This window comes from Emydura macquarii, unplaced genomic scaffold (assembly GCF_026122565.2).
Source record: "Emydura macquarii macquarii isolate MOO-44397 ecotype Brisbane River unplaced genomic scaffold, CSIRO-AGI_Emac_v2 contig_2531, whole genome shotgun sequence".
Taxonomy (NCBI): domain Eukaryota; kingdom Metazoa; phylum Chordata; order Testudines; family Chelidae; genus Emydura; species Emydura macquarii.
The window spans coordinates 3,572,415-3,644,503 of NW_027132668.1; the positions used below are offsets into that span (position 1 = coordinate 3,572,415).

Below are 72,089 nucleotides of genomic sequence, written 5' to 3' on the forward strand. Positions count from 1 at the left end.
CCTAGTGGGCACAATGCTTTACAGAGTTTCAGGGAGGCAGGAATAATGAGGCCCTGAAGATACTGTAGGGTCTAGTCCTTTCTATGCCCAGCCAGCTCTGCTGGCAAGTGAAAGAGGTAAGTCAGTGGGGCTATGACCTCCACCCCTCAGCTTTCCCTCTGGAGAATCAGCACTGGACAAACAAAGGTGCTAGCCAAATGTAGTCCTTGCACTCTGTGAATGCAAGGGCTGCCACAATGCCCAGTCCTTGGTAGGTGTGCAACAAGAGGAGCCATTTGGGCTCTCTTTCCCCTCTCCTCACTGCAATAAATGTGTAGAACCTATACATTTGGCTTTATCTATTTGTATCTCCATATCAAGAAAAAAATACTGAATGTGCACCTTTTTCACACACCAGTCAGTCAGCTCTTAACCATAATGTGTCTTTCCAGAGGGCGTTCACCAACCCCACCTCTACCCCCTCTCGCTTGGCTGCCTGTTTTCCCTAATCCCTCACCAGTTCTTTCTTCCATCCTCTGAGCTGCTTTTATATCCTGTGAAGGGGACCACATATGCAGCTACAACTGGTTAAAAGACTGTAGCCAGCCACTATCTGACAGGCAGCAAATGTGTGCATAAGGGGAAGGCTGAAGGATACTGGATTGACAATTTTGATTCTCATTGTCTTTGTCAGCTGTAAATGGCAGGAAAAGATCAGAAATTAGGATATTTGAAGCTGAATCATCAACTGCCGCCATCAGCACTGCTTCAGTTTTTGATGCCTTTCTTGATACGGGCATATTTTAGGATGGAAGGCCAACAAACTTTGAAGTGTGTTTAACAAAGAATGCTGCTCCATGGACAGCCATCACTTGGTCACCAAATGCTTCGGGGGCATGATATGATCGCTAGTGATGGAAATAAACTGAATATCCAGCCAGACCACTTTAACGACCCTGCTAAAGACTGATCTGGATACTGCTTGATCTGTGAGGAGGCTGCATTAGGGTGGTCACTTGTCCGGTTTTCAACCAGACTTTTTAAGTAGTTTGTCCCCAGCCCAATAAGTGTGTGCAAGGTCACGCAGGCAGGGCCGGGGTACTGCGTTCTTCAATCTGGCATCCCCATGTGGCAAGGTCATTCCAGTATGGGTGGGCCCATGTTGTTCCTGGAAGTACCAGAATGTCCGCTATTCCAGGAACATGTGAGTGGCCACCCTAGGCTACATTCCTTTGGTATTTGTCATGATGATGATGAAAAATTTCAGCAATTTTCCAAAACATTTTGTTACCATTTTCTAGTCAGCTCTTAAACAGACCTCTCAAGGCCTTGATTTTAAGAGCACTCCCTGTTTGCGATGGATTATTGAAAGTGCAGCTCCACTCCTCCCCATGTTTATGCTTCCATTTCATCTTCTCTTTTATGTTATTGTCAAAATTCTCTGACCAGCTCTAGCTTTACTTCTATCAGAGAAAAGCCCCATTGAGCTCTATACACTTACCACCTATATACAGAAGTGGTGACAATATTAATCATGAAACCCTGTTCATATTACTTTTTAATACAGTTATACAATTGTAAGCGACAAAAATGTCTTCAACCTGACTGGATCAAACTTAAGTATTGGAAGGGCTAAACTAAACCTTGAATGCAGCTGGTGTGTCCCTTATATGTGAGGAAAGACAGGAGAGTCCACAGTAAGGATCATTGCAAAGAAAGTAAATAAAATACAACAGTACAAAAACTACAAAATGCAGCCTCTGTTCATATTTAAACTTTTGGTACAAAACTGTACTGTCATGACAGCAGCTTACTATTTTTCATGACACTTTACATGTTCCATACTGCACAAAGCACAAAATAGACACTATTTTAATAGAGATATTTAATAGAATATTTTAATTTACTCTAAGAGGATCCCTCCTATAAGGAGTTTGCAATGTGGGGCAGCAACCCTGAGCAGATTTATGCATAGGAATAACTTTACTCACACCCAAGGTGGCTCGTGCATAGTTACACACATGCTAGCTGTTTGCAGGAATGGGGGGGGCCTAATAGCTGGAACTGGAGGAGCCTAGCGTGCTTCTTGTTGTGTACAACTCATAGGAGCAATGGTCTCTACATGATGATTGTTGAGGCTGGACATCAAGGCCCCGATACAGAGCTGAGGTTAAAGAAGGGCCGAGGAGATGAGGTGACAATAATGCACCCGCTGGTGCCCCTCCCCCCGCTGCAGCACCCCACCCACAGGGTCCATTAGCTCAAATTCAGGGAGACGGTGCGGCCTTTTCCCATGTGCTGCAGTTTTGCAAAGAGAATTAACCCCCTTGACCGTGACCCCGCCCTTTTAAAGCCCACTCCGCATGCGCGCGGCAAGGAGACGCACGGCTCGAGCGCTACACCGTGTAACCGGAAACGCGCCGCCCCGTGCGCGCGCTCGCTCTACCGCCAGGCTAGCGCGCGAGACTAACAAATCTCGCTTTTCCCTTACAGCCAATCCGCAGCGCGAGGGTGGCCGTTCCTCCGCCAGGTTCCTCGCCCTACAGGTGTCACTGGCCGAGTGCGCTTGCGCCAACTCCAGCTGTTTTTTCTCGGCTCCTCCTTCCCCTCCCACCATCACCTCGGCTCGCGCGACGGACGACGCTGCTGACACTAGGCTCGGGCCGTAAACATGGCGGCCGCCGTTAGGCGCGTGCTGCGAGCGAGCCGCGCCTGCAGCGCGACACTCAGAGCCCGGGAGGCGCCGGGCGCGCAGGTGAGAGGGGGGAGGGGCGGAAGCTAGCGGCTCCGCCCCGCGGGCCGTTTAAATGCGGGGAACGGGGGCGGGCGCTGAGCGCTGAGCGCTTGGGCTGCTGCGTCTGGCTTGCCCTTCCGCCCGCCGGTTGATGGACGCTGGGGCCTGGCCTGAGGGCGCCCGGCTTGGTCCCTCCCTCCTTCCCCGCCCGCGGTGCGAGGACCCCAGAGCGCCCGCCGGTGGCCCCGCGTTAGCGAGCCGGCTGGGCTGCTGCGGTACCGCGCAGAAGCGGGGGCCTCGCTGGGGTCGGGCTCCACCGCCTGAGAGCGGCCCGGCCCGGGGCTACACGGAGCGGTTAGATCCGCCTTGGTCCGTTCACCTCCCTCAGCGCCCTGCTCAGGTCACCCCCTGATCCCCCGTGCAGACAGGGCCAAGAGTGCATCCGGCCTCGCGACCCCTGCCTGGAGGGCGGGTTAAGTGCAGCGAGGGGGGAAATCTGTCCAAATAGGAGGCACCTGTTGTAGGAGCCCCGCTGCGGTCACTCCTGTAGTGTAGAGCTGGCCTTCGCTTGGGTCTGTACATTTACTGGTGCAAGTTAAACCGTTATCAGCCAGGTGTAAACCGATAGGTGTGGGCCTAACAGTCGGGCAGGTTTGACTCAGTCTCTTTAAACCAGTCTAGCTGTGTCTGTAGACCAGGCCTTGCATGTCTTCATTGGTCACTTTAAGATACATGACTAAAGGCCGGTCTGTGCTTGTGGTTATGCCCGCAAAACATTGTTGCACTGGGGTGTGAAAAAAATCTCTCAACCCGGAGAGAGAGAAATTTTGCCAGTCTAAGCATGAGTGTGGACGGGGCTATGTCGGGGGAGATGCTCTCTGCTGACATACCATCTGCTGCTTAGGTGGTTTTATGGTGGTGGGAGCACTCTCTCCTGCCAACATAACATGGTTACACTCGTGCTTGTGCCAGCAAAATTTGTATTGCTGGGTTGTTTTTTTTTCACATCCCTGAACTACAAAGTTTTGCTGGCCTAACCGTAAGTGTAGACAAGCCCTAAGGCTGTTGATTTTAAATCTGGAAGAGTCAGGGTGATGGTCTGGCTTGATCTGCACAGTGTGGGCCAAAGAGCTTCACCCAAGGATTCAGGCAATAGAGAGGGAGTTACTCTTCCCTATTATGTAAGTGCATTTTGTCCAGCCCAATAAATTGGGGCAAACTCTTTAAAGACACCCAAATCTTGATTGAAAGGCTTCAGAGATGACGAATAAGTAATCTGCTCATTGTTAGAAGTTACTTATTTCTGATTTGCATTTCCAGTTTCAAAAGCAAATATAAATCAACATTGAGATCTATACTACTAGTCAATTATACTGTGCTTTAATATATCGAAACATTAATACAGTATAGTTTGCTCACGAATGATCTAGAGAGAGAGTGGAAATGAGGTGACAAAAATTTCAAATGATAAAAATTTAGAATGGGGAAGACTGAGGAACTCCTGAGTGACCTAACAAAGCCAAGCAATTAGTCAACAGATGGAAGATAATTCACTGTAGGCAAATGCAAGATAATGCACATTGGAAGGAGCAATTGAATCTATTTACACATGTTGCTGCTTTCTAAATTAACCATATCCATGCAGGAAAAAGACCTTGTATCCTTGTGAACACGTCAGTATGGAGCAGTGGTTATAAACACACACAAATATTATGGAGCATAATACACAGAATGGAATAAAAAATGCTGAGAATATTGTAACACTTTTATATATGTTGATGGTACATTCTTAGTTTAAAAATGGTGTCTGGTTCTGGTCATGTGGTCTCAAAGATATAGAGGGGCCAAGTGACAGCTACTGAGAATAATTAGAGAACTGGGTAGACTTCTCTATGAGGAGAGCTTGAAAAGATTAGGACTTTAGATGTGGCTTCAAGAGGGTACTTGACATCAGCTCAGAAATAGTGGGTCAGGTCCTTGTGTAAATTGACACAGCACAACTGATTTCAGTAGAGCTACCCTAGCTGAGGATGTAGCCCAATCAGTAGTATAAAGAAAATAAATCGGGTGCTCCTATTTATTCTTTTTCTTAATACAATAATGAGAAGACATCCTGTGAAAATGAGAAGTAGTGCATTTAAAATTGACTAACAACTCCACCACCACCGCACACAATGCATTATTATTTTAAAATAATCTGACACAAGATGGTGAGTCCAAAAGCTTAGTAGGATCAAAAAAAATGTTTATATGATCCTCATCTTTGATTACATTTGATAAGTTACAAAAGTAAAAGGGATATAAATCCTTCTGCCTCATTGCTTAAGCCAACTGTTAACAAACTGTCCATTGCAGACATACATATATGTACATGGACTAACTGCATATATAGGACATGGGGAATAGGATTCACATCCACTGGTTCCAAAACCAGGTGTCAGTTGTCTAGGTAGCTTTATAATTGGAATTTAGTTAATGGTTCTGTTTGGAGAAAAAAATCCAATTCAGTTCAGTGGTGTATTATTTCTGAAGGGCTGACAGCAATGAAAAATAATATAATCTTTTTCTTTTCTTACTAATTTAAGAAGATGTGACAGAATACACACAGGGAGCAGATAGATTATGTGAGCAGGTGCCATTTTTAGTCACCTACAAAGAAATGCTTCACTTTAGTGAATGCTGCTTCCAGGGTAAAAGGTTTGGACCAGCCAATGTGAAAAGTAATATAAAATTATTTACATTTATTTGTTTTTGACTCTTTGTGAAGGATCCTAAAGTACTTTACAAAATGTATATTAGAAACAAAGCTTTGGTATTAATATCTCCACATCACACACCTTGGTAAAATTGACAGAATTGACTTTTGAAGTATAGCGGAGTAAGTCAACCCGGCCCATGTTCCAGGGAGTTCAGGGGGATTGATTCTTTACTCAGTATTAACTGCTAGTTTTATGCCCATGTGTCTCCACTGACTTCAGTGGCGTTTGATAGTGAAAATTGATGTAACAGAGTAAATAAACAAGCCATAGGTATTTCAAGCCTGATATTTAGACCTCTGTGCTATTACTTTCTAAAGGAAAATAATCTAAAAGCAATTAGTTTCTGTGTGGCAAACTTTACATAAACTAATTACTCTACATAATACTGTCTCTGAAAAATCAGAATTCGCCAGTATGTTCCAAAGTGCTTTTATATCTTGCCTTTCTGAGTGCTACGGAATTGTGGTAGGCTGGAGGCAAGGCTATTTTTTTTTTCTGGTGGAACATTCTGTTGTTTCAGGAGTTTCTTAACAGTTATGTTTTTTAAAATGGTAATAATACTGTCTGCAAGAACACTTTAAGAAATATAAAATGAATGCAAGCCTCTGTGATTTCCACTGTAGAGAAGTATATTCTAATTTGGTTTAAATACCAGAAGTATTCAACTTCACTTTGTAATTCTTACCCATTTGACCCATGAAATTGTACTCTTATTCTAGAAGAGGTACCGTATACAATAGGTATTAATTTGCATAAGCGGCTGTCTTCTAATTACGAACAATTTGTGTCCAGGGACTTTTGATTAGTGATCAACTTAAACAGGGGAAGAATATGAATAGCTTGAGGGGGAAAAAGAAAACAAATGGGAAAATTACAATAAAAATATGAATATAATAATATGAAAGTATCCTCTTTAAAGTATGGCAGAGCGAATGCAATCTTAGGCCAAATAATGAGGATTCTTATGTTCATTAAAAAGAATTGCAAATAACTAGTTATAAACATGGAAAATAAGACAGTGAATGAATAGCATTCTCTCCTGAACTAAGTGTCTAGGAGATATGTTTGTCTGTCCCAGGCATTCACCAGAGCTTGAAACATACAGCAGAAAAAGAGAAAAAGCAGGATTTCCAGCACCAAAATTCAATGCTTGTTTCTAATGCTTGTTTTATCATCTTATAAAATATGAATCAATATCTTTGCAAACAATAAGAAACTCATGTTCGTATACCTCTCTTAAAAAAAAAAATCAAATACTTACATTCATATCATCCTTTTCATCTCATGCAGTATATACAAAGATTAATTCACGTACTTTATTGGTCCTTGGCTGAATTGCAGTAGCTATTTCGCATCATACAGCAACATTACACAAAGGTTTAGGACAGTAAATAAAGAATACTATATCCAGTTGAAACTGCAGGTAGATTTTGGGTAGACAGACTGTAATTACCCCAGTTAGAATTTGGTTAGTGTTCTTCCATTAACAGTGCAAAAAAGGCAACAGGACATATTCTTCCATCTGATGCAGCATTTTGCACCACACTGCTAGCACAGTATGATCCTGTGAGCATTACTCTAAAATAAGGTGATATAGATCTGATATAGATGCTTCTATTCCAATCCCATTTCCTGCCGTCAGCATAGCAGGGAAAAATGGTATGGCTTGGAGAAAGGAACATGACTAGGAGATCCCTACACCATGCCAGTATCCATCTGTGTTTCAGCCTCTTTCTGCCATTAGCAGCCAGTGAAAGCTAGAATAGCCTTTAGGTTCCAATCTTGCAAATGCACCTGCATGTGTATAATCTCATTAATTTCAGTGGGACTACGCACATGTGTATGTGTTTGGGGGATTGGGACTATAGTTTATAGTTGTGTCAGTTATATCTGAAATGTTTAAGCTGTATCTAGTCATATATTGTCTAGTTCATATATGTTTTTAACTCAAAATGCTTAATTTAAATATAGAGGTTTAAATCCTGACTTGGAGAGAACATTCCTAGAAGTGACAGGACAGTTCAGTCCATTCCGTCTTTGGTTTCTCTTCTGCAGCTGGCAATAAGACAGCTAACTAGCTACCTTTATGTTTTTGTTTGTTTGTTTGTTCCTTTTTAATGTTGTCACATGTACACTCTGAGGTAAAGTGAGACAACACGTTCCGTAGGCCTTTGACCAGCCATCAGGTGATAACTGCTTCAGATCACTGTTGAGAATGGCCTATCATTTAATTAATTTAACCTATCATTTAAATCAGCTTCTGTAACAGATAACTGGAGGATAGCTAATGTGATGCCATTTTTAAAAAAAGGCTTCAGAGGAGATCCCGGCAATTACAGGCTGGTAAACCTAATTTCAGTATCAGGCAAATTGATTGAAATGACAGTAGAACCTCAAAAATACGAACACCTTGGGAATGGAGATTGTTCGTAACTCTGAATAAAATATTATGGTACAGTACTCTGCAGTCAGTGTCTTCCAGCTGAGCGTGGGAAAGTCTCTGCAAAGGTTGCACCTGGCAGCACTGCCTGGTTTGCAAGCAGCTCCCTGCCCTATTCCTATTTCTCATCTTTGGGCTGAACTGGGGAGGGGTGGGAGGTGCCTGCCTCGCCCCACCCTGCACTCTTGACACTACAAGCCCCAGCCCTCAGCCACTCTCCCCAGGGCTCGCTCTGCTATGTGCACTGCTTACTGTGCTCCAGAGGTAGCATGTGGCAGGGGGTTGGTGCAAGACTGATGCCAGTGCCCCTTGCACTCCAAGAGGTGCTGGCAGGACCTAGGTGTGCAGCCATGGACAAAGCTTAGGCCACATCGGTGCACAGGCTGTGGCCCTTTAAAACTCCAGAGCACAGTATGCAGGCAGCAGCTCAGACTCTGACCCCCACTCCAGCTCCAGGTCAGGCTCTGGCTGCAGCAGCAGCAGCAGCAGCTCCCATCCTAGTCAGCAGTTCGCTGCTTCTTTCCCAGGATCGGCTCAAGCAGTGGTGGTGGTGAAAACAGCTTCCCCCTCCCAATAGGGTGGAGTGGGAGGAGGTGAAACAGCGCCCTTGACTTAAAGGAAACCGCACAGACCTTGGGCTGTTTCTGCTCTGCATGCTGACCTTTAGGATGCAATACAGGCACAGTATAGTATTCGCTTTCTTTTCTTTTTCCCTCCTCCTCTGCTGTCTGATTGCTTACTTCTGGTTCCACATGTGTTCGGTTCACCGGTCAGTTCGTAACTGTGGTGTTCGTATCTTTGAGGTTCTACTGTATAGTAAAGAACAGAATTATCAGACACACAAAATAATACAATTTGTTGGGGAAGAGTCAACATGATTTTTGTAAAGGGAAATCATGCCTCACCAATCTACTAGAATTTTTAAGGGTATCAACAAGAATGCAGACAAGGGTGATACAGTGGATAGTGTGCTTAGATTTCCAGAAAGCCTTTGACGAGGTCCCTCACCAAAGGCTCTTAAGCAAAGTAAGCGGTCATGGGATAAGAGGGGAGGTCCTCTCCTGGATCAGTAACTGATTAAAAGATAGGAAACAAAGAGTAGCAATAAATGGTCAGTTTTCAGAATGGGGAGAGAGAGAGAAATAGTGGTGTCCCCCAGTGGTCTCTACTGAGACCAGTACTGTTCATTATATTCATAAATAATCTGGAAAACGGGGTAAACAGTGAGGTGGCAAAATTTGCAGATGATACGAAACTACTCAAGATAGTTAAGTCCAAAGCAGACTGCGAAGAGTTACAAAGGGATCTCATAAAACTGGGCAACAAAATGGCAGATGAAATTCAATGTTGGTAAATGCAAAGTAATGCACATTGAAAAACATAATCCCAACTGTACATATAAAATGTTGGGGTCTAAGCTGTTACCACTCAAGAAAGAGATCTTGGAGTCATTGTGGATAGATTTCTGAAAACATCCACTCTGTGTGCAGCAGCGGTCAAAAAAGCTAAAAGAACATTGGGAATTATTAGGAAAGGGATAGATAATGAGACAGAAAATATCATATTGCCTCTTTATAATTCCATGGTACACCCACATCTTGAATACTGCTTGCAGATTTGGTCACCCCATCTCAAAAAAGATATATTGGAATTGGAAAAGGTACAGAAAAGGGTAACTAATGTGATAGGGGTATAGAAAAGCTTCCATCTGAAGAGAGCTTAATAAGATTGTGACTTTTCAGCTTGGAAAAGGGATGACTAAGGGAGGATATGATAGTGGTCTATAAAGTCATGACTGGTGTGGAGAAAGTAACTAAGGAAGTGCTATTTACATCTTCTCACAACACAAAAGTGAGGGTCACCAAATGAAATTAATAGGCAGCAGATTTAAAACGAACAAAAGGAAGTATTTCTTCACACAATGCGCAACCTGTGGAACTCCTTGCCAGGGGATGTTGTGAAGGCCAAGATTATAACGGGTTGAAAAAAGAACTAGATAAGTTCCCAGGTCCATCAATGGCTATTAGCCAGGATAGGCAGCGATTGCTGTTTGCCAGAGGTTGGGAATAGATGAGGGGATGGATCACTTGATGATTACCTGTTCTACTCATTCCCCCTGAAGCACCTGGCATTGGCCACTGTCGGAAGACAGGATACTGGGCTCGATGGACCATTGGTCTGACCCAGTATGGCTGTTGTTATGTGCTTATGTTTTTAAGGCCTATTGAATAGAACCCTGATATTTTCTCCATTCCAGAGTGTTCCTCTCTGTGCTCTCTTATTCTTGTGACTTCTTTCTTCCCACAGAGACATCTCCAGTCTTCAATTCTCTGTTCAGTTTATGGAATAATTAGACTGACATAGGACACACAAAGTAGTGCATGAAAATTGGCATTAAGCCAAAATTGGGACATTACTGCTCTGTCAGAGATGCTTCTGTTTCTTTGGCAGAGTGCTTGATTGAAATTACAGTTGTCTTACCCACTGATTATCTTGGTGAAAGAAAAACAAATCAGTCTAGCCATATCTTATAGTCTTCCACAAAAGCCAAAGACAAGTGTTCTTCGGATTATGAGTTCTGAGCTGGAACCATGTTTGCTAGTATTTGTTGATAGGAATTCCCCTAGTAGGTTGTAAGGGGTGATAAAGGGATGAATTGTTCAGCCGAAATATGGTCAGTGTTCAAATCTAAATATCCAAAAAGTACTGATGAGATTTCTTAGGAAGTACAGATAATATTTTACAATGGGAAGCAATGTTCTCTACAGACTTTGAATATTCATTTTTATTTTCATTTTATTTTCGTCAAAACAGTAATTCAGCAATCTTGTGTAAATTAATAAATTTAGTAGCTTTTTGCCTCTAGAATGATGGCTGAGTATATCTGAAAATTTGTTTTAGTGTTCTTAACATAATTCTTGTCCTGTATGGTGCATTAGGATGTACATTACGTGCCAGGCTACTGATTTATCTCCATGGATGCATTTTTTTGTCCATAGCATTCTGTAGACTACTGTTAAAATAGTGTCCATAGACCTAGAAGGAGTTTAAGGGTAAGGAATGCAGTAGCAGTCACCTCATGCCATAATTTCATAGGGGGAGATTTGTGATGGGGATAACCAAAAGACTAAATTATTCCAAAATAACCAGTTTCTATGGCGTGATACCAGTCTTAAAGTGCAAAGATTTTCTCTTCTAGAAGTTCTAAAGATTTTGTCTATAGGCGAGTGGAGAAACTGAAGACCTTTTTAGTAACTTTCTGGTCTCCGATATAAACCCCATTGTACCAAACAGTTTTAATGTGCTGGAAACTTTGCTTCATCACCTTTCATATTTGGTGCGTATCTTTGGTGTAGGGAAGGGACAGAACCAAGTACGTTTGACATTTTGTGTTACTAATATTAATATTTAACATTTGTATTACAATAGCGCACAGAAGCACCAGTCTGGGTTGGGACCCAGTTGTGCTGGGTGTTGTGGAAACATACAGTAAAGTGTGATCCTGAAGCGTTTACAGTCTGTACAATTCTGTTATCAGCACTAGGACAAGAAAGAGTTCTGTAGGACACAGACTTTAACTCCAATCCTACATTGGAAAAACATGTGAGTGCACCTCTGAGCGTATGTGGAGCCCTATTAAAGTAACTGGTGGGCTCTGGGGTGCTCCTGCATGGTTCTCAGTGTAAGAATGGGTCGTAGGCTGTTTCACTGTCCCAAAAATGCATTGTGCCTAATTTCTGTTTTCTTTCCTTCTTTCTTTGACAGGGCAACGTGGAAAAATTATATCTTAGTGGTTTCATTACACTGTTGTATTGCACTTGGGATAGCAGAATTGAGTTTACAGTTCTTTTCATGCTTCATTTAGAAGTTCTCTCTTGTGAACATAAAATATATATATTCACACGTATGAACAGTCACTGTTTACTTACAATGCCTAAATGGTTTATTTGCCTAAAATTATTTGTTTTGCTTTCATTAGAGACTTCTTCACATGTAATATTACATTTCATTCTATTAAATGAAATCTGAATGTATGTCACAAAAGATAGAAACTGTTTGAAATTGACTTAGAGTTATTAAACATAGGTGCATACATTTAATAAAAAGACAATCCATTGTTCAATTTATTTCTCATGTGAAAAAACTAAACTGATTGATTAAATGTGTCTGTAAAAGGGTCTTCAGCAACTGGAAGAAATCAACTTTCTGAATAAGACTGCCTTTCCTTAGTTTCTACACTATTGTGTAGGCACAGTTCCCTTTTTATTTTGCCTAGAGTTTGCTGTACCAATTATTTTTTAATATTCTCTCTCTTTTTTGGTTTTGGTTAGACATTAAGACTAATCTATACTACTACAGCACTGCAGAAGAGAAATGTTGCAGCCTTAGGACCTGAAAAGTATACAGAGGCTTTTATTAAAAAACAGATTGAAGAGTTCAACCTAGGAAAGAGACATTTAGCCAACATGATGGGGGAAGATCCAGAAACTTTTACCCAAGAGGATATTGATGTAAGTACAGTTGCTCTGTTGGAGAAGTAATTTACTGTAGAGTTTCAGATACTGAAAGCACTTTACTTCAGCATGAGCCCCTCAGCTCTCTGTGAATTTTAATCAAACTGTCAGAATAAGAAAGAATACTACTTTACATTGCAACTGTGGCTGTGAATAGAGATTCTACTCCTGCTATGTGTGCGAGGTCAGACATCACAGTATAGAGCTATATACCCATATTTTGCTAAAGCACAGTTGGTTCTTTTTAAAGCTACTAATGGATAATTCCCTTGATCTGAGGCCATAAGAACCACTATAAAGGTTTATATAGCACTTGAAAACATTTACTCATAATCTGACCTGCTGTGTTTATTTAGGTCAAGTTTTTTTGCATGATACCACAGCAGCTGATGATGCAAATGTAAGTTTTACAGGATATCTCACAACCAGCACTTGATTCAGTTTTACTTAGTGATTTTAATATAGGCCTGAATTTAAGTTTAGATCAATATCTCCAAACAAATTATTTTATTTGGAAGCCCTCTTCTGAGAAATTGTCAGGTGGGTGTCCTGCATCTCCTCCATATCTTGTCATCCCAAGTCCATCACCATAGATGCTCCTTGTTTTTTATATCCATTTTTTTCTCTCTTTTGCCTTTTTATGTTTTAAAACATTATTTTATTTATTTTCTGTTTCCCCTCCTCCATTTGTGGGAGAATCATCACTCACCAGAAAGTTGGTGGTGAGGAGAGGTGCCCTTTGGGTGGCCTTGTGTGACAAGACTGCATGAAGTCTCATGGCTGAAGAGTGTGCCATGGAACCAAAGAAGAGAAGATTGAGTTAACTGCATCACTGGCCACTGTGGGAACAGGGAAATAAGGTGGTTTTTGAGGAAATGCCTATTGCTTTATCTGTAGCAGACTTGCAGTTGGGAATCATGTAGACTTAAAGTTAGGCAGCTTTTCCTGTCCCTCAGGTTGAGAAGCACTGGTTTAAATATTTTGTTGGATATTTTCTTACCTCTTCTCTGCTAATATAAACTGTTTAGGCAGCTGTGTGTGGTAAATGTATTTATTGTAAAAGACCAGGAACTGTTTTTGACTTAATCATAAAAAAGTTATTTCTGTGTAAACAAATGACTAGATTTACAAGTAGTTGGATCTAACAAAACATAGTCAAGCCTTTACATCTTCCAACAAGTTAAAATCCAATACTAGGCAAAACTTTTATGTTAAAAAAGATATTAATTAGAACATCTTGCAAAATAAATTCTAGTCTCATATATTTTAAGTATATTTTGGTCACTCATTGTGTACCAGGTAAAATAAGCTACTGTTTAGGCAGCAGCTGACTTTCATACAAGACATCAGTAGCTTTGACTTATTTTAATTTATATTTATAAAAATATGCACCCATTACTTGATTCTCTGTGTGAATTTTCATCAGTAAAAATAATTCATATAAAAATGAACAGCATACTGCCAACAGTTGGCCCTCTCAACAAATGACAATCCCTGGCTTTCCAACTTGTATTATAAAGATCACAAACTCAAAAAGCAATGTCCCCAGCTAATCTCTTGGACAGCACACACTTCACATCCAGTTCACCACAGACGAAGGCCTGAGCAAACAAATGGGACTTATTCCTTGCCAGTAAGGTTAAAAGTCTTAAGCCTTGAGCAGTCACATGCTTACAGCAGAGATGAGCCCTCTTTATTTTTTTAAGGACAGTAGTACTCTGAATCCATACTGAGGCTTAGATTTGGGGAAGTGGAAAATTTAACATTTGCATTTATTTTTATAGTTTACATTTTATTTGCCTTTGAAGCAGTAGATAGGTTTTTGATATTGATGTCCTGCTATTACCCCTATTCCTGGAGATAGAAATACATTGCAAACCCTTACTCCTGTATGTATTCTCATTGACTTTGATAGGACTCTGTCAAGGTAAAAGTGTGCACTGATGAATTAATTTGCAGGACTGAGGCCATACTGATTAACAAATGACTTACTTTACTTTGCTTGTTCTTGCTCATTTTTAACTATAAAATATCCTTTCCCTATATATTTTATCTCCATTTGGCAAACAGTTCTCTTCACCCATAACAAAGCTTGTCTTTCTTTGTTTGCATGACATGCATGCACAAATAAGTAAAAAAACAGCTAGTACAGCTCCCACAGTGTGGAGGTTGTATTAACTTCTGTGTTGCTTGCCTGCCTGCGAGGGCTGGTAGTTGAAGACTGTGTGTTCACCTACAGTTCAGCTCACTCCCCACAGTTCAGGTTTTCTTTCCACGCATAGACCTGTTTTTTTGAGGAGGGCTTCTAGGATTTCAGGAAGTGGGCAGCAGGACAGTGTGAGTGGGGATTGGGTTCTCCTACCATGGATGCATGTATACCATACATACACATGTAAAAGATGGAGGATCCCCATGGGATAATCTGGCCATTTGTACAAAATGACTGAGCTCCACCATAAAGAAAAGTAGGTTCATTCTGGAAATGAGCTTTTCTTTACTGAAGTGCAGGTGACAAGTATGGGACTAGTTCACAAATTTTATTTCTGAAAAGATGAAAAAAACAAAAGCATAGCATTTTATTTAGTAAATACAGAGCACCTACCATGCATGTTTAACCATCAGGTGTTGAAAATACTTTGAGTGCATAATAATGTCTGCTATGCATAATTAAATTTTTGTTATAAAAGTATAAAAGCTGCTTAGCACTGGCAGGAGAATTATAAGGCTTTACACTTCGAACAGTAATAATTCCTTCTGATGAGTGCTTACGTATCTCTGTCTACTGTTAATCAGTTTGTGCAGTGCTTTTCAAAAGTAGACATCATAAGATTCTATTTTTCATTGGCATTTTATATGTATTTTAATAAAAGTTAAACCTTGTGAATTTTAAAACAGGTGCTACAGTGAAAAAAGTTTACTTTGTTTTAATCCTCCTACTCGATATTTTGGATGCAGAATTGCCTCTTACTGATGCTTTTATTTAGGAATGAAAAGCTAAGCTGTACATTACACCTGAATTACTTGGGGGAGGGAAGGGGGAATCCAGCAAATTGATATATAACTGCAGAAGTCTACCAATTGCTTTTTAATTGGTATTATGGACCTTGCTCTGGAACCAGGATATTTTATTCTCCTCTGTGTGAATATGTGGTATGAAGTTTCTCTAATTGATTTGCTTTGCCCATTCCATTTGATGTATCATTTTTCACAATATTTCATAATTTGTGCTCATTTCTAATGAACAGAGTCGTTAGGACAAGCATGTCTAAGTACAACTGACAGCTAACATTAGGTGCCAGATGCAGTTTATAAAGCTATGTAGAACTGCAGAGAACAGTTTAAATAAATTAGCACCTGTACATTAGTCTCACTTGCTAGTAATTTATAAGCGAATCAGTAGAGATGACATTTAGGTAAGTCATTGATCAAGTTAACAGCTGCATACCCACTGCCCAGCTGGGATACCTAATTAATAGAGATTGCAGTCCTGACCCAGTGCTTTTCCCTGGTTGAGTCTGTAATCCTTTTATTTTGTGATTTACCTTTAACTTATAGACATAGTAAACGCTGTGCCTTCATTTCAAACTGTCAGATCACTGATATTCTAGTTTAAAGCCAAAAATCTAAGTAAGATTAATACAAGAAAAGCACCTTAAACCCTATGATCTATTTATATCCTAGTATTTTTATTCTTCCTTTTATGGACTTACTTACCCAGATATCTGAGCTCCGTACAAAGCTACTGTCTTTCAGTGGAGTTAGTAAAATAAAAAATATAGCGCAGCTCTTGTATTTGATCTATAGATACATGTTAAGCATCTTTTGGTGAGTAGGGCATAGATCTTAATTGATAATTGACATGCAGACTGACTTATGTTTAAATGTAAAACAAATGTTTTAAGGAAACTAGTTTCACTTGCAAATGTCTTTGTACAAGGGCATTAGAAGAGTTGTTCCCCACAAAGAATTTTGTGGCCTAAAGCATATTGATTAAATGAGAAGCCCCCTGCCCACAATAATATGCTATTTGTGTGTCACATAAGTTCTCTGATGGGTAAGCATTAAGACATTTTTAGTACTATAATTGTGTAAAATGTATGTTGGAGTTAGATTGGTTTTTAAAAACAACCCAGCACTTTTGACTTTTAAAGGATATTCAGATTTTACCTAAAGAAACTCTTAAAAACTCTGAGTGCTATTCTGTGTAAAATGCTAGTCCCAAGGGAGTCAAATCATGCATTTCTTACCTATGCAAAATCCCCAGACAAGTCCATTTAGACTGGTGACTTCAGTTGTTTTATTTTTTTCCCCCTCCTTTTCTAATATAAAAAATTAAGCTATTTAATATTTTGAGAAGTTGTTACTATGCAAATAAAAATAGTTGTTTCTCATAAGATGCTATATAAGCATTTTCCCATATGTGGTACCAGTTTTTTGGACATGATGTTGATTTTAAAAGGTGCTTGCACCAGTAGAATTACTTTTATAAAATATGTTAACATTTTTATTAGCAGAAAATAACAATAATACCATAGTTGAGGTTACAACCATTGATTCCTTGTAACTTGACTTTTTCTACATGCATCTCTTTAGCTTCTGATAAGAGTTTGTTGTCCTCAAATTATTGTAATTATTCTGGGGTTTAGCAGAAATTTTTGAGGAAAAGTTAAGTGATTTGATTTAACCACTGGGATATTTTTTATTTTTGTTTTTTGAAAGGGCTGGTAACTTTAAAATTTAGCTCTTAATTTATTTAGCACTTCAAACTTCCATGGCACATAACTCCCATTTAAAAAAAAAAAAACTTGTGCAGAAGTTCTTTTTAAAAAGATACTGGAAACAACCACCATTATTAGCATTCTTTAGTATTATTAGCATTCTATTATCATTAGTCATTGCTCACTCAGTGAGAGCAATCATTTCATTAAATATTTTAGCCCGAAGAATACAGTATTGAAAATTTTTTTGTGAGCTGGAGTGGGGATTGGAGTCTGGTACAAGAACTGGAGATTTCCCAGCGCAACAGGGTTGACAAGGAGAGTGGGAATCAGGCTGAGTAGCTTGGAGAGCAGAGGAAGCTGGTTCAGTAGCATCACCTAGGAAGCCAGAGACCCTACTGAAAAGTTTCAAATTTTATGCCCCGAAGTATAGTCTTAGAGCTGAACTGGTGTAGTACTCAGTGCTTAAAGCTTTATGTATGTAAAAATGGAGTGAAAGTGGAATTGTGTCTGATTTTTTCAATGTTCTAGGAACCTTTTGTGCCAACTAGGTTGTGGCAAAGGAGCCATAAGGAAGACTTCCTCAGAAAATACCCCCATTGCCGGAGGCTTCTCCACTAGCTCTTAGGCACTGGAGGCATTCCAGAGTAGGCCATGGGTGTAATGGAAGCGAGATGTGGGTGAATCAGAGAAAGCAGAAGGAAGCATGGCCAGAGTGGACCTGCACTGTAAAAAAGCTCCATAGGGCCATTGAAGCAGAACAGTTTAAGGGCTCCCTATCCTATGCTGGGGAGCTACACTGGCCCTACAGATCCTGAATACAGCAGACACAAACTGCCTCCCCCCTCTCCCTTTGCTGACTTACGAGTCTGACCTAATATTTTTTTGCCAATCCAGTTTGAATTAAGGCATGGTTTTTTAAATGCCTGAAGATACAATTAAATGTGCATCAGATGGCAATAAACTGGCCCATCTGAGGTTAAAATTGAGGCCAGATTTTCTCTGGCCTTTTGAAAATGAAGGGACAAGAATCTTTGGATTGCAAATGGAGGGAAAATGTGGTTTAGACCCAGACAACAGAAGAAGGATAATACTGGAAATGGGGGTGCAGAATAGCTGCTAAATGTTATGCTATTTTTAATGAGCTAATCTGCATATTTGCAGGTAATTGGTTTGGGGGACCACCAAACATCTATCGGATATGATGGGAACAAGTTTCAGTCCCTATTAAACTGGGGTGGATTCATCTACTGGTGAAAAGCACTGAAACCCACTAGCAATGTTTAAAGGCATCTAGTACCTCAAGTGGTAACTTAAAAGTGGGTTCCATATATGAGTATGCTGAAGGAACATGAGGGTTATCAACTCAGTTTAAGAAATGCCAGAATTAAATGCAACCTTAATTTTGCTACCTTGAATATATGCATTAAGATTTATTCTTTAATTATATAATCACATTATATTTTTCCCACATGGGCAATCAGAAGAGTTTGAACCCACAACTCTCAGATCCACAAGAGAGACCACTTCAATTTGAGCTAAAAGAGTAACTTATAGCAAAAGAAGGCTGTTATCCTGTATATGGAGCTCTCTCTAGAATCCCTTGGGCAATAGGTTACACAACTATTTGTGAAACAGAAGTGAGATGTTGGGTATAAGGATTCTTGAGGTGCAGTTATTCTAAAAAGCAATGTGTTTGAGGGGTATGACATTTCAGTCTGTCATATTAGAGAGCTGTGTTCTATTCTAAGGGACAATTATAAGGCCTGTTCCAAAGGAAAATTATAATTGTGAAATATTTACCTGCTCTCTAAAGAAGTTGGGTAGTGGGAGTATATAGCTATCAGATATCTTAACATATATGTAACTAGACTCTGATATTATCCTCAAGAAGCTATTGTCAACCTTGTTCATTCTGAGCTCCATCTTCCATTGGATTTCTCTTCCCATCCAGTCAATTCCCTCCCATTTAGCAATGAGGGAAGGATAGAGTGGTAATGACTCCCAGACACGTATTCATGACCCTCAACTTGAGAACCTGTGTCCTAAAGGAATACTTTGCAATTGGGTCTGGAAAAGTCTGTATGGAACCTTCATGTGTCAGTGCTCTCTCTCTACCCCGACTCTTTCAACCTTAGTTATGGAATACCTTAGAGTTCATTGATTTACTTTTATATTTTCAGGGATATACAGAATATAATTGTCTTCTAGATCTTGGTCTAATTCCTGAGGAATTCTTGCACTGAAATCCAATGTTGCAAATTTGAAGGAAATCCATATTAAGTTAATGAAGCTTCTCTTGAACTATGCTAATGTGCTCCAGTTTTGGTTTTCACAGAGATTTGTTATTCATGGCAGTCTAGAGGCTGATCCACTCTCTGTTTTTGGTACTAATAAATATGAGTTAGAGCTGGAGCTGTTCAGAACATTTTCCCCAAAATATGCTGTTTCATCAAAGCTGAAACATTTGTAAAGATGTTTCCGTGAAGCTTTCAGAGAGAGAGGGAGAGATTCTGTAGCTGGATGGTTAGGATACTGGCATGGGATGTGGAAGACTCAGGTTTGGGTCACGGTTTTGCCTAATTTGGCGTGAACTGGAATGAAAAATTCTGCTCTGAATCAGGCAGAGTAGGGGCTTGAACCTTGGGTGTCTCATATCCCAGGCCAGTACCCTACTACTGGGGTATAGAAATAGACACACCTTCCTCCAACATAATTCCATTTTCATGAAAATATGCAACATGCATTGGTTTTGTTCCACATTAGAAGGAAGACAAATTTCAAAACCTCTGAAGTTGCAGTGAAACAATGTCATGCTCACCTTGAGTTTTCAGTGTCATAGACAGTAAATAGTTACTGTTTGAATCAAATCCTTGAGAGCTAAAATAGAGGATACTGTTTAAGTACACACACTGTCAGTCTCAGTAGCCCATAATGTATTATTCCTTTAGTGTGTTATTATATAATGTGTTTGTTTAACATCATTTGGGTCACAGCAGATTTCTCTATTGTCATCATAATTAATCCCCATTTGTTCATAAATGGGTGTTCACCTACCCTCTGTGTGCACAAAATGCCCATTGACTAACAAATGGGAATTCAGCAGTCACTAAGAGAAACAAAATTACCATTTCATAAAATCAACTTAATCCTTTTGTTTGCTTCAGAATTCTCAAAATTTCTGTTTGGAATGCCAGTAGGGGATTAATGAAAGTAATAGGTTAGGCCTTTTTACACTCCATGCATATTAAGTAGTTCGAAGCACTGACAAACCAATCCATGTCCATGGAAAACATCAGCAAGTAATAGCCTTAAGGTAACTTAACCAACAAAGAGGCATAATTCTTGAGAGAAGATTTTAACTAGACTTCTTGTAATTTTATTTTTCTTCACTGTACACTAAAAATGCAAGCAAGTCCACTGCAGTATTTTGTTCTGTTATTAGTGCTAATGTACAGTATGTAACAAATTACAGGTAATACAAAGATTGTATCTCTTTCTAAATTCAGTAGGCTCATGTTGTTAATTTCATGTCATGGCTGAAATAGACCATATTTAGAACCACATTTACCAAAACATAGTTGTTGTTTTTTTTAATTTGGAAAAATTGGGTCTCTGAGCTAATATATTATTTTTGCTTCATTAATCAATATTTTTTTTTCAACCGTTCTGGGGGAAAAAAAGGTGCCTTAGTAATAAATTGCTGAATAGAAATTACATTCAGTTGGATTTTATATTACTGCAAGCTACTTTGTCTTACAATGGTGCCAGAAATGGTTCATAGTCTTCAATCTGCTTGCTAGAGTAAATGATGTTATTTGTTAACAGTGGACACATACCACATTAAAATATTGGTTGAGTGGATGAAGACTAAGTATGATGTACTGCATATAGCAATAATCTTAATCAAATAGTCTTAATAATAAGCCATGAATGGTTTGCAAAAATGCACATTCCAATTGTTTCCTGAATTGTAAGTGTCTTATTGACAGACATTTAAATATCTTTAAAAGGAGACTTCATTGTTAAAGGTTTAGTAATTGGAATAGAGTTTTTCACTTCCAGGTTGCTGGTTCAAATTGAGTTTAGATTGCAGTGACCACCAGTTGTTCCCATGTGATAGTTGCTCAGGAACCTGTGTATGTAAACTTCCACCACCACAAACATCACTCTTGACAGTCCTGAAGAAACACTGGATCTAGGTGGCATGGAGATTTTCAGTGGTGTGCAACCCTTAGTTATTTCTTATGCGGATTTGCACTTAGTAGCGAAACTGGGGAAGCATGTGCTGCCTTTGTCCATTTTGTCTCTATTCGTTGAATAAATAAATAACTCATTCTCAAAGGCTATCAAACTGTCGCCTGCCAGAAACACTAATATTTGCAGGAAGAAAATTAAGAAAACGATAATCTTGATAAATGAAATGTGAAATCCATTATAAGTTACAGCATTAGGTATTTTTAAGGCGAGGAAATGAGTGAAAATCGCTCTTTAAAAATCAGTGTTTAGATTAAATAGAATGGAGGTTGCATATATACTACTTGAAACTTGCAACTGAGTAGTTCTTGTAATAAATTGTCTGTTTGACTTTAAAGTAAAGAGAACAGTTCACTCATTCCAGACATACTAGATTACAAACCTCAGAATGAGATTCTTCTTCTTTCATTCTCTCTCTAAAGAATCCTGAGAAATTTACGGTTACTTTTATTCTCAGCACAGCATATATGTATATGCTATTTTTTTGTTGTTGATTTGTCTGTTTGTGCTGTCTAGGGTTTTTTAGCATGGTCATAGTAAAAGCATAAGGAATTTGATTATTGTGTTGCTGTTACAGAACAAATATGTATCTGATCTTTGTGTATCTGTTTACAGAAAGCTATTGCCTACCTCTTTCCCTCTGGCTTATTTGAGAAAAGGGCCAGGCCTTTAATGAAGGTAAGAATAATATTCAATGCATTTTTTGAGTATTTTTAGTATGGCATACTAACTTTTTTTGTTTTCGTTGGTTTTCTACAGCATCCCTCTGAAACTTTTCCAAAACAAAGAGGTAAGCATGCATGTATTCTTTCCAGTCTTTAGCAAAGCTTTTATGTTGAGCCTGTATGTTGCTTTAAAATTCCTGAAACCCATTTAGATTTCCTTTATTAATGTTCTTTAGAGCTGCAAATGAGGCACCTGAGTAATAAAAACACAAATGTTATATGAAATTTTACTGATCTGAGGTCCTGCACGGGTGACAAAAAGTACTGCTAGACTTAGAGTGTGTCTGCCCTGCAGTTAGAAAGCCGCAGCTGGCCCAGGCCAGCTGAATCAGGCTCACCGGCTCGGGCTGCAGGGCTGTTTAATTGCAGTGTGGATGTTGCAATTCAGGGTGCAGTGCAAGCTCTGGGACCCTCCCACCTCACAGTGTCCTAGAGTCCACGTTCCAGTCCATCCCCGGATGTCTACACTGCAGTTAAATAGCCTCATAGCATGAGCCCAAATCAGAGGTCAAGGGTTTTTAATTGCAGTGTAGACATGCCCCAAGGGACCAGTGACCTTTTTTAAGAAAAGATGTCTTGTGAACCACCATTGCTAGCAAGAAATGTTTTCTGCCATTTCTAATAATATAGGGTCTGATCCAGAGCCACTGAAGTCAATGGGAGTCCTTCAGTGGCTTTGGATCAACCCATAAAGCATTATTTTTTTATTAGTCCTTGATATAAAATATAATTTTAAAAACAAAACTCTTTCTGTTAAACTCAGCTTATGAAAGATAGCATATTGGCAGCTTTGGAAACTGAAGTGACTTCTTTATCTAAAGAATGGGCACAGAATATGCAGTGACCATTCATGATCCCTCATTATCTGCCGTTAACCTTGATCTGGCAGGATCAACTCTGCAGTTTCCATGTGCGTGCAGTCTTTGATCTCATTTCTGGTAGTGGTTTTTGTGTGCCGGACTTCTGTTCAATGGAAACTATTTAGATTACCAAATTCATTCGATATGGAACAGTAAACGAACATTTCAATAACTTTTGGCTGCTACTGTCTTGAGCTTGAATTGAACTAGTAACCTGTGTGTGAAAGGCTCTGCGTCCACAGAGCCTCTGAGTCCCCAAAGAACACAATTCTGATCCTCAGTAATATCTTATTTTCTTGCTCATATGAATTCTCATATATTAGCAGTTGCTATCTTGAGAACCTTTAAAGGTAGAGACCAACTATTTATATCATTTGAAATTTTGGAACATCAGCTTTCAAATGGTGTAAAACATTAATTTCTAGCTTCAGTCAATTGTGAAATATAAGCTAAAATCGTTGGAATTGAAGAGGCAAGATGATAAAAATAAATACGTAATTCTAAAGTCTCTTGGTTATCTCCTGTTGTCAGCACTAGACTACTAGTACATATGCTTTCAGGACCTATGAGCTCTTTCAGACACTGATCTTATTTAAGTGATTGAGGGGTGAATTTGTATTTATAGCCAAAAATAGCCTTGTCAGAAATGATCACCATTTTTCAAGGAAGTATTGTTCAGTTCTCTAAAAGTTACATCTTTAACACTTTGAAGTGCAAAAATACAAATTTGTATGGTCCTTGAGCAGGAATCACTGAGCAGCTGTACGATTACCAGCTAATATAGTATCGGGTAGCAACATGAACATCTCACCACATTTTTTTTTCAATTTCATAGTTTTACAGACTGAAATACACAAACGCTATAATAAATTTAGTGAATAATGGCATCTTTTAGTAAAAATTGAGTCAAACTAACTTTCACATTAACTGTATTTTAAAAGAAATTGATCATGGTGAAAACATAAGCCAGTCCATAAAGCAGTTGCTTTATGTGATGTCTCAATTTGGCACAGTTTTTGCCAGGGTTCCTTCTGTCTTTGCCAGCTTAGTTCTTTTCTTACCACCAGTGGCTGTGCCATTTTTCTACTTTAACTTGTCTTTGTAATGCATATTGTGCTTATCAGGTCTGTCAGGACTTGTTTTCATCTGCCTCTGATCTTCTGCAGACTGTTCCTTCTTCATTGGTGATGAGATGTTTGGGATTTATTAACTTTTTCAGTTCATTTAAAAAAGCAACTTCAGTTTCATATTCCTGCTGCTCTTTCTATGTGCATGGTAGTGGTGGGGAACAAAAAGAAAAAACTGTTTTCATTTATAAGATAGGATTTATTAGTGCAGGCCAACATTAAGCAAGCTTCTACTCACCTCAGTTTTATCTGCAACTCTCCAATTTAACCTCTTTTGAGTATACACTGGGTGTGCCAGATTACTTGGAAGTTTTGTAATGTATGCAAATGTCTACAAGAATCTGGATTTGGCTTTACTAAACTAATCTAACACATTATCTAAACCAGCCTATAGCTTTGATCTCCAGGTTTAAATACTTCAAATATATCAACTCACTAAGTCACGTACTCCTACTGAAAAATATTTGACAAAATATGATTGATAAATATTGTCAGTGCTTGAAATGGATACTGTGGGTGAAATCTTGGCTCCACTGAAATCAGTGACAGTTTTTCCACTCTAGAAAGATTTCACCCCTATATAGGCCTATTAGATTTTAATTTCTACTATTGAACAAGCAGAATAATACAAATATATTAAATGCATTTTACTAAATACTTTTTCTAAAGCTGCCTACAGTTCAGCACTTATGCACTTATGCATTATCTTCTGTAAAGTTAGCATGGTGTTGTGTTACTTAAGAAGACCCTTGAATCAGAAAAAGACTGATTTTCACTGCTGCGCAAAATTATGGGTTTTAAGCATTGTTTTTCAGTTTTTTTCTAGTTAAATTTTCAAAGTTGCAGGTAATTATGGGGAGAGTCAGACAATTATTTAATGAAAGTAGATATTTAGATTAAAAAAGTTAAAGCTTTATAATGATTAAAATACAAATTGTTAACATTACATGTCAAAATATACAAAGTAAATATTTTAAATAAAACTCTAGTGAGTTCTCAAGCTGCATTTTTCTTACTTTTGCCTAGCTATACATTTCTGATAAAGAAAATATTTTTTTGGTTTGTGAAATTGACATTTACCCATAAAAACCTAATCCTTCCAAGCCTAACTATACCATTTTCTCTGCCCAGCAATGGCATTGGTAATTGCTTCAGATTCAATTTGTAGCAGGTAAAATGACAGAGAAGTTTAATTTTAAAATAAAGGAATTTTTTATGAGATGAAAATATCCTTAAATTATATATCTGTTCTTAATTTTTATATTGCTAGAGTGTCACATAAATAAGTGTTTTGGCTACTATGATTAGACAGATGAAATTGTTTTAACTCTTTTGCCTAAAAATACCTGTATTCTGCGCACTGTTGTGTTATGTCTCAACCACATTTTGGAAATATTATCAGGGCAGTGTCATAAGGTTTACTCAATGGCTGCCCATATAGTAGTATTTCTGTTTCTAAAATACTTTATTTTCTGGAGCTGTCAATCTGGCCCCTTTCATAATCATGGTATAGCTTATACTTGACTTTTAGTGTGCATTTCTGTCTAGTCTAAATTTGGCACCTCTTTCTGTATTGCTATTACATAGATTGTTTGAGATTTTATTTAAAATGTACAACAGGGCTTCCATTATGTAATGAAAGATTTAGAATGTTATATTAAAAATCTGGTTGTATTAGCAGTTATTATTAGCAGAGATCAGTTATAATAAGGTATGTTAAAATATTAGCTTTCCAGATAGGTTGAATTCCCATGGAATGTCTTTATTCTCTGATATTTAAAAAGGTAATCAGTGTTATAAAAGAAATTAAAACTGCAATTAAATACCATTATTTAGTTGGTGTATAATATTGCCTTTTTGTCTAATCTTGCTTTTCACTAGCAATCCAGTGGGGAGAAGATGGCCGTCCATTTAACTTTCTCTTTTATACTGGCAAGCAGTCATTTTACTCATTAATGCATGTAAGTACATTATAGTCTATGATAAATAATGTTAACTCTAAACCAAGTAAAACATTACCTCAGAACTATGTTTCAGAGGCTTCTGAATTTACCTAGTGATTTCATAATGGACCATCATAATGCCACTGAAGTGAAACAGTGTATTTTGTTAAAGTAATAATATTTATTTTTTCATTTTGAGGGAACTTGTTACCTAATTTAAAAGTGAATGGTTTGTTTGCCTTTTTTGTTGTTTGGTTTTGATTATGAATTAAGTTTGAATATTTTGAACATTTTTCATTTTATAATGTAGTTTGAGTTAGTATTAGTAGCACTGATGAATGGCTATCCAACAAACATGATCAGATTTAGGATTATTCATTGTCGTATTTAAAATACATGTTTTTCGTCTTAAAGGGAAGAATTGCAGAAATTGTTACATGTGCTGACATTTAATGTGAGGGATATTTATATTAAGTGGCTCAATAGATTTATATTTTTAAAAATGTTTAAAGATTGTTTTTTCATGTAAACTTAATTAGTAAACTTAGGTTAGTATGGTTGCAAGACTATAGAATCTCTGTCCATTTACTTTTGCCATAAAAGCTACGTCTGATAGAACACTACTGGTCCCGACTTCTTTATTGTGTGTTATAACTATGCCCATTGATAGCACATAAATTCTTTGACTCCTTAGAAGAGCTTTGTAGAGAGATGTGTAGTATTTAATGCATTGTTATAAAAGACAATAAAGACCCATTTTGTAATCAGGTAGTTTCAATTTGATGCTCCTATCAGATTCTGTTTTCCTCATTATGCACTCTTGAAAAAGTTATAACATTTATTGGACTTTCCCCAAAAATCAAATTTCAAGCTACCAAATTCATTGCATAGCTCTTCTGTATTTTTGAGAATTATCTGGTGTTTATTTGTGCTCTACAAACCCAAAGAACAAAATCCCAGTTGTCAGGTACATTTATTTCTTGGAAAAAACCCTTTTTTCGTTTTTTTTGTTGACCTTGGGCAAATGAGCTTCTTGCCCAGGCAGAAATGAAATGAATGATAAATGTAGAGTGTGTCTTTGCTGAGTAATGGAGCTGCAGCATAGGCTTTCCACAGAGGTTTTCTCCTGCACAGCCTGAGGCAGCCCGAGGACCCCTGCTGTTCATTTAAATAGGTATGTCAAATCTGCCTCGAAACGCCGCTGGTTTGATCTGTGGTAATATTTGTGAAGGTTCCATATGGACTTGAGCCCCCTGCAGTGCTAAGAAATAATGTACAACGCTTCATGGTGCAGACGCAAATTTTCTCTGAAAAGGGATGCAATGCTGCGTTTTAGCTGTCGGAGAGGATGATGGAGCTGACGCGCTAGGCCTGTCAACTTGTTACACGGATGGGTTGCACGCAGCGAGGCTGTGGAAAATCTGTGCCTTTTAACTTTTCTACTTAATCACGGTTGTAGCATTGCCTTTAGACTGTATGCTACATTAATTCTCTTCCTGCCTTCTGCCTTTCATCCCAAGTTTCACGGAAAAAAGTAAAGCATGCAGGTCTTGTAGAGGAGCCTTATCAAACAGCTGTCATCTGACAAGCCATTTGCATTTGTTTTGGCTGAAACAGAGCAACCCAAGGGCAAGATGTTTTTGTTGCATTCCATCATAATGAAGAAATTACAAATTTTACAAGGAGCACAATTTTATTTTTAGCTCTTCCTAGCCTTTTAAAAAAAGGTATGTAAGATTGCCTAAGAAATAGTCTTACAAAGGATAGTATGTGTCCTGTTACCATACCACTTGATTAAATCTTCTTCAAATGAAATCTGCTTGACAAACAAATTTCATTACTATAGGATATTTTAAAGTACTTGAGTGTGCTTGGGGCATTTCTAAATGTCTCCATTAAATAGAATTATATAAAGCAGAATTAATTAAATAGGATTTAACATCCTTTTAGTTAAGCAGCTGCAAAAAAGGTGAAATCTGTATACAATGCTTAACATTGTTTTAATCTCTCATCAGGCTAAATGTGTTATATAAGAATTATAGATTGATTTCTTTTAAACTACCAAAACTGTAATTCATACGGCTAGGAAAAAGAAAAGATTGCATGATGCAGTCTTCACATGAATGACAATACTTTGTATGGATTTTTAAAAAAAATAATTGCTACATAAAGAGTGATAAATAGGATAAAGAAATGATTATTTGGCCTAAATGTGTATGTCAGTCACAACTGCATATACTGGCAAGGATCTCAGATTTTATTAATTGCAGTTGAGACAGTCAGTCACAGCGGTGCCATTTGTTTAGGTAACGCTAATCAAAAATGTTAGACATCTATTAAAAATAGTGAATACATATATTCACCATACATCTTATAAGATCCAGTTTATATGTGAATGTATGACTAGAATATTAAGTAAGACTTCTGTAAAACTTGAATATCCTTTATATTCACATTGCACTCTTTGTTCTGCTTGTTGAATATAGTTTAGTCTTGGGGATGGAGCAGTTCATTCACTTCTTGATGCAGAAGGGATTTGTTGCATGTAACTCTAACAAAGAATTTAACCCCTTCACATGTGTTGTGGCTATTCATCACATTCAAAATGTTGCACTTTGAATACTGCATGGAAAATTTTATTGTTAGCAAGTGATATAGTTGGGTTTTGAAATACGATGAACAAGACAAAGTGGCCTATTTCATACACTTTTTGCTGGACAAATTTTGTAGTTTATGCAGTCCTGATTATTATTCCTTTCCAGAAATCTTAGTAAATGCAAACATCATTGTGGCCTTATGCTATCTTTATCAAAATTGTATTCTAAGAAAATCATTTACATCCCAGGGCATTCCAAGTATATTGAATGTTTGCTTCAAAAAACTAAAAATAATATATCAAAGTCAAAAAATGTTCACATTCAGGGTAGCTGAATGACCAACAGAATTTAATGCATGGGTCCTCCAGGCCTTTTAAGCAAAATTAAAAAAAGCTAGATCAGAAATGTATAAAGATGTTTTTCATAAGCTGCTCTGTTCTTTGACGATACAGATCACTGATTCCTGTCCTCCATTTATTTTGTAATAAGAATAAATCCTTCTTTAAAGAATGAATCCTAGTACAGATTAAGGATTTGATCCTTCCATTAGATATGGGAGCATTTATGTCCGCCTAGTGTCTTGTAAAATCAGCTGATTTATTTGTGTAATGGCTAAGTTTACGAGACACACAGATGTGTACATTCATGAGTTTGACTGTTGCATTTTGAAGTGATTAATAAAATCTTCTGAAAAAGTGAGTGTCTCTACAGTAATTTCCTATAATTTTGGGGAAATGAAGGTTTGTTTGATGTAATTGTTTGGTATTACATATGATTATTTTGAAAATTAGCATTTAACATCATGGTTGCATCTCACCTTCTTAATCCTGAATCTTGCAAAGCTTTTTGCATGTGCTTACCTTTATGCATGAGCTGTCCCACTGAAGTAGTGGAACTACTGTACTCCGGTCCATAAAGTTTTGACCTAAATTTCTTCCCATGAGAGAATGAAAGTTGGAAGCAAAACCGAAAGGTATTGGCACCTTTATTTAATGAAAAGACCTTTCTACCCTAAGATGTACTCTGATTGTAGGAGAAGTACCTTTCTTCTTTGAGTGATTGCTCATGTCCATTCCATTATAGGTGAGTGCACGCCACTGTGCATGGTTCCCGGAACCTTTTTCACCTTAGCAGATCCTGTAGGGCCAGCTCTGGTGCCTCCTGGAGTCCCGCACACATGCCGTGGTATATGTAGCACTGCCAGCCCTACGCCCCCTCAGTTCCTTCTTTCCGCCCGTGATGGTTGCTGGAACTAGCCTTGCTCTCTGCAAGTTCTATTCACCTTTGATCTGTTGTTATTCTAAGTAGTTTTAAGTAGTTGTTAAGTGTAGTTAGATAAGTAAGTCCCTCCAGGGACTTAGAGCGGCCATGCTATGCCCCGTTCGCCGGGATTTAAGCCATGTGCTTCCTGCAGGAAAGCCTGCCTGCTCAGCAACCCCCACAATCGGTGCCTTAAGTGCTTGGGTGGGGGAAGAGCACAGAAAGAATAAGTGCAAGATCTGCAGGACTTTTAAACCACAGACTCAGAAGAACCGAGAGATCCAGTTAAAAGCCCTGCTCATGGAGGCAGCGGTCCGCCTGGCGTCTGAGCCGTCCCGCTCCACCTCGGCGGAGAGTGCACCGCCGGCACCGGCCTTACCTCAGTACCAAGCAACATGCCTGGTGCCGAAGAAAAAGAAACAGCGCGCGGAGCGAGGACACTCCCCTGCGCCATCGGTATGGGCAGGGTCGAGTGCGGAGATGCACCGAACTCAGCCCGTCGAGTTTTCTCCGGTGCCTGCACCTCCGTGCAGGGAGCCTTCCCTGAATCCTGGGAGTGGGAGAGTGCCTCTGTCGACACCGGAGGCTTTTCGGGCAGCAAGAGCCTTGTTGGCCTTGCCTACGCCACCTTCCCCGCCCTCCTCCCCCCCCCCTGCCGAGGGAGAAGGGGCCGATGTCCCAGGACAAACCCGTGTTGGGTCCCCCCAAGGATGGTGGAGATCCCCAGTATGGGGAAGAAGATCTCCCGCCGGATGGCCACCGGGGGTAGAGCGAAGACGCTTCCCCAGCAGTCAATCCAGGTCGGCGGCGTAGAGCCGGCCTGCTTCGACTCAGGATGAGGAGTCTCCCTCTTGGCACCGACGTCAGTCCCCAACACCGGAGGCAGCGCAAGCCAAGAGGCAGCACCAGTCGAGGTCTGCCAGGTGGCGCTCGGAGAGCTCCCGTTCTAGATCCCTGGCACCGAGGAGTTCGCCCGCACCGAGGCAGCACAGAACCCGGTTGCCATCGGAGGACCCAGCACAGCAGAGTCCCCAATGCGGAACCCGGTCGCTGCAGTCCGGCTCGGCACCGCGGAGTTCTGAGTGGCGCCAGTCTTAGTCACCAAAGGGTAAGCAGCACCGCAAGTTGTCAGTATCAAGACAATGCTCTGGTACCTCGAGCTCTTCGGAACGCACCTCCGCTTGCTGGCACTGCTCACGGCAATGGAGGCGGTCCTCATCGTCCCCAGGTCAGAGGCATCAAGAGGACGGGACTGAGGACATGCACAGCACCGCCGGTCTGGTGGCTCAGGGTTCCCCGGAGGGGGCAGTCGTCGGGAGAGCCAACGCCCCCACAAGGCACCATAGCCGGTGGCGCAGTCAGCCCCAGGGTCAATGGCCACAACAATGGCCTTCTTGGGCCCCATGAGGCATCTAGATGGGACCAGGGCAACAATCCATCCTGTCATCGGAGATTCAGTCCGTGCCTCCGGCACAGGAGAAGGCCCATAAACACCACTCCTTGGACGAGGAGTCGGACCCCATGAAGGGCCCCTCTACAGGTGCATCCCTTTGTCAGGTGGGGGAGCACCTGCAGGACACGCCTCGGCAGTCCTCTTTCTCCTCACCAGACGAGGCAGTTTCCCGGGACCACATGGTGCCACTGGAGGATTTCAGGGTGCACCAGGAGTTGCTCAGGAGGGTGGCCTCTAAATTGGAGCTGGAGATGAAGGAGTTAGAGGGGGCTGATGATACCCTCTTCAACGTGCTGGCGGCGGCTGCCCCAGTGAGAGTGGCCTTCCCAGTCCCATGATAGGGTCCTCAGAATTGTAAAGGCATTGTGGCAAACCTCTTCCTCGGTCGCCCCTACGTCAAGGGTGGCCGAGAAAAAGTATTATGTCCCAGCCGAAGGGTTTGAGTATTTGTTCACTCACCCGGCCCCGGGAACCCTGGTGGTTAGATGCAGCCAACCAGCGGGACAGGCAAGGTCAGCCAGGTTCCACTTCCAAAAACAAAGACAGCAAAAAGCTGGATTTGTTTGGGAGAAAGATTTATTCCATGGCAAGCCTGCAGTTCAGGGTTGCCAACCACCAGGCCCTCCTGGGCAGATATAATTTTAACTTGTGGGACTCCCTCAAGCAGTTTGCTGTGGCCCTGCCCCAGGACCAGGCTGCAGACTTTACCACCATCCTGGATGAAGGAATCACGGTGGCTAGGGCAGCGCTACAGATGTCCAGTGATGCTGCTGACTCGGCGGGTAGGGCCATAGCCTCTGCCATTTCCATGAGAAGTTGCTCATGGGTGCAATCCTCGGGCCTGTCCCAGAAGGTGCAGCAATTGATTCAGGACCTCCCTTTTGATGGTCAGACCTATTCTCCGATCAGACCAATGTGAAGCTGCACGGTCTGAAGGACTCCAGGGCCACGCTTCGCTCCCTGGGCCTGTACACACCCCAGTTTTCCAGGTGGCAGTCATGGCCCCAGGTGCAGCAGCAACCAAGGCCTCCACCTAGGCCCTTTCAACCCTACAGAAATAGGGGGTTTAGAAGATGAAATCAGCCCCCTAGCTCGTCTTCAGTGCCCCAGCAGGTGCCCCCTAGGGGGTCGGGCAATCGGAGGAGGCAGTTTTGATGGTGCACCCGAGGGTGGCGTCCCTACTTCTCCCCTGGATCCACCCCGCCCCTTCCTAAACAGGTTAAGGCCCTTCTATGCCAAATGGGCAAACATCACGTTGGACCGTTGGGTCCTTGGGATAGTCTGAGGAGGTTACTCCCTATAGTTTACGCCTAACCCCCCCCCCCCCAACCCCGCCCCCTCTGTCCCTCTTGAGGGACCCCTCTCATGAGCAACTCCTCTTGCAGGAGGTGGACACCCTCCTCAACATAAGTGCGGTGGAAATGGTCCCTCAAGGCAGAAGGGTTCTATTCGAGGTACTTCCTCATCGCCAAGGCAAAGAGGGGTCTGAGTCCCATATTAGACCTGCATCATCTAAACAAATATGTCAAACGACTCAGGTTTTGCATGGTTCCTCTAGCCTCCATAATTCCTTCCCTGGATCCAGGAGACTGGTATGCTGCCCTCGATCTCAGTACGCATACTTTCATGTGTCTATCCTCCCCAGCCACAGGCACTTTCTTAACTTCACAGTGGCTGGCTCCCACTTCCAATTTACAGCCCTACCCTTTGGCCTCTCTTCGACTCCAAGGATGTTCACCAAATGCATGGCAGTAGTGGCTGCCCACTTGAGACGAAAGGGTGTGCAAATTTTTCCTTACCTGGACGATTGGCTGATCAGGGGCCGGTCCAGGTCCCAAATGCAGGAAAGCATGACCCTCACTTGCTCCATGTGCAGCAGGCTGGGACTACTCGTAAACGAACAGAAGTCCACACTAACCCCAGTGCAATGAATAGAGTTCATTGGGGCTACCCTGGATGCTTCCCAGGCCAGAGCCTTCCTGCCTCAGCCACGTTTCGAGGCGATGTTCTCTATCATCTCCCAGCTGCTCCGATGTCCCACAACAACAGCCAGGCACTGCCTACAGCTGTTAGGCCACATAGCAGCCTATACGTACATAGTGAGATTAGCTCGCCTGAGGCTCAGACCACGTCAGGCGTTGTTGGTCTCGGTATATGAGCCGAGCAGACACCCACTGAATCAGATGGTCACAGTTCCTCCACCCATCCTAGTCTTCCTAAGCTGGTGGAGGTCTCCCAGGGCAGTGTTGAAGGGCGTTCCATTCAGGGAACTGGTCCTGTCGGTCACCCTAATTTCCGACGCCTCGGATGTGGGATGGGGAGCCCACATCAGCGCCAACCTAAGCATTCAGGGGCTCTAGTAGGGGGAGGAGAGGCACCTGCACATCAACATGAAGGAGCTGAGGGCCATTCGCTTAGCGTGCAGGGTGTTCCTCCAATTCCTGACAGGCAGAGTGGTGCAGGTGCTGACGGACAACACCTCAGCTATGTTTTATATAAAGAGGCAGGGGGGAGTGCGTTCCTCGGCTCCCTGTGAGGAAGCTACCTGTCTGTGGGACTTTGCCGTGAGGCACGATTTTCACTTGACTGCCTCTCACCTCCCGGGAGTGAGGAACTACGAGGAAGATCGCCTCAGCATGTCGTTTCTACTCTTCCACGACTGGTCATTGCACCCGGGGGTAGTGACTACGATCTTCCAGATGTGGGGTGTTCCCCAACTGGACCTATTTGCGTTGGCCTGGAACACGAAGTGCCCGAGGTTCTGCTTGTTCCGAGGTCGCAAGACTGGGTCGATTTCCAACACGTTCCTCATCAACTGGACAGGGACCTTCATGTACATGTTCCCTCCCATTCTGCTCCTGCCCAAAGTCCTGCTGAAAATAAAGAGGGACAGGGCAGACGTCATACTCATCGCTCCAGCCAGGCTGAGACAGCACTGGTTCAGCATGCTGCTGGACCTTTCGATCGCCCCGCCCATGGAGCTCCCAAGGCGGCACGACATTCTCTCCCAGGACCGTGGTCTCCTGTTCCACCCGGACCTGGATTCCCTGCACCTGACGGCCTGGAGTCTCTGTGGCTGACGGAGGGAGAGAGAATTTGCTCGATGCAGGTCCAACAAGTCCTGCTGGGCAGCAGAAAACCTTCTTCACAGGTCGTGTATCGGACTAAGTGGTTTACCTCTTGGGCAGAGTCCCGGGGCATTCTGCCCAGCATCTCGCCTATACAGGCGATCCTGGAGTAACTACTCCAGCTAAAGCTCCAGGGTCTGGTGCTGGCCTTGTTGAAGGTTCACCAGGCGGCAATTTCGGCCTTCCATCAGCTGCTAGAAGGGAGATCCCTGTTCTCCCATCCCATAACGGTCAGGTTCCTCAAGAGGGTGGAGAGGCTTTATCCGCAGGTCCATGACACGGTGCCTCCCTGGGATCTCAGCCTGGTCTTCTCGAGACTCAAGGGGCCCCCCTTTGAACCCATGACTTCATGCTTTCATGGAAGGTAGCCTTCCTGGTGGCCATTACCTCGGCTAGGAGGGTCTCTGAGATTAGGGCTTTGACCTCGGAGCCCCCTTATCCAGTATTTTATAAGGATAAGGGACAGTTGAGGCCACATCCAACCTTCCTGCCCAAGGCAGTTTCCCAATTTCATTGTAACCAAGATATTTTTCTCCCCGTGTTTTTTCCCAAACCACACGGTTCGAAGGAGGAGAGGAGATGGTATTCACTAGACTTGAGACGAGTCCTGGCCTTCTACATCGAGCATACAAAGCCGTTCCGGAGATCGACGCAGCTCTTTGTCACAGTGGCTGACCGGATGAAAGACTCACCTGTCTCCACCCAACGCATCTCCTTGTGGATTACATCATGCATCAAGTTCTACTACGAGCAGGTGAGGGTGCCTTTTCCGGGAACCATCACAGCACACTCAACCAGAGCTCAAGCTTCGTCTACAGCCTTCCTGGAGAGAGTGCCTCTGCAGGACATCTGCAAAGCTGCCACCTGATCGTTGGTGCACACCTTCACATTCCACTATGCCATCGTCCAGCAGGCAAGAGAGGATGCGGGATTCAACAGAGCCGTGCTGAGGGCAGCTCACCGTTAAGTCCTACCCACCTCCAAAGGTATTGCTTGTTAATCACCTATATTGGAATGGACATGAGCAATCACTCGACGAGGAAAACAAGGTTACTTACCTGTAACTGTTGTTCTTCGAGATATGTTGCTCGTGTCCATTCCACAACACACACCCCCGTCCCTGCGGCCAGAGTTGGAAGAAAGAAGGGACTGAGGAGGCGTAGGTCCAGCAGTGCCTCATACCGCGATGTGCGCAGGACTCCAGGGGGCACCAGAGCTGGCCCTAGAGGGTCTGCTAAGGGGAAAAAAGTTCCAGGAACCGTGCACGGTGGCGTATACTCACCTACAGTGGAATGGACACGAGCAACACATCTCGAAGAACAGCCGTTACTGGGAAGTAACTTTTTTTTTTTTTATGGCTTTCCATTTTTTTCATATGCACAGTAAGCCATTCTGAGAAAAACATTCCAGAAAATAGGAACTCTCAAATCACTAGAAATGCACATACATGGAATTTCCATAGATTGAAGGGATTTGGCATTTCCAAAAATTCTCAGGAAGACCCTTCTTTTTTCTGCAGATTTGAAAATGCCTTTTTAAAAAAAAAAATGTTTCTAATGATTTTTAGTTTTGACTATAAACACACAGGCAGAGTGAAACAAGAGGTATGAACTGCACCCATTCATCTCAGTAGAGCTTCTGAGCCTAATGACTATTCGGGTCTTCATCTACACTTGTTGAATGTTATCTGAAGCAATTTTAATTACAGTTTGAAATCACTTCAGACTAAGACCAGTCTACAATAAATTTACAATTGTATCTCCCCTCTTACATTCCTTACAGCAAATCTCATCCCATTTGTCTTTGCACATAGCAAAGGATTCTAGTACTATCTGCTAATCTTCTCCATAAACTAGGGTGCAGTGAGTAAGGCATTCCAAATCCTGGTGGTGCTCTCATAATCTCACTTCAAGATTTTATGGGCTCCAGAATCCAGTTTGCTCTTAACTCTGTAGAGAGGTGGATAGGTGTCCCAGATGCCTCAGTGCATCTGCTTTCTCATCAGATATGAAGATGGTACTATATGCCTATACAGGAGATGAGAAGAAGCTCTAGGGCTGGAAGTCAAGCGAACACCCTCCCCACATATATAAAAGGGCTGCCAATCCAGCCCCCTTCCTAATTGTCAAGTGCTATCTAAGTCAGGTGTCTCAATGGCTAAAAACCTCTTGTTCATTCCCATCTTAACTCCTTCCACTTCCAAAAGTCTTAGACTGATCATCATTTCACCTCCAAAAGTCTTGGGCTGCTCATAGGAACCCATTTCTCATGCCCTCTATTCTTTTTCAGCAATGGAACAGTCCCCATAGGGCATGTCTACCCTGCAAAGAAAACCCCACAGCATTGAGTCTCAGAGCCCAGGTGAATTGACTTGGGCTCTTGGGACTCAGGCTGCAAGGCTACAGCAGTGTAGATGTTTCTGTCAGGCCAAAGCCTGGGCTCTGAAACCCAGTGAGGGTGGAGGGTCTTGGAATCCAGGCTCCAGTCCAAGCAGGAACGTCTACACTGTTATTTTTAGACCTGCAGCCTGAGCCCTATGTGTCAGTTGACCCAAGCTCTGAGACTTGGTTCCAGGGGTTTTCCTTTGCAGTGTAGACCCTCAGTCACCCAATCTTCTATGAAGAAATCGGGCCCAGAGAAGAGCCTAAGTTTTCTTGCTTCTACCTGACATCTCTACCTCTCAGATGAACCTAACATCATCCAACCCTACTCTGAATGTTTTTCATGATGAGTTACTGCCTTTTGTAATCTGTTAATCCTGATCCTAACTGAACTACAAGAGTTGCTACCGAGTAACATGAGATGCTTCCTCTTTGAGTAGCACTTTCCATACCTTGCTAGCCTACAAAGTGAGAGACTAGGCCAGGTAATCGAACCAAGGTATCTCACAAGGTATTGGGATGTAGCGGCAGCTTACGTCAGTCTTATAGATATTTTGAATAATGATTCCTGTCTTTTAAGACCTCAGATGTTAAAATATAGAAATAGAGACGCATAAATGTTACAGATTGGGAGAAAATTCTGCACAGATTTAATCAAACTTGTTTGATTTCTGTTGTGCCTACCTAAAATTTAAAAGTTACTGGAAGGCTTATTGCTACAGTTCAGCCTGGTCTGTTCTGTTTGTAAAACTTTGTTATCTTGACTTCAGGGGTTCTATACACTTGTGTTGCTGTTCCAGAAATATTTATTTTGCTCATTACATTAATATAAACCTCAGCACCAGCCTGTATCACAGATTCCTTTTAAACTGATTCAACAACCATTTATTTAAGTTCTGTGTGCAACTACTTTAGAAAATCAATAAACCTACAGTTAACTTATTCTGGTACTTTTAAATATCTATACATTTTTATTGCAACCCTACTGGGGATGTATATTTATAGATAAAGAAACTATTTTAAAATCTTGATTGGGTGCTTACTACTGCAAGGAAGTTCTTTATATTTAAGTGTTAAATGGTATTGAGTGTTGCATCAATATCTTTGTTCAATTATCTCAAATTATGATATTACCTATTTTAAGAATTAGCACTTCATAGAGTGATTATTACTAAAAACTCAGAGGCTTTTCTACATTTTCTCTGTTTCGCTGTTTTAATTTTTGTATTTTTGTAAAAGAGTATATAAAATGTAAAAATGTAATCTTTACCACTCCACAGTAGTTGCAGGACTATAATATCTTGTGTTCTAAGTGTAGGAAGATATTGCTGATGCTGCAGATAGCCTGGGCTGTGAATTTTGAGGTTTTTATTAGCACCCATTGTATTTCATAAAATAATTGAAGCAAGTACACCGTGCTTGTCCATGAGGCTTTTGATCTCAGCGCTTGCTAGTGGAAATGGGTTCTTTGGAACTTGCAGTACTTAGCTGTAGTGCCACCACTTGTGTTTTTTTATAAATATCACTTGTTGCTCAAAGTCTTCATTCATTTTACTTGGAATTAAGTTTCTGTAACTCAAAGCATTTGATACTGCTTTTTAGCATGAAAACTAAACTTGTGGATGACTTCATCATAAAGCTAGATTCTTGGAGAAAATCATTAAGATTGAGAGTGCATATGAATAACCTAAGCACTTAAAAAGAATTAGAAGAAAAAAACCCAGGAAATTAGAGTTAAAGGTAACCCTAAAATTTGAAAGTGTGGAAATCATAGTTATGACAACTAAACAGCTTAAACTTTACTCCTGTGGGTGTACTCTGAGAGGTAAGGAGAAGGGACTCTGACTGAGACCATCCACTGCTCTTGTTGAACCAGTGTTAACTATGTGGGAATTTTTTACATAATTGTCCTTATGTAGATGAGGCTTAAGTAGAAGTTTTACTAAATGTGTAATAAATCAATTAATGGGAGTTAAAAACTACATGGGTATCCTCGGTCTCCCATTTTATCTGTGCAAGGAATCTCTAGATAAACATAGAGTATTCCAACAAACAAAATGGCTGAAATCTGTGTATATAGTAACACTGAAATTGAAATAGTTTTGAATCCTTAAACCCTTGAAATATTGTTTTTTGCATATATCGATATGTAACCTAAACTTTGAACAGGTTCATTATTACACATATTTGGCAATGCACCCATGACAAAAATGAACTTGCAATAGTATATGCATGGCTTGCTGAGTTTTTGATAGACTAGTATTTTAGAAAAGGAGACTTGTTTATGCACTTCCCCAAGTGCAAGGAAGCCTTTATCTCAGTAGGGGCCTTCAATGCTACTGTAATACAAATATAATAAGTGATATTGCCAAGATTAATAGAGTTGAATGGCAATAAACTTTTTTGGACTACCCTATATAAATACTTATATTTTCTAAAAGGCAGTTCAAAGTTCAAGCAAGTGATTGTGTTTTTTGTGTGTGTGTGTGTGTGTGTGTGTGTGTGTGTGTGTGTGTGTGTGTGTGTGTGTGTGTATTAGGGCTGTCAATCGCAGTTAATGCATGCGATTAATGCAAAACAAATTAACTAGATTTAAAAAATAGTTGTGATTAATCGCACTGTAAACAAGATAAACAAAAGAAATAGTATTTTTCAATTCTCCTCATACAGGTCCACTCAGTCCTACTTCTTGTTCAGCCAATCACTAAGACAAACAAGTTTGTTTACATTTACGGGAGATAATGCTGCCCTCTTCTTATTTACAATGTCACCTGAAAGTGAGAACAGGTGTTTGTGTGGCATTATTGTAGCCAGCGTTGCATAATATTTACATGCCAGATATGCTAAACATTCATATGCCCCCTCATTCTTCTACATGTAGTCTAAGTTTTACATTGTTTTGGTTTTGAGTGCAGTTATGTAAAAAATAATAATAATAATAATTTTATATTTGTAAGTTGCACTTTCACGATAAAGAGGTTGCACTACAGTACTTGTATGAAATGAATTGAAAAATGTTATTTTTATCTTTTACAGTACAAATATTTGTAATAAAAAGAATATGAAGTGAGCACTGTACACTTAGTATTCTATGTTGTAATTAAAATCAATATATTTGAAAACATAGAAAAATATCCAGAATATTAATAATACATTTAAATTGGTATTCTGTTATTGTTTAACGGTGCGATTAAAACTGCAATTAATCACAACTTTTTTTTTAATCTCACGATTAATTGCGATTATTTTTTTTAATAATTTAACAGCTCTTTAATATAGACTTATAGACTATGAGGTCAGAAGGGACCATTATGATCATCTAGTCTGACCTCTTGCACAAAGCAGGCCACAGAACTTCATCCATCCACTCCTGTAATAGACCCCTAACCTAAGACTTAGTTATTGAAGTCTTCAAATAATGGTACAGAGAAGTCACCAGCAAGTGACCCTTGCCCCATGCTGCAGAGGAAGGTAAAAAAACCCGAGGGCCTATGCCAGTTTGCTCTGGGGGGAATACCCTCCCAACCCCAAATATGGTGATCAGCTAAACCCTGAGCATGTGGGCAAGACTCAGCAACCAGACCCCCAGAAAGAATTCTCTGTACCAACTCGGAACCCACCCCATCTAACATTCCATTACAGGCCATTGGGTATGTTTACCGCTAGTAGTCAAAGATCAGTCAATTGTCAAATTAGTCTGTCCCATCATACCATCCCCTCCATAAATTTATCAAGCTCAGTCTTGAAGCCAGCTAGGTTTCTTGCCCCCACTGTTCCCCTTGGAAGGTTGTTCTAGAACTTCACTCCTCTGATGGTTAGAAAACTTCATCTAATTTCAAGTCTAAACTTCCTGATGGCCAGTTTATATCCATTTGTTCTTGTGTCCACATTGGTGCTGAACTGAAATAACTCCTCTCTTTCCCTGGTATTTATCCCTCTGATGTATTTATAGAGAGCAATCATATCTCCCCTCAGCCTTCTTTTGGTTAGGCTAAACAAGCCAAGCTCTTTGAGTCTACTCTCGTAAGGCAGGTTTTCCATTCCTCAGATCATCCTAGTAGCCCTTCTCTGCACCTTTTCCAGTTTGAATTCATCTTTCTTAACATGAAAGACCAGAACTGCATACAGTATTCCAGATGAGGTCTGACCAACGCCTTGTATAATGGTACTAACACCTCCCTATCTCTACTGGAAATACCTCGCCTGATGCATCCTAGGACCACATTAGCTTTTTTCACGGCCACATCACACTGGTGGCTCATAGTCATCTTGTGATCAGCCAATATGCCCAAATCGTTTTTAATGTTGAGAATCATTTAGGCACCAATCTTTCAGACAGTTATGCACATGTTTAGCCTCATTGAAGTGAGTGCAGGATCAGGGTCTTGTATATATTTTGAACCTACAGTGTACTTTTAACATTTGTTAAATACTTTAGCCATTTTTACAATCACCCCTATATCTTTTTTGTACTCTTCAGGGTGTTTGGATAATACACATACATCGATAAGTAATATTTGAATGTTTTGTTATTTAAAACCATATAAACAATAAAATATATATTGTTTAATTAAAATACCCTTTTATACATATTTCTGTATATGTTAGGAAATCTATGGGAAACAGCTAGACATCGAGAAATACCAAGACAAGTTGAGAGCCCAGAGCTTACCTCCTGAGAACAGAAAACAAATGTGAGTTGATTACTTGCACTAATGTAGATACCTGTTTTCTTAAATTGCTTTAATATATTATTTTAGCACTTCTTACAATCGCTGGAGTAGAGAAGTGTCTCATATCATTATGAGAGCTTGTCCTGCAGGTGCCAAAATCCCATGATTCATGACTAATTTGTAAAAGTTGGCAGTACAGTAAACATCTGTCATAAGACCAATCATTTCTGATCATAATTCCTACTTAAGGATAGGTGACTCAACGCACAAGGAATCTACAGTAGAACCTCAGAGTCACGAACGCCTCGGGAATGGAGGTTGTTAACTCTGAAATGTTTGTAACTCTGAACAAAACGTTATGGTTGTTCTTTCAAAAGTTTACAACTGAACATTGACTTAATACAGCTTTGAAACTGTACCATGCAGAAGAAAAATGCTGCTTTCCCTTTATTTTTTGTTTAGTAGTTTACTGTACTGTATTTACTTTTTTAACTTTTTTTGGTCTCTGCTGCTGCCTGATTGCATACTTCCAATTCCAAATGAGGTGTGTGGTTGACCAATCAGTTTGTAACTCTGGTGTTCATAACTCTGAGATTATTATTATTATTATGAAGTTCCTTATTGTGTTTATATTAACCATTCCATTTTTAACATCCTCCTCTTTCTTTTCCCAGTGCAAACATATCTGAGTAGTTTTCCTTTCTCTTCCCCTTTTTATTCTTTCTCTTCCAAAAGGGAAAAGAATAGGAACAAATTCCCTGTCTTCTTTCTTAGCTTCTTTGTTTATCACTTAACTGAAATGAGAAGAGGATGCAGTATATTAACAGTATTTAAAACTTCTTGTTGGGTGAAGGTGTTTGGGGGGTTTTTCACAGAAGGTTTCAAAGTAGATGGTTCTGTATTCAATGCCATTTTCCTTATGGATTTTACTGACTGGGTTACTGGTCACTCATTTCTATTGAAGGTCATCGGAGAATTCCTGGACGACCATAATGGTGGTTTGCGTGTTAATAAGTCTTTTTAATGGCTGCAGTCAGGGTTGCTTGTCAGTCTTTGAAATTAGTCAATATTATAAAGCCTGGATGCAGTTTCCTTCCTTTGAGGAATCCAGGAACTAGGATGCAGTAGCCTAGTTGTGTTTTGAGAATTTTTTTAGTAATTCCTCCATAGACGGAGTCAGGATTCAGAAAAGGTTGTATGGTTGGAGATGTTCCATTGATTCAGAGAGACCAAGGAATCTGTGGCATATTCTTGCTGTCCACTCCTTTTTCTTCCAGTTAAATGGTTGATTTTTCAGGACTGCAGTTCTTTCATCATTATCCTGCAGTGTGTCCTCAGACCAGCATTATGCAGTGTTCCAATTTCCCATAATGATGATCTGCCATGTTTCTATTTTAGCCGTTAGTTTTTTGTGTTGATTTTTTTTCTGCGTAACATTCAATGAAAGTTGCATAGCATCCTTTATTTTGTTTTGTCACTGTGGTTTGGGGTTATAACCACTTCAGTGTACGTTGCTATGCTTTCCTATTTTGGTAGCTGGGACAGTCATGTTAATGTGAGATTATTTTTTGTCTTCAGCAGTGGTACATCAGTTTTTATCTTTGTTTCTTAGTTGGCTGATGTCCACGTTCCTTCATGATTAAAGAGAGTTTCTATAGTGTGTAGAGTTTATTCATCATATCTTTTGAGGATAGCCTTTTAGGATATGTCTACACTGCATTTTGGAGTCTTCAGCAGTGAGCCTTGCTGTGTAAACAGCACTTTGAAATTGCTGCTTGGGGCTGAAGTTCCAGCCCAAAGCACAACTTCAAAGTGCTGTCTACACAGCTATTTTTAGAGCACTAGTACGAGTCCCTGCTAGCCCAAGTCCGTTGACCCTGGAGATTCATTCCCACTAGTTCCAAAATGCAGTTTAGACATATCCTTTGTTTTTGAGCAAGCAAAGAGAGAATTGGATTGGAGTTCATAGTGGATGCTTCTGAAAAATAATCTGATATAACATGACTCCTTCCAAAACTTATCCAATTAATTTGCTCATATGAAAAAATATGATGGTCAAAACTGAAAAAAACTATATTTCTTTCATATTCTAAAAACCAAGTAGCTGGAGGGATTTTTTCAAGTTTTCCAAAAACATATGTACCTTTCCCACTGGGACAAGAATAGATCGTTTAACTCTAAAATGAAGAAATACTTTTTTCAGTGAACTGAGCATCTGAAAACAAGGGGCAGTTATGCAGACATTTTGCAATCTTAACTACAGGGTTAGGCCCTGATCCTGAAGAGACTTAAGCGCACACCTATCTTTACACATATGAATAATGCCATTGACTTCATTGGAGCTACTCATCTGTAAAGTTAAGCATGTATTGAAATTTTGCAGGATCAGGACTTTAGCTGCCAAAACAGTAATATTGTGAGGCTATGGTAGTTGAGGTCGTTTTAGGCCCTGATTCAGGAAAGCTCTTAAACACGTGCTAAAGGTAAATGTATGCTTAAGTGTAGCCCTAAATAGGGATGCTTCCTGGAATTGGGACATTTAATTGTTCCACTAAAAATATTAATTAACATTTATTGCTTCTAACAAATTACAAAAGCAAAAAAAAAAAAAAAAAAAAAATAGAGTCAAGGTTTCCTCCTTAGGCCACCTTGTAGTCTCACCCCAATTACATATGTGGTATACTGTCCCATCAGTCAATGTTTGGACACTTTTTTTATATAATACCTACATGAAAAGGGCATATTTGGCACAATGCTTTGAATTTCCTTTCTTTTATTGGTTTAACTTGAGTCAGACCTTAAGGCTGTCTCTCTACACCAGACTATTTTCTTTAAAATTTCCACCATTGTTACCGCTGGTGCACTTCCTTCGTTGATAGTGACAGTGGGAGTGCTGATACAGAGCCCAGCACTGACATGTTGTCTAAGCTAACTCAGAGTAGGTCTAGATGACATGGTGGCTAAAACGCCACTGGCTACTAGTTTCCTTCTATCTGAGCACTCCCACCACTGCTGCCAGCAGCAGAGCTGCCCCAATGATTAACAGGTTAAGATCTAGAAACGGCCTTATTGTTGTTTTTAATCTAGTTTTGTGTGCATTTAGTTTTGCTGAAATCTTGTGGGCCAAGTTTTTTAGAACGTAGTTGTAAATCTGTGGGAAATGAACTTCTCGTGGAACTGCTGATTGGCTTTTAACTTCAGTAGCAATAATGAGTGATGCTTAAGTAACATTCATAATTAACTCTTGATGCAGTGAATTTAATAAGTGTAGTTACCATTCCTTTCATAAGAAAGCTTTCATAACCAACTTAAACATTATAAATCACATTCACATAGTGAATATTATACTGTTTTGCAGTAGAAAAATACATTTCTGAACCAAGACCGACTGTATGTGTGGTCCTTTGTGATATAACTCTAATTGCATGGTTAATTAAAAAGAGAATATATGTGATATTTTAAACAGAAACCTGATTGGCAGCAGATGGCTGATTAAGGAGGAATTGGAAGAAATGTTAGTGGAAAAACTGTCAGATCATGATGTGAGTAATTAATCTTTTTAATTTAAGGGACCTGTATCTTAAAAATACAGACTCTGACTGCATTTAGGATCCTGAAAAAGTATATCTTGGAGGCAGATGCTTCTAAAATGTTTAATTCTTTTTTTTAAGTGTCATCTGTTTTCCCCCCTTCTCCCCAACTAAATGTTTTTCATATTGGCGTGTTATCTCTGTCCTCAAAAGCGGCCTGAGTAGTCTTATTTATCCTTATGCACACTAGGAAAATATAAAAATACCCCACCATTGCTAACATGGTCCATTTCCATCAGTGGTGACGATATTGGGAGCCCTTGTGTAGATGTGCCATCACTGTGTCATATAACCCTGCTCACAAAAGATGTAATCAACACAGTGCTTAAAACCTCATTGACATTGAGTAGGGCTCATCTACAGGTTTCCCAGTGTTACAGTGCTATAGGTGAAATTGAACTGGTGGAAGTGATGGTGGGAGATTTTTGCAAAATTTTCCTAGTATAAACAATTTATCTGCAATATTCTTGAGTCATCTGAAGTTGATTCTGAAGAACTCTGCATCTGGCACTTTACTACATGCATCTCTAAGATCAAGTCCGGTAACTCACTACTGCAGCTGATTTCCGTGGGTGAGGAATAACGCTGATATTTTACTGAACTGAGGTCTTCCAAATAAGAACAGGGGCCCAAAAATGCACATCCCAGTCAGCCTGTATGATCCTCTGAGTTATGGTTTATCAATGGAACCTTAATTTCCCAGTGGAATTTGAAGTTTGAGTTGGGCAGCATCAGACAGGGTTAACAAACTTTGTCTAAGCATTCTAGAAATTTTATCCTCTACATCCTTCATTACTGTGTATTCCACTATCCCTGAGAGATTCAGACAACAGACCATCTCGCTAGTAATGAAAGGAGGTCCTCAATTTCAGTATCTCTTGTAATACTATGATGGTCAGTATGGATTTTTCTGTTTATTTTCCCAAAGCCCTGGAAATTGTTTTGCATTCACAAGCATACCCAGACAGTTTAGTGCTCCTCACAGCTTGCCTTTCTACCATACCTCACACTTCTGTAAAATATCAGTGGGCTAGAAAATACCATACTAGGTATTTATTCACAGTGGCCTGTGAATAAATACAAAAAAACACAAAGGCTCAGCCTCTGGAAACAAACTAAAATGTTTGCATGTATTGAGTTCTTTAAATATTAGCTGTACTCTTTTGCCTGCTCCATTTATCTTACATTTTGTTGTTGCAGCAAAGCTTTCTGTGGTGCTTGCATTAAGGGTACTAAGCAAAATGGAAACAATTGATTTTTTTATGTGCTCTGCAAGTGAGAACTGTTGGTGGTTTTCCTCATTTACAGCTTCCACAATTTTGAATTTTTTTTTTCACTTTTAAAGGCATTTAGCCCATACGTGTTATGTTAATGTACATTTTTTTTCTAAAAAGCCGTGCCTCAGAAATATACATTAGAACATTGGACTGAAATATAACATTTCATTTTTCTCTGAGTGATATCAGAATATCTACTGATATTGTTAATTTACTTATAAGAAAATAGCCCACTGCAGAAGATGCTGGAAATGCAGCGTGGGTTAAAAAAAAAAAACCTATCAAAAGCAATTTTTAAAATACCCTGTAAGTAGGAAAAAATGTAAAAATGTTTTTATACACAATGACGTCCTTATATTTCTTTGTTACTGGTGGTCCAAAACTCCTGCAAGTAATGCTTTGTAGTAACCATCCCAGCTTTCAGCACAAAGGGGTTAATGCTGAGGTGTTTACTTTCTAATCACATGTTCAAGAACTAGGAAAAAAAGCACACAGGAGCAAAGGATAATTTATTTCAAGAGGTTGCCCTTTAAGTCAAGTATCTCTTGAATTTTTAAATAGCTTGATTGTTCAGTTTTAAAGGAAATCATAAACATTAAAGTAACTCAGCTTGAACAGCCAAAGAGATATGTTTCCAGTATGTATTATGAAATATAATCATGTAAGAGGTGCAGTTTAGTAAAATAAAATTATTTCTATTTCTGTATAGATACTGACTTACCTAGAAATGAGTTGAAAAAGCTTTTCCTCCTCTATTCTAATAAAAATAAAGTTGGATTCAGATCCAAGGCCTAGTAAAAGTTTTCTTTTAAAATTGAGATGAACTTCATTCTAATATAATAATCCTGTATTACAAAGAAGTTGGTTATACTTCGAATTCAATATTCATTGTTGCCTGAAGAAAGGATTAGGTATCTTTAGTCACACAGAAAATGATGCATTTGCATGCTGTTTTTGAAGCAGCATGTGTATGCAAAAGTGTCATCTTGTCAAAAATCATCAATAAAAGCAAAGTAGGAAAGATCAAGTATATAAAAATAGAAAGTTTTAGCAAATGCAATTACACTTGCATCTCTTAATGAATTTTTATTGTCTACAGTATTCGATATGTATTCGGCTGCTAGAAAGATTAGTGATGTTGCCATGTTGTGACATCGAAGAAGAGTATGTGCTAAAGTTTCGCAAAGAACTAGCTTTACAATTGAACATGGTGGTGATTGAGCCCCTGCAATATGATGAGCAAGGAGTGGCCTTCAGCACCGGGGAAGGTAATAATTTCAAGATGTCTATCTGGTTGGAGTGGTGAAGGTCTCCAGTTGAGACTCAGAATTTATGACTTTTTTGGGGTTTTTTTTGTTAACCCCAACATTTACTCAGCAAAGTCTTCTGTTGATTGGTACATTTCTTCATTTCATACATTTGAATTAATATTGTACAGTTAGGGTTCGATGTCTTGATGGAAGTGTATGGCCCATATTCCATTATCTAATGATCCATAATGATCTACAGTAGTGCCTTCAAAATAATAGTAAATCACTAAGTTGTTGAAATTAGTAGACATGGGCACTCTGCATTCCTTAAGAAAAGGCATTATAGCCAAGTTTTGTAAGTTCAATAACTCTTATCTTTATTTTCCCTTTAAATAAACAAAAACACAATTCTATTTCACAGGCTGCTAGGTTTCAAAATTCATTTATCAAACAACCTTTTAAACATTACCAGAGCTCAGAGTTGTAAACCAGACTATTTCTTCTGAGCTGAGAGTTTGTATGTCATATTTTAGCTTAAAGCTAATGTTTTCACGGAGATCTAAAACTCTGTAGATAGCAGTTTATGATAAAACCTTACTAAATGTGGACAAAAAATATAGCAGCACTGTTCATATCAATATAATTAAATCGTACGTACACATTCATATGAACATTCTTTATTAAACTGATGCTCTGTTGTACATTTTTTAACAAGGTACCTTAATTTTTTTTCACCAAATGTTTTTTATTATTAGCTCCTGCAATGGTGCTTCATATGAGACGGTAGATATGGAACATGCATAAGTGCAACAAACTGCTTTAGTTCTTCATGTGTCATTACCACATTAAATCATCTTTCTCTGTTACTCTGTAGTGTTCAGAATATTGCTTTTCAGCTTCTAAAGTAAAACTGCTCAAAGTTGTACTATATAAGATATACTGACCGTTTTGTCCTTTTTCTCTCTTTTCCATGAACATTAACAAAAGGATAAAATCTATTCAGTGCAGTAGCATGCTGAATGTTACTTATATTTACCCCCCCACACACTTTTACCTCCAAAAAGGAACTCATTACTGCTGTATGAAAATATAAGATCTACTTGGCTTTTTTTTTTATTTGATATGCTGAAAATAATGAACCCACAATAAATGAGGAGTGCTTTGTTTGTTTAAGGCAAAAGAAAGACTTCAAGAGCAACCGTAGTACTTCATGACAATGGAAGCGGAAAAATTACAGTGAACGGAATAGATTATTTACGTTACTTTCCAGTGATGCAAGACAGGTGAGAGCACCATGTATCTGTTTTAACATTAACAACCTACACAGAAACCATCATGTTTAGGTATTGCATTTCAAGTATGCAATACATCAAAAAGGGCTAAGATTATTATTTTGTTGTTGTTATTATGCATATTCTTTTAACTGATTTTTTTCTTGATGTTTCTGCATGGATCTTTAAAGCTAATACTGTCTCTTGTTCCTATATAAGTGTCTGATTTATGAAAACTCAGCTTGTTTCCATTATTTCTCATGATTGTGAAAACTCAGAGTGTATGGGGCTCAGAATTAAGCTTAGCTCTCTTTCTCATCTGCCTTTTTTCTAACAGGGTTGCAAAGAATAAGAAGACTGACTATTTTGGTACTTCAGTTAGGGGATCCTCTCAGCTCAGAGTAGCTCTTGAGTTTGCTGGAATAGACTTCTGAAATATATCTGTTTCCTGAGAGCAGTCTCACTCCAGCATACATCAGTATAGTACAAACAAACAATGTAATTTAAGACACTTAATTGAAAATTTCAGACTGCATGGACTGCACACACAGTTTCAGTTCATCTTGCACTGACATGATTTCTGAAGATAAGTAAAAAAAAGTTTCCTTAGAATGAGCCAGTATGGGTTTATTTTATTCCATCTGTTTGCTATACAATTCAAACACCTTGTATATGCCAATCATCTAATTGAATAGTCCTTTCACATCTGGGTTTAATGCATTGCCAAAGCAGTACAGGGAAGCTTGCATTTCTTTAGTTTACATATGTCAGGTCATCATTTAACTGTCTCATAAATTAGCAATGTTATATATAACCTGCAATTTATAAAAATTAAATACTGTGTGTACCTTATATTTTTCCAGAGAACAGTTAATGTTTCCATTCCAGTTCCTTGATAGACTTGGAAAGCATGATATGGTCTGTACAGTCTCTGGTGGAGGTAGATCCTCACAGGTGGGAGCAATCCGTTTAGCCTCTGCAAGAGCCTTGTGTAGCTTCATCACTAAAAACGAAGTGGAATTTATGAGGCAAGGTATGAGCATAAGTAGGAAAGAATGTATCATTCCAACAGTAATACATTTACACCCTTTTCCAGTAACTATCTGACTAAGATTAATAAGATTGTTAAGGCCTGACCCTACAAACACACAAGTGAATAGTCCCATTGAAATCAGTGGGACTACTCATGTGCATAAGTGTTTGCAGGACTCAGGCTTTAGTTGTAAATAGTTTTAATAGTCAGTTTTCCTAACATCTTTCAAATGTCCTAACTGTGTTTCCTCTTTGAATATCTTCTGCTATAACCTGATCACGAGATGTTAGGCTGACAATCCTGAGAACCCCTGCTTAGGCTGCACCCCATCAGTGCAGAAACACATGTAGTAGTATATCAAGTCAGAGAAAAATCTTGAGTCCAAATGTTATGGGGAGAAAAGATTCTAAGACTGCATATTGCTTGTCAGTTTAATAAATACAGCTCTAGTATATTCTAAAGGTTCTTGTTCCAGCATTCTAGCACCAAAATGTTGGGGCTACCAGTAGATTAGTTTCCACTTGCTCTGAAGGGATGAAAAGGAGCATAAGTATAAGCAGGTTACTCGAAATAGGCCAAGTTAGAGGTTCCTCCTCTCTCCCTTATTCAGAAGGCATCATTAAAACAAACATTTACTACCCTAGGTAGCTGCAGTAACTGATAACTTCCTGTACGTAGAAGATGCCACACTATTGCAACAGTGCAGAATTAGAAACATTGAGTTTTTAAATAGACTAAGGGAAATATGTTGAAAACACTTACTGATAATGAAGGCAGCAGAATTCTAAGTAAATTTTTGTCTCTGCTGAACATGCTTTTGAATTATTTATTCATAGATTTCAAGCCCAGAAGGGATCATTTGGATCATCTAGTCAGACCTCCTGTATAACAAAGGCCATACAACTTCCCCAAAATAATTCCTAGAGCATAGCTTTTAGAAAAGCATCCAGTCTTGATTTTAAATTGTCAGTGATGGAGAATCCACCACAACCCTGATAAATTGTTCCAACGGTTAATTACCCCCATCATTAAAAATGTACGCCTTATTTCCGGTCTGAATTTGTTTAGCTTCAGCTTCCAGCCATTGGATTGTGTTATATTTTTCTCTGCTAGATCGAAGAGCACATCATTAAATATTTGTTCTCCACATAGGTACTTACAGACTGTAATCAAGTAACCCCTTACCCTTCTCTTTATTAAGCTAAATAGATTGAGTTATTTGAGTCTGTCATGAAAAGGTGTGTTTTCTAATCCTATAATCGTTCTCATGGCTCTTCTCTGAACCCTCTCCAATGTATCAACATCCTTCTTGAATTGTGAGCACCAGAACTGGACACTATTCCAGCCAAAGTTGCACCAGTGTCAAGTACAACATAGGTAGAATAACCTCTCTACTCCTACTCAAGATTCCCGTTTATATATTCCAGGATCGCATTAGCTCTTTTGGCCACAGCGTCACATTGGAAATTCATGTTCAGCTGATTATCCCCCATGACACCCAAATATTTTCCGAGTCATTGCTTTTCAAGTTAGTCCCCTATTCTTTAAGTACAGCCTACGTTCTTTTTTTCTCCATATATACATATACATTTAATCGTATTAAAATGCATATTGCTTGCTTGCGCCCAATTTTCCAAGCGATCCAGATTTCTCTTTATCAGTGAACTGTCCTCTTCATTATTTGCCACACTCCAGTTTTTGTCATCTGCAAACTTTATCAGTCATGATTTTATTAAAAGGTGTAGGACGAAGAATCGATCCTGCAGGACCCTATTGGAAACATACGAGCATAGTAATGATTCCCCATTTACAATTACATTTTGAGACCAATCAGTTAGTCAGATTTTAATCCATTTAATGTGTGCCATGTTAATTTTATATCGTCCTAGTTTTTTTTATCAAAATGTCATGCAATACCAAGTCAAATGCCTTACAGAAGTCTAAGTATTTTATGTCAATATTGCCCTTATCAACCAAGCTTGTAATTTCATCAAAAAAAGATGTCAGGTTAGTTTAACAGGATCTATTTTCCTTAAACCCAGGTTGATTTGCATTAATTACATTACTCTCCTTTAATTCTTTTATTAATCCAGTCCCGTATCACCCACTTCATTATTTTGCCAGTCTCTGTCAGGTTTACAGGCCTACAATTAGCCAGGCATCCCATTTATCCTTTTTAAAAATTGGCACATTAACTTTCTTCCAGTCTTCTGCAACTTTCCCAGTTCTCCATAACTTACTGAAAATCAACATTAATGGTCCAGTAAGCTCTTCAGCCAGCTCTTTTAAAACTCCTGGATTCATGTCATCTGAACCTGCTGATTTAAAAATGTCTAACTTTAGTAGCTGCTGTTTAATATCCTCCAGAAATGCTAATGGAATGGAAGGAGTACTATCATCACCATGTGATGAGACTATATCATTTGTTTTTGCCCAAATACTGAACAGAAATATTTCTTGAACACTTCTGACTTTTCTTTATTATTATTGATAATTCTCCCAATACCATCTAATAGTGGACCAGTATTATTGCTGGGATTTTTTTTTTGTTCCTAATATATTTTAAAACTCCTCCTGATTGTCCCTAACTCTGCTAGCCATTGATTTCGCCTTGTGTCCCTTTGCTTCCCTTATCAATTTTCTACAATTCCTAATTTCTGATTTATGTTCATTATTATCAACTTGCTCTTTCTTCCATTTGTTATATATTATATTATTTTTTTTATAGCAGCCTGCTAGGGCTCTTCCCTTTTCCCTCAATTCTTATTTGGCAGACAGAAAGCAGAAGGCCAGAGTTCAAAGTTCAGGCAATGCGATTTTTATTGGGGTTAACAAGCAAGTATAAACCACAGGTCTCCACACCTGTAAAGCTTCCTTCTTTCCCCTTTCTTGATAGGCTTAATTATACCCACCCCTGGTACCACCCCTTACAATATATGGTCATGTTCCATTTTGAAGGGTCTTGGCTCTGGGAGCTTCAGTACCACCTTTTTTTGTACCCAATGGAAGAGATAGGGAGTAAGATTATGTTCCAGCCATGGTCACCTTTTCTTTGGCTTTAGTCTTTCTTTCTTATTCCAATTCTTCTTTGCCCCTCTCAACTGGTTGCTTGACCTTGTTCTGGCATCTGTCTTGGCAGAGGTACCAACGCAGAACTGTCCTTAATTATACATCCATATATCAAACTCCCACTATATCCAGCAACACTTTCACTATACACCTTATCTTTTCTCATAGTAACAAAAAACCATTTGGCTGTAAGCCTGTCTGTTCTTTGTTTACATATGTCAGTAAAGTTTATAATACACAGACTCAATATTCAAAAACCTCAGCTCTCAAGCAGGCAAACAAACCCAAAATGCTATTTCAGACAAATAAACAGGCCTAAATACTAAATACTATACTACTACTAATCAGTAACTCTGCCCAAAAGTGAACTCAAATATTTGTACAAATAAAATGTCCTTTACATCAGTGGGGTGATTTTTATAAGATTTGTGATGTATAATATACAAAAAATCAAATACTGTAACAGTATTAAAATTCTATAGAGCTTAACTAAACTAAATTCCCTTTTGTTGGTTTCAAGCTGTATCTTTGTCCTCCTTTTCGGCCTAGATGTTCCAATTCATGTGGTATGCAAGGTCACCAATTGTTCTGAAACCCTCTTCTCTTTCTCTAACACACACACACAAACTATATTAATGAATGTTATACTTCATAAAATGACTCTCTTCCTATTTTCCTGTAGCTGGACTATTGACACCTGATCCACGTAACAGGGAACGAAAGAAGCCTGGTATGGAGGGAGCCCGCAAGAAGTTCACCTGGAAAAAACGCTAAGTCAAAATGGAGCAGATATTAAAGAAAAGTCATGTGTTTCAGCAGTTTCTTTACAATCACTGTTGTGTAAATATATCTGGTAATAAATGTTTTTGTTTCTAATTACCATGTTTTTCCTCTTTAAAATCTGTTAACAACTGACTGTAAGTTAAGATTTTTTTAAAGTCGCAAATTGTGAAATCTTTCATCTGAAAAATAAATCTAAAATTTAAGGCCAAAATAATTACTCCCAGCTGCTGTTTAGACATACCCTTAGTGATGGTCATAGCAGATGCTTACTGTGCCTGTGTGAGGGGCACATGACAGAGAGAGATGTAATATGTAGATCCTCTTCTAAGAGAATCCAGAGAGCTACAGAGTCTTCTCTGAAAATATTCCTGATGGAGAGATCAATGCATCCCTCTTTAGACCACAGAATGCCTGAGGCAGAAACTTGTAAGAACTCATCATCAAAAACTATGCCTGCTAGCTCTCCTACTTGGGAAGTAGAAAGAGTTGCTCATAAAGATCCATCCTTGTCCAGTAAAATCTCAGGGGACAGAAAAGAAAGAGCACCGAGCCCACAAAAAGAAGTAATCTAGGGTTCTTTCACCAGGTCCTTCCTCTTGGAGCCACAAAGCCTCTTGATCCTCAACTGAAAAGGACAGTACCAGGTCCCAAAAGGGTCCCTTTGGCATGTAGTCAGGTAGCAGTCACTGTGCCTCTAAATCGACTTCCATGGTAATGCAAAAGTTACCTACTATTAAGGTTCCCAGTAATCTCTGTTCTGGTATCAGTACTATTCTCCTGTCTGACTTCAGCACCAACTGATTCGGTACTGATATCCTATATGGAGTCCAAAGACCTACTGATATCTTTGGTACCAGATTCCCCACTATTTGCGGTAGTAAAGGTACATCCTGATCGCTGATCCTACACCAATAATGAGCACATCAGCAGTACTGACTAGAGGCAGTCTGAGGGTGTTCCCAGCATACCAGCATTATTCATTCTAGTCTTCATGGTCAGAGGACAGTAGTGCAGTCTCGCTAGTTTGTTCCCCGGGTTAAAATATTCAGGCCAGTAGACACTTGAGAGGGAGTTGAGGGCTGAGTTTTACTACCCTCATTGTGGACGTTCAAAGAGGCAGAGTACTCCCTAGTATCTTCCTCCTTGACCAACCTGCCCCTTATGCTTACCAGCAGCTGTGGCTTTACTGGGCTCCATGGGGGCTGCATCATGCTAGAAGACCAATATTTACATCCCAGTCCAGTGCTAGATGCCCTTCACCACCATCTCACAAGGGAGCTTTACAGCCAGCCCAATCTGTTCTTTCTGCCAGCTGAATAGAATGGTAATGGCTCTTATGAGGAGTCACAGACAGAGGATGATCCCATCCTGGCTCCCATATCATCTCCTGATAGGGCTGTGATACCTGAGTGATCTACCTTGACCTCAGATGATTACAAGGACTTGTTGCAGAATGGCTAACACACCGGAGGTTTCAGTGCAATGATCTCTTGCAATGACCATCACCAAGGGACATTTAGAGCCAGCTAAATTGCTCTGGCAGATGCCTGCTTCTTTGGCACCAACATTAAAAAGGGCAGATCATCACTATGAAGTGCCTTCCTAGTGCTTCAAGCAACTTGATATGCACCCACACACGAGGGTCACTGTTTGTCATTACAGCAATTGGGAGGTCTTTAGCAAAGTCAATAAAAAGCAACACAGACAAGGAGCCCAAGAAATTAGATAACAGAAACCAAGTATCTCTGAAACTTTCCAGCTTCCGGGGCGAGAAACACAACTGCAGATTTCTTTAATAGGGATTTCATATACCAATATGCGTAATCAATCAGGTAGGACATTCTGCTTCCTCAAGTGGGGGTACACAGTAATAGATTTGTTTGCAATCAACCTGAACAACAAAGATTTTGCAGCCTGGGTTCCATTAAAGATGCCTTCTTTCTCCCCTGTCCACTCTACCTCCAATATGCATTTCTTCCAGCTCAGTTCATCCCAAGAGTACTCAGGAAACTGAAAAGGGACAAGGCAGAATTAATCCTAAGGGCACCAGGTTGGCCAAGACAGTACTGATACACAGACCTACATCGGCTGTCCATCTGGTCACCAATATCTTTGCTTCTAGTCAAGTTCTGTCCCAGAACCAGGGCAAGTCTGCCTCCCAACCTTCAATCTCTCCACCTCACTGAACAGACGATGTCTGGCTGAATACTCACAAAAGGTCATGCTTCCAAAATATCTAAGCCATTTTGGTGAACAGCAGAAAACAATCCTCTAAAGCCACATATATAGCAAAGTGGAAGAGGTTTTTCAATCTGGGCACAATCTCAACACTTAACACTAAATATACAGTGATACATTAAAGAGAGGGAGGGAGCTTTTGTGTCCTCATCTCTGCGCACAAGGAGAGTAGGGACACGTGCTACCCAGTGTTATTGCTGGCAAAAGTCTCCACCTCGAGTGCATTGGATGCATACACACCTGTAGTGGAATGTATATGTGCACAACACATATCAAAGAACAATAGTTACCATACAAGTAAGTAACATTTTTTAGGGGTTTTTTTTCTCCTCATTTCTATGGTGTCTGGAGCACCATCACTACAGACTGCTGGGTCCTAGAAATCGTAGATGGTGGAATATTCCCTCCAATTCCAACCTTCACCAACCACTTTCCCTGTCTCTTTTCAGAGATCCTTCTCACAAGAACATGCTACATCAGGAAGAGCAATCACTTCTAAATCTCAGCTCAGTGGAAGAAGTACCTCAAGAGTACGTGGGAAAGGAGTTTTACTCTCATTTTAATTCCCAAAAAGTAAGGGTGCTGGTGCTGCCCTATTCTGGCCCTTAAACAGTAGAACACCTTCATTGGCAAGCTCATGTTCAAGATGGTGACTTTGGCCTTGATAACTTCAACCTTAGATCCATGTGACTGGTACATAGTTCTCAACTTTCAGTATGGTTATTTCCATATAGTAACTCACTTTTCCTACAGAAGGTATTTGAGATTTCAGGTGGACAGTTCTGGCTACCATGTGCCCGATTAACAGCATCAACAGTATTCTTAAAATACATAGCAGATGGTGGTGATTTACCTCAGGAAATGAGTCCAGGCTTATCTGTTCTTAAACAACTGGCATATTTGGAGGAAGTCACATCAATAGGTAACTAACTCCATAAAACAGACTTTTGCAACTTTATGCCTTTCTAGGTCTAAGAGTAAACAAAGAAGTCCATATTAACTCCAACTCAAAGGGTTAAATTTATAGGGTTGGATCTGGAGTCCACAGCACCAGTGGCCCATCTGCCACAAAAGAAATTCCAGAACATACTAGACCTGTCCACCCACCTAAAAGTTCATCTCAGGAATTGGGTAAGGATTTGTCTCAGACTTCTAGGGCAAATGGCCTCTTGTACCTACGTAACTCAGCATGCAAGACTTCACCTTTGTTGCATACAAGGGTGGTCTGTATATCTGTCAGCGACGAGACCAACTAGGCATGGCTGCTGGCCTGCTCCCTGACTAAGTGCACTGCTAGGCAACCCCTGAGCCCAGCTGCACTGCCTAAGTGGCCACAGCCCCTAACTGGCTGCTGGTTTAGCAATCCTGCTTATAAACTAGTCCCCCACAGCAGTTCAGCAGCTGCTTGACATATACCAGGCCAATAGCTGCACTTGCCCTTGTTCCAGTCCATGCTTTGGCCTGCTTCCAGTCCCTTCTCCCCTCTAGCCTCAGACTTCTGGCTTTGACCTCCAGCTTACAACTCTGATTGACTGTCTGGTTCTGACATTTGGCTTCTGTCTTTCCGATACTGATCCCTGGCTCCAACTCTGGCTTATCTTTTCTGGGTGAGAGCCATGTCACTCTGCCATGCCTTTTCTAGTTGAGAGCCATGTTGCTCTGTATGCCAGCCCTTCTCCACCACCGTTTGCCTTTCCAGAGATACTTTGCCAAAGCTCTACGTACTGGAGCAATCCATGAGGAAAGAGTCAGATTCCAAAAGATATTTCTCTGATGCCAAAAAAGGACTATCTTCCCAATGATACCATTCCTTCAACGCTCCTGTAGGAAGGGCATCTCTGTTGCCGGTACTGACAAGGGGCCAGCAGCTTCTTTAGGCAGCTGTCCTCATGCTTCCAAACAGAATTTGGCCTCAACTTGGAAGTTCAGTGCCAAGGACTGGTGCCTTCACCACACAGAGGCAAGGAAAATCTAAGCTCTGTTTTGAGAGTGATACATGGCACTAATCCTCTTCCCCAGAACCAGAAAGAACAAAGAAGTTCTTTAAAAAGTCACAGGTCTTCTGACGCTTTTAAACCACAAGTCCTGAAGCCTGATCACTGTGGACAGGCCAGTAGGACTGATTCTTTGGCTTGCTTGCTCTGTGTGGAACTAAGTCCGCTCTAGCACCCAAGGGACCCCATGTCATGAGGGACAACTGAAGGAAGAAATTGATAGCTTATGTTTTCTGTGGCCCTTTGAGATGCTTCACATGAGGGTTTTCTATTGTCACTATTTCCTTATTCTCAAAAGAACAGGAGAAATGCATCCTATCCTTGACCTGAGGGAACTAAACAAATTTATACACTGACTCAAATGGAGGCAGGGGATGATAGACACTAGCTTCCATCATCTGCTCACAGCAACTCAAGGATTGGGTAGATTGCACCCTCAGCAAGTTTGCAGATGACACTAAGCTAGGGGGAGTGGTAGATACCCTGGAAGGTAGGGATAGGATACAGAAGGACCTAAACAAACTGGAGGATTGGGCCAAAAGAAATCTGATGAGGTTCAACAAGGACAAGTGCAGAGTCCTGTACTTTGGACGGAAGAATCCCATACACAGCTACAGACTGGGAACCGATGAGCTAGGCAGCAGTTCTGCAGAAAAGGACCTGGGGGTAACAGTGGATAAGAAACTGGATATGAGTCAGCAGTGTGTCCTGGTTGCCAAAAAGGCTAATAGCATATTGGGCTGCATTAGTAGGAGCATTGCCAGCAGATCGCGGGAAGTGATCATTCCCCTCTATTCGGCATTGGTGAGGCCGCATTTGGAGTATTGTGTCCAGTTTTGGGCCCCCCACTACAAAAAGGATGTGGACAAGTTGGAGAGAGTCCAGCGGAGGGCAACAAAAATGATTAGGGGGCTGGAGCACAAGACTTACGAGGAGAGGCTGAAGGAACTAGGCTTGTTCAGTCTGCAGAAGAGAAGAATGAGAGGAGATTTGATAGCAGCCTTTAACTACCTGAAAGAGAGGATGGAGCTAAGCTGTTCTTAGTGGTGGCAGGTGACAGAACAAGGAGCAATGGTCTCAAATTGCAGTGGGGGAGATCTAGGTTGGACATTAGAAAAAAATTTTCACTAGGAGGGTGGTGAAGCACTGGAATGGGTTACCTAGGGAGGTGGTGGAATCTCCATCTTTAGAGGTTTTTAAGCTGCAGCTTGACAAAACCCTCGCTGGGATGTTTTAGCTGAGGTTAGTCCTGCTCTGAGCAGGGGGTTGGACTAGATGACCTCCTGAGGTCCCTTCCAATTCTATGATTAGTCCATGGCTCCTGACCCTCAGGAAGCTTATTTTCATTTTTAGAAATTCATTCAGCCAACAGAAAATATTTCCAGTTTATAGTGGGACACTACTAATCTACCAATACAGGGTGCTACCTTTCTGCCTGTCTAAAGCCTCAAATGTATTCACAAAATGCTTGGCAATAGTGGCCGCACATCTGAGATGACAAATCTACTCATATTGGATGAATGGTTTCTGAGAGGGAAAATCCCCACATGAAGTTTCCAGTGCACTGTCTATGGTCCTCAAATTATTCCATTGCTTAGTGTTGAGAGTCAAATAGACAAGTTGTCTCCTTACTCCGACCCATTCCATAGAATTTATAGGGACTCTTTTAATGTCAAACAAGCAAAGGCATACCTTTCTCTAAACAGGTTTCAGACAATCACATCCTTGGTCTGCCCAGCATCAGGGAGGAACTCAGCAACAATAACAAGAAAATATCTCAAACTATTAGGTCACACGGTATTGTGACACCTCTTGCCAGACTTCACCTCTGCCTTCTCCAAGGTTGACTGAGGTCTGTTTACCAGCCCACCAAACACCATATGGATTCCCATCTCATGAAACCAAATCCTATTTTATTCTCCCTAGACTGATGGACTAATCCCCAGATGGTCTGCCAAGGGGTACCATTCTTTATCCCTAAGTGATAATTGCCTTCACAACAGGTTGAGGAGCCTATGTAAGCCACCTAAGACTCAATGCATATGGTCCTGGAAAGAATCTTAAGATCTTTGTACTTTTCTTCCCCTTCCCCTGATGGCCAGGTAGCCCTTTATTGAGTCAGAATTACTGACTCTCAGGCCTGATCTGTCCGCACAGCTGCCAGTTCTCTCCCCAATCTACCAGAATTGATGACATCCAGATCCCACACCTCTACACCTGACCACTTGGAAGTTGGCTGGCTGAGCACAACAGACAGGGATTGTTCCACAGAGGTCCCAGAAATCCTTTTACTAACCAGGAAGCCCTCTGTAAGATCATTCTATACATCACAGTGGAAGATATTTTCCATTGGTGCTTCACAACAAGGTCTAAACCCATTTCAAACTTCTGTTCCTAAAATTCTAGATTAAATGCTCCAATCAAACTATCAGGCCACACCATCAGCTCTATCTGGGTCCATTCAGTTGCCATTTCAGCATGTCGCACACACCCCTTCAGACTTATGGAAGGTTCTCTTATCCCACAATTTAAAAAATTCTAAAAGGTCTAGTTCATGCTTGTCTCCCCATTTGGGAGACTTCTGTGTTCCCTTAATGTTTTTCTTACGGACCTCCTCTCCTGCCAAAAAAACACTTATCTATGTGCTGTCTTCACCACCTCATACTCAAAACTACCTTTCCGGTAGTTATCACCTCAGCTAGGAGGGTTAGAAAATTCAGGCAGTAATGGCTGACTCCTCTTATACTGTCTTCGACAGAGATGAGGTAGTGTTGAGACCCAACGCTAAATTTCTTACCAAGATGGTGTCTGATTTTTCATTTAAACCAAACCATCAACCTGTCCATTTTCTTCACCAAGCCAAACTCAAACCTGGGAGAATGTAAGCTCTAACACTGGTTGTTTCAAGAGTCCTTCAATAGTGTTTAGACAGGATAAAGCCATTCAGGAAATCACCCCATTTATTTGTGGCATTGGGGAAGGTTGTGAAAGTCAGTTAATCTCTTCCCAGAGGGTGTCCAAGACCTGGCGTATCTGTGAGTGTTCCATGGAGAAGGAGCTGAACGCTACAAGGGAACACTTCAAAGGGGTTCAGGTACATGTATTGTTAACCTACAAAGCAAAGGAAGGGCTGAAATTGCCCATAGGAGGGTGTTTGAGGCTAACAGGTGATGTCAGGGAGCTGACACGCAGTTAAGCACAAGCAATTCTCCCTCTTGCTGGAGGCATAGAGTAACAAGGTGTGTCTCAGTCCTGGGCACCCTGAGAACCATCAAACATACCCTCAATCTTTGCTCCTTTGTAATCCATGTCTCCTCGGATTCTGAATGGGTGAAGGAACAAGAATGTTTGGGCCTGCTCTGCCCTTTATGCTGTTGGGTATGCCAGGAGGAACAAGTATGCCATAGGCCTGGTCCCAGTGAATGCTGTTCTTCAAAAGATTCCAGTTTCATGCATATGAGGCACATGCACACCAAAGGTGGGATCTACTCAAAGGTATGCCTCTCAAAAACCATAGTTACTGTATGGTAAGTAATTGTTTTTCCTTTGGTACAGATACATATGGTACCCGGCTTCGGTCCCGTCCCCGTCCCCTGCAGTGCGGCTCTGGCTTTGGCTTCAACCCCACCAAGACCATATCCTGATTTTGTACATTTTTACCACAACTGTTCCTTGAATTTTGCCTAATTTACGGTGACAAAATCATATCCATAGTAATGAGGAAAACTCCTTCAATTCAGAGAAAGGCCTATTTACTCAGTTTATGTAACTCAGCATTTAACTTCTCCATTGTATCCTTTCCTTTCCCTTCAAAACCATGTACAGTAACTAGTGTTGCTGTCTCTGCCTGCCTCTTCCTTGCTGAACTGAAACCACAGAGTGAAAATATTTTAAACTGACCAAAAAAAAAAGAGATCTTAATTCAGAAAAGCATCCTTATTTAGGAAAGGTGCTTAGGCAGATGTTTAAATTTAATAATGTGCTTGATGGTTTTCCTGACTCTGGGCCTAAAAGTATAAATGTGCTTGGCATGCCTTCTTCTTAATCATGTATTTAGAGCAGTGGTTCTCAACCAGGAGCACACATGCCCCTGAGGATATGCAGAGGTCTTCCTGGGGGTATACCAACACATCTAGATATTTGCCTTCTTTTACAACAGGCTACACAAAAAGCACTAGCGAAGTCAGTTAAAACTAAAATTTCATGCAGACAACAACTTCCTTAAACTGCTTTATCTACTATACCCTCATATGTGAGTGTAAGCAGGGTCTGAATGAGCTGCCGAGTGACCTGGAAGGAAGCTTCAGGACCAACCTGTATTTACATGAACACACCCACTCTGCATAGGTATCCAGCAGACAGAGCTGTGTTGTTAACATCCCTTCCAACAGAGACATCTGTCCCCACTCCCTCTGTCTTTCATAGGGGTTTGGTGTCCAATCCCCCTGCTTATGGAGTTCAGTTCAGCTGACAGTGACCCGCTCAATCAGGATAGACTTTGCTCATACAATCAGGATAACATTTCATTAGCCCTGCATTCAAGTGAAATTAATTTGTACAGTGATTTGTAACCGAAGCCCAGCCAAAGTCAATCACTTTTACAGCACAGCTTTGTCTGTTGGATACTGTGCAGAGTGGGTGTGTTCATGTAAATACAGTTTGTTTCTGAAGCCTTCCCCCAGCTCACTTGGCAGGGGGGAGCCTATTCTGACTCTGCTTACATCAATACAATATTTATATTCCAGTTGATTTATTGTACAACTATATGGTGAAAATGAGAAAGTGAGTAATGTTTCAATAATAGTGTGCTGTGACACTTGTATTTTTATGTCTGATTTTGTAAGCAAGTAGTTTTTAAGTGAGGTGAAACTTGGGATGCGCAAGATAAATCAGACTCCTGAAAGGGATACAGTAGTCTCGAAAGGTTGAGAGCCACTGATTTAGAATAACAAATAGCCTTTTTCAACCTTCCTGAGCCTACCCCTTGGGAAGTATGGGGGGAGGGTAAACAAACAGATGTTAACACAGCAAATACTAGCATTACTCCAAGACAAAATGACTGTTCATTTCAGTCCAATTCTGATAACTTTAACATTTCGTTGTAGGTAAGTACCGATTCATAATGCAAAGCTATAAAAGGATGAGACATTTTCTGCTCTCCATTAGTACCACTTTTTTGCCACAAGATGGAGTAGTTTACAACCTAATGAAGCGAAGGGTATTTCCAAAAGGAATGTTTAAGTATTCAGGAAGGAAATGATGATGAATTTTCCACTTACTGAAAGTACAATGAAATATGAATGCAAATGTAAACATCTGTTGAAGACATTAATGGATTGATTTATTTTTTCTAAGCCTTGTCTTTTTGGCAGGTGACTCTCCCTAAATGCTGAAATAATATGTAAACATCTGTTGCAGATATTAATGGATTTATTTTTTTGTTTCTAAGCCTTGCCTTTTTGGCAGGTGACTCTCCCTAAATGTTGAAATAATATTGTGCAATAATGCTAGTTTTTAGCAGACTCTTTTCAATTTATAAATATTTTCTTTAAAGGTTCCTGAACCCATGAAATCCCTTTCTCTTCTGAGAGATATGTAGGTTGATGTCTGAAACCTGAGGTTGGAGCAGGGGTACTGTAGGAAACCATCACAAAATTAAAAGGAGTAAACTTCTAACACTGAAAGACATCTAATATTAGCCTGCTGCGAACAAACATGAGCCCAATACACCAAAGAGTCCATTGCAGAAGAGCAGAGAGTTTTGTGAGGACAGGATGAGTGCTGAATATATTTATTTTTAAAAGCCCTTGATGATTTCCCACAGAGATTTTAAAAAATGTCAGTCAAGACTGGGGGAAATCCATTGTTGCATCTGCTCTAGAGTGTGTTACTTTTAAGTAGAAAAACACCTAGGCTTCGGGGGGACGTGTGGAACACTAGAGAAATCCTGATTGTAACCTAAGATCTACAAAGGTTTTTGCTTGCGCCTGATTCTTATGCATGAAAAGGTTAATGTCTACTCTAATGATTTAAGACTGGTGTACAGCAACTAGGAGAACATTCTTGATTCAGGTTAAAACAACGAGAGTCCTGTAGCACCTTAAAGACTAACAAATTTCTGTCGGCATAAGCTTTCATGGGCTGCAACCCACTTCGTCAGTTGCATGATTCAGGTTGCTTGACTCAGGGTGCTACTCATACCAACAAAACCAATTTCATTCCAGGTTATCAAGGCTAACCCACTGCCCTAAACATATGTTGTTGTGCCTGAATATTTTGGGCTCAAAGTCCAGAATATGGTCTCTGAGACCACAGATGCTGTCATATACAGTAAAACAATATATGTTAAGAATAGAAAATCTGAATTTCTATGAATTTTTTGGCTGAGTGTCACAAAAATCTTCACAGATCTTCAATGATATGTAGGCACCTAGTGCTCATTGATCTGGGCCTCTAGACATCTGACTGACAGGTCAGAAGCAGGCACTATTCTCTGCTCAGGATCCTCAGCTATGAATGCTCTTCTGGGTTTAGGTGCCCAAGCCAGATTAGTCCATGCCCTGGCAGAGAAAACCCAACCCTTTCTAGTATAGAGAGATACAGACAGGCCATTATAGCCAATAGCGAGGGCACACATCTGGGATGCCAAAGACCTTTTTTCAAGTCTCTGCTCTGACTAATTCAGAGTAGGGACTTGAACTTGCATCTCCCGCTGCCCAGCTGAATGACCTAACAATTGGGTATTCCTGGGGACTAACTCTCTTTCATGAGAAAACTAACCTGGCTTAAGCACCTAACTCCAGGATCTGGCCCTTCTGATCCATTAGAGTTAGGTGCCTAAATATCTTTTGAGGATCTGAACCTAAGTCCCATCCCTTTCCTCTGCATTTCACTCCTGACTAATGTAGAGCTCCATGCTGTTTGCTGGCTTCTGAGAATCCCTAGGTGCCTGACTCGCTGCTGAAATTTCCACTAGGCAGCAGGGTGTGCAAGTCCATTGGTGATTCTAGCCCATACGTGCAGTATGATAAAGAATGACTGAATCTGCTGCATTTTTGTGGACTGTTTTGATTTTTATATAAGAACAGATTTGCAACGTTTGTTTGGAAATTGACGTAAACTTAATTCAGAATGTTATGGTTCTATATCATGACAGACTTGCAAACAAAGCTGAGTACTAGTTTCTGTCAATTTAGCTAAGCAATAAGATGCATCAACTTGCTATCTCGCTAGTGTAAGGCTTTTAATGTTGCCCTAGAATGTGGAAAGTTCTTCAATTAAATCTGCACTTTTACCAGTCCAGTTAACTTCTTTCATAAAATGCTCACGTGTATAGAAATTAGTCACTACAGAAAGTATTTATTTATATAAGCACTTTTGGAGGCAGAGAAAGGAAGCAAGGGGGACAATGGATTTTCTCAGCACAAAAGAAAATGGTTTTCAAATCAGAACATAAGGACATAAAAATGGCCACAGTGGGTCAGAGCAATGCTCCATCTAGCTCAGAATCCTGTTTTCCGATTAAGGCAGTATATAGTGTTTCACTTACAATATTGTTTTAGATATCACCTTTTCATTCCATTCCACCTGACCTTTTTTATCTACACCAGAGTAGCTCGATGCTATATATAAAATTAATTCATTGATTCTTCCTAGAAAAAGCTCCACAGAGGGTCTGCAATCCTGAGTGGGTTCAAGGTTTGGGGGTTGTCTGCTAAGAGAACATTGCCAGTCATTCTGCAGCTAGGGTGACCAGATAGCAAGTGTGAAAAATCGGGACAGGGATGGGGGATAGTAGGCGCCTATATAAGAAAAATCTTCAAATATCGGAACTGTCCCTGTATAATCAGGACATCTGGTCACCCTATCTGCAGCTCTTTCACTGGGGTGCCTGCCTGTGCAAAGAGGTGAATTTTTCACCGTGTCCAAAAAGTGACAAGCCTTGGCCACATCTTGATCTCCACTGGTCAGGAATGACATAGCCTCCACCTTTCCCACTGATGCCTGTGAGTCTCATCCTGGAAGTTGTTGGCACAGTCGGCTCCTGTGATTTGGTATGGAGAGAAAGGCCGTCACCAGAAGAAGTTAGTCTAAGGGCTTTGAAGCCAAAGCCAGCACCGTGAACTGAATCTGAAATTGAGTAGAGATTCAGTGCAAAACCCAGAGTGTCTGAAGCAATCTCTCTTGTTCATGTTCCTTAGCAATTCTATTTCTATATACCCTTCATGTCATTCACAGGTAGTGCTCATTGTTGTAATCTAGGCTGGGAGTTTCAAAAATGCCTAAGGGAATTAGCCTCATTGAAAATCAATGGGAGCTGATTGCTTAAATCCCCTTGGGCTTGTCTACACAGCAGGGTGACCAGATAGCAAGTGAAAAATCAGGAAAGGGCTGGTGGTTATAGGCACCTATATAAGAAAAAGCCCCATATATCGGGACTGTCCCTATAAAAATGGGACATCTGGTCACCCTACTACACATGGAATTATTCAGGAATAACTATTCCACTTTAAAGTCACACCCTACCTTATTCTGGAACAAGTTTCATTTGTAGGCAAGCCATGAGGCACCTTTGAAAATCTAGACCTAGTCTGTCAATTACAAAAGCACGGATCCCCTGTATCCAGGTCTATATCTGTCAAGAAGAGGGAGTGCCAAAGAAGAGTCTTTGGTTAGCTGAAGAGGGAAGCTTTTCCTAGCCACTACAGTTGTTAGATATCCGCAGAGAGAAATCCAATACAACCCTGCAACTATATACTAACTTGACTATTAGGGGAAGATGTCCTCAGAAGGTAACTGCTACCACTTCCTCCAAATAAGTTCCCCTACATAATAGCATTATCTCAACTTTGTGTGGATTTAACTTGAGCCAGCCACATTTTTGTTCAGCTTCCTGTTCCCCACCAAACACCAGGACAGCTCTGCTTGCAACTTGCTAGGTGCTCTGCTGGTCTTTAAGCACAGTCTGCAGAGCACCTAGCAAGCTGCAAGCAGAGCTGTGAGAATAAATGATTTTTTTGGGTTTGCTGTCAAATCGAGGAGAAAAAAGACATTCTTCTTCGAGTGCTTGCTCATGTCCATTCTATTATAGGTCTGTGTACGCCTCTGTGCACAGTTACACGGAACTTTTTTCCTCTTAGCAGATCTCATAGGGCTGGCTCCGGCACCCCCTGGAGCCCCGCACACATGCCACGGTACATGAGGCGCTGCTGGCCCCCTCAGTTCCTTCTTTCTGCCCGTGAAGAAGAAGGAAGAAGCAGCGCATGGAGCATGGACACTCCCCTGCACCGTCGGTACAGGCAGAGTCAAGTACAGAGATGCACCGGACCCGGCCCGTTCGAGACATCTCCGGTGCCTGCATCTCCGGTCAGGGAGCCTCCCTCAACTCTTGGGAGTGGGAGAGTGCCCCTGCCGACGCCGTTGACACCGGAGGCTTTTCAAGTGGCAAGAGCCTTGTTGGCCTTGCCTACGCCACCTCTGGCCCCCCTCCACCGAGGGAGAAGGGTCTGGTGTAATGGGGGAAACCCGCTTTGGGTCCCCCTGAATGGCGGTGGAGATCCCCGGTATGGGAAGGAAGATCTCCCGCCAGACGGTCTCCGAGGGTAGAGCAGAGCCACTCCCCTAGTAGTTGCTCCAGGTTGGCGGCGTCAAGCCAACCTGCTCCGACACGGGATGTGGAGTCTCCCTCTCGGCGCCGACGTCAATCCCCGGTCGAGGTCTGCCAGGTTGCGCTCGGACAGCTCCCATTCCAGATCCCTGGCACCGAGGAGTTCGCCCGTACCTAGACAGCACAGAACGCGGAAGGGTGCCTGGAATTGAGAACAAACACGGCACTGCTGGTCCAGGGCCTCTGACTATGATGATGGCTCAGGGTCTCCCAGGGGGGACAGTCGTCGGGAAAGACGACGCCCCCACAAAGCATCTCAGCCTGTGGCGCAGTCAGCCCTAGGCTGGCCTCAGGGACAATGGCCCCCACAATGGCCTTATTGGGCCCCATGGGGTATCCAGGTGGGGCCGGGTCCCCAATCCATTATGTCATCGGGGGTGCAGTCCATACCTCTGGCACAGGAGAAGGTCCATAGACACCACTCCTCGGACGAGGAATCGGACCCTATGGAGGGACCCTCAGCGGGTGCAACCCTTCATCAGGAGGGGGTGCACCCGCAGGCTGCACCTCTGCAGTTCTCTTCCTCCTCACCGACGAGGCAGTCTCCCGGGACCACTCGGCGCCACTGGAGGATTTCAGGGCGCACCTGGAGCGGCTCAAGAGGGTGGCCTCCAACTTGGGACTGGAGGTGAAGGAGTTAGAAGAGGCCGAAGATAGCCTCTTTAATGTGCTGGTGGCGGCTGCCCCAGTGAGAGTGGCCCTCCCAGTCCACGAAAGGGTCCTTAAGATTGTAAGGGCCCTGTGGCAAACCCCTTCCTCGGTCACCCTTAGTCAAAGATGGTCAAGAAGAAATATTACATCCCGGCTGAGGGGTTTGAGTATTTGTTCACACACCCCGCCCCGGGAACCCTGGTAGTAGATGCGGCTAACCAGCAAGACAGGCAAGGTCAGCCAGGGTCAGCTCCCAAGAACAAGGACAATAAGAAGCTGGACTTGTTTGGGAGAAAGGTTTATTCCACAACAAGCCTGCACTTCAGGATTGCCAACCATCAGGCCCTCCTGGGCAGATATAATTTCAACCTGTTGGACTGCCTCAGGCAGTTCGCTGTGGCCCTGCCCCAGGACCAGGCTGCAGACTTTAGCACTATCATGGAGGAAGGAACTGCAGTAGCTAGGGCAGCGCTCCAGAAATCCTGTGACACTGCTGACTCAGTGGGCAGGGCCATAGCCTCTGCCATCTGTATGAGAAGGTGCTCGTGGCTGCAATCCTCGGGCCTGTCCCTAACCCTTGCAGCTCCGCAGCTATTCAGGATCTCCTCTTTGATGGGTCGGCCCTATTCTCAGACCAGCCCGATGAGGAGCTGCATGGTCTGAAGGGCTTCACTACTTGGACCTCTACACACCCCAGTTTTCCAGGTGTCAGTCACGGCCTCAGGTGCAGCAGCATCTAAGGCCTCCGCCCATGTCTTTCCAACCCTATAGGAATAGGGATAGGAATAGAGGGTTTAGAAGAAGAAATCAGCCCCCCCGGCTCATCCTCAATTCCCCAGCAGGAGCCCCACAGGAGATCAGGCAACCAAAGGAGACAATTTTGATGGTGCGCCTGAGGGTGGCGCCCCGACTGCTCTCCTGGATCCGCCCTGCCCCTTCCTAAACAGGTTAAGGCCCTTCTATCACAAATAGGCAAAAATCATTTCGAACCATTGGGTCCTTGGGATAGTCACGAGCAATTCCTCTTACAGGAGGTGGACACCCTCCTCAACCTGGTAGTGGTGGAAATGGTCCCTCAAAGAAGAAGGGGGAAGGGGCTCTATTCGAGGTACTTCCTCATCCCCAAGGCAAAGGGGGGTCTGTGACCCATATTAGACCTGCGTCATCTAAACAAATATGTCAGTCAACTCAGGTTTCGCATGGTCTCCCTAGCTTCCATAATCCCTTCCCTGGATCCAGGAGACTGGTATGCCGCCCTCGATCTCAAGGACACATACTTTCATGTATCCATCCTTCCCAGCCACAGGCGTTTTCTCCGTTTCATGGTGGTTGGCTCCGACTACTAGTTTACAGCCTTGCCCTTTGGCCTATCTTCGGCTCTAAGGGTGTTTACCAAGTGCATGGCAGGAGTGGCTGCCCACCTGAGACGAAAGAGTGTGCAAATTTTTCCTTACCTAGACAATTGGCTGATCAGGGGCAGATCCAGATCCCAAGTGCAGGAAAGCGTGACCCTCATTTGCTTCACGTGCAGCAGGCTGGGACAACTCATTAACGAACAGAAGTCCACACTAACCCCAGTGCAACGAATGGAGTTTATTGGGGCTACCCTGGATGCTTCCCAGGCCAGAGCCTTCCTGCCTCAGCCACGTTTCAAGGCGATGGTCTCTATCATCTCCCAGCTGCATCGATGCCCCATGAAAGCAGCCAGGCATTGCCTACAGCTGTTAGGCCATATGGCAGCCTGCATATACGTGGTGAGACTAGCTCACCTGAGGCTCATACTGCTTCAGGCATGGTTACCCTCGGTATATGTTCTAAGCAGACACCCATTGGACCAGGTGGTCACAGTTCCCCCGCCCGTCTTAGCCTCCCTAAACTGGTGGCGGACTCCCAGGGCAGTGATGAAGGGCGTTCCATTTAGGGAACTGGTCCTGTCGGTCACCCTAATTTCCGACGCCTCGGATGTGGGATGGGGAGCCCACATCAGCGCCAACCTAAGCATTCAGGGGCTCTGGTCGGGTGAGGAGAGGCACCTGCACATCAACATGAAGGAGCTGAGGGCCATTCACTTAGCGTGCAGGGTGTTCCTCCAATTCCCGACAAGCAGAGTGGTGCAGGTGCTGGCGGACAACACCGCGGCTATGTTTTACATAAACAGGCAAGGCGGGAGTCGTGCTCCTCAGCCCTCTGAGAGGAAGCTATCCATCTGTGGGATTTGCCGTGAGGCACAATTTCCACCTGACAGCCTCTCACCTCCCGGGAGTGAGGAACAACGAGGCAGATCGCCTCAGCATGTCATTTCTATCCCGCCACGATCGCTACACCCGGAGGTGACAGCCATGATCTTCGGGAAGTGGGGAGTTCCACAACTGGACCTGTTCGCATCGGCCCGGAATATGAAGTGTCCGAGGTTCTGCTCGCTCCTGGGTCGCGAGACTGGGTCGATTTCCGACGCGTTCCTCATCGACTGGATGGGGACCCCCATGTATGCGTTTCTGCCCATTCTGCTCCTACCCAAGGTCTTGCTGAAAATGAAGAGGGACCCGTTGGACGTTATACTCATCACTCTAGCCTGGCCGAGACAGCACTGGTTCAGCATACTGCTGGACCTTTCGATCGCCCCACCCCTGGAGATCCCAAGGCGGCACGACCTTCTATCCCAGGACCACGGTCGCCTGTTCCACCCGGACCTGGACTCCCTGCACCTCACAGCCTGGAGGCTCTGTGGCTGGCGGAGGGAGAGAGAGTCTGCTTGGTGCAGCTCCAACAAGTCCTGCTGGGCAGCAGGAAGCCTTCTTCACAGGTCATGTATCGGGCTAAGTGGAGACGGTTTACCTGTTGGGTGGAGTCCCGGGGTATTCCGCCCAGCCTCTCGCCTACACAGGCAATCCTGGAGTAACTACTCCAGCTAAAGCTCCAGGGTCTGGCGCTGGCCTCACTGAAGGTTTAGCTGACAGCCATTTCGGCCTTCCATCAGCCGCTAGAGGGGAGATCACTGTTCTCCCATCCAATGTCGGTCCGGTTCCTCAAGGGAGTGGAGAGGCTTTATCCGCAGGTCCGTGACCCGGTGCCTCCCTGGGATCTCAACTTGGTCCTCTCAAGACTCTCAGGACCCCCCTTTGAACCATGGCTTCATGCCCTTTGCTCATCCTTTCATGGAAGGTAGCCTTCCTGGTGGCCATTACCTCAGCTAGGAGGGTCTCCGAGATTAGGGCCTTGACCTCAGAGCCCCCTTATACAGTATTCTATAAGGATAAGGTACAGTTGAGGCTGCATCCAGCCTTCCTGCCTAAGGTGGTTTCCCAATTTCATTGTAATCAAGATATTTTTCTCCCCGTGGATATTTTTCTTAGAGGAGGAGAGGAGGAGATGGCATTCGCTGGATGTGAGACGAGCCCTTGCCTTCTACATTGAGTGTACAAAGCCGTTTCAGAAATCAACACAGCTCTTCGTCGCAGTGGCTGACCGAATGAAAGGCTCACCTGTCTCCACCCAGCAAATCTCCTCGTGGATTACATTATGCATCAAGTTCTGCTACGAGCAGGCAAGCGTGCCGCTTCCAGGAACCAGCACAGTGCACTCAACCAGAGCTCAAGCCTCATCTTCAGCCTTCCTGGAGAAAGTGCCTGTGCAGGACATCTGCAAAGCCACCACCTGGTCGTCAGTGCATACCTTCACGTCCCACTACGCCATCATCCAGCAGGCGAGAGAGGACGTG

General features: G+C 41.5%; 1 protein-coding gene across 1 annotated transcript; it reads left to right on the forward strand.

Annotated features, from left to right (window-relative positions):
* Positions 1 to 2,441: 2,441 nt before the first annotated feature.
* Positions 2,442 to 53,914, forward strand: MRPS9 (mitochondrial ribosomal protein S9). The gene is made up of 11 exons (XM_067563589.1): positions 2,442 to 2,734; positions 12,244 to 12,423; positions 22,017 to 22,079; positions 22,161 to 22,191; positions 25,995 to 26,074; positions 41,484 to 41,569; positions 45,015 to 45,090; positions 47,515 to 47,683; positions 48,840 to 48,948; positions 49,800 to 49,969; positions 53,721 to 53,914. Exons 1-11 carry the CDS (start codon positions 2,651 to 2,653, stop codon positions 53,810 to 53,812), a joined length of 1,140 nt encoding a protein of 379 aa, XP_067419690.1. The 5' UTR covers positions 2,442 to 2,650; the 3' UTR covers positions 53,813 to 53,914.
* The last annotated feature ends 18,175 nt before the right edge of the window (positions 53,915 to 72,089 follow it).

Excerpts from the sequence above, each read along its gene's own strand:
- MRPS9 (XM_067563589.1), top strand. The coding sequence starts at position 2,651 with ATGGCGGCCGCCGTTAGGCGCGTGCTGCGAGCGAGCCGCGCCTGCAGC. Across the intron at positions 22,192-25,994 it reads AACTTTTCCAAAACAAAGAG|CAATCCAGTGGGGAGAAGAT; the intron begins GTAAGCATGCAT and ends GCTTTTCACTAG. Across the intron at positions 41,570-45,014 it reads CCTGAGAACAGAAAACAAAT|AAACCTGATTGGCAGCAGAT; the intron begins GTGAGTTGATTA and ends TATTTTAAACAG.